Source organism: Zalophus californianus, chromosome 5 (genome assembly GCF_009762305.2).
Source record: "Zalophus californianus isolate mZalCal1 chromosome 5, mZalCal1.pri.v2, whole genome shotgun sequence".
NCBI lineage: Eukaryota > Metazoa > Chordata > Mammalia > Carnivora > Otariidae > Zalophus > Zalophus californianus.
This window is the reverse complement of record NC_045599.1, coordinates 15,390,302-15,461,508: the sequence shown is the minus strand read 5'-3', so window position 1 is coordinate 15,461,508 and position 71,207 is coordinate 15,390,302. Positions and strand designations below refer to the sequence as shown.

The following is a 71,207-nucleotide window of genomic DNA, read 5'->3' as shown; positions in this document are numbered from 1 at the left end:
TTTCATTTCCCCATTCCTCTGTTCCTGTTACTGGGATCACTTCCCAAATAACCTCTTTGCATATGAATCATGTCTGAGAGTCTGCTCCTGGAACACAAATAAAACACGTAAAAAATATAAAATTTGGTTTATGTTGCTAATAACGCAGAAACCTGACTACCTTCCTATATTATGGAATTTCCCATCACATAAAAATGTCTAGTCACAGGGTGAGTGATAATCTAACCTCTTATGACATTTCTCTCTTTGCCTTTCACTCCTTTCTCATTCTAATTGAAATTTCGTAAAAATAAAAATTTTAAAAAAGCATGGAGGGGTGCCTGGGTGGCTCAGTCGGTTAAGCAATCCTTCTCTTGGTTTTGGCTCAGGGTTCTGAGATGGAGCGAATGAGCCCTGTGTCTGGGTCAGTGTTCAGCGGGGAGTCTGTTTGAGATTTCGCTCTCTCTCCCTCTCTCCCTCTCTCTCTGACCCTCCCCCACCTCTCTCTCTAATAACCATATACATATTTACATATACATCTTTAAAAAAAAGAATGGAAAGTAAAATAGATATTTTTTGTTAAATACCCTATTTAGCTCTTACCAAGAAGCAAGACACTGGACTATTTACCTAATTTTTCTGAATCTCCATTTCTTCTTGGAGAAGTGATGGTACCCATAACTCTCTTACTATGAAAATACATAAAATAAATATTTCAAGTGCCTAGACAGTAGCAATCACATTAATGGGCAACACACATACATTCTTTTTTCCCTCTTTGTTCCATCTTTTGCTCCTTTCCTTGATCAGCCTCCTTCTTTCTTATATAAACAATAACTAACAAAGTCAAAACACCTAGAAAGTTTGGGTGCTATCTCTAGCTATACAAGGCACTTAGCACCCTTGATAGAACATTTCTGTCAAGGTGGCAACTTTAATTCTACATTTAATGATACTTTCACTAAATGCAAAGCTCGGCCCAACATGGACTCTCCCAAAGTTACCTTGCACTATAGCCAAACCGTGGAAGGAGCCGAGATGCCCTTCAACAGATGAATGGCTAAAGAAGATGTGGTTCATATATGCAATGGAACATGACTCAGCCATCAGAAAGGATGAATACCCAACTTTTACATCAACATGGATGAGACTGGAAGAGACTATGCTAAGTGAAATAAGTCAATCAGAGAAAAACAATTATCATATGGCTTCACTCATACATGGAACATAAGGAATAGAGCAGAGGACCATAGGGGAAGGGAAGGAAAACTGAAGGGGAAGAAATCAGAGAGAGAGACAAACCATGAGAGACTCTGGACCCCGGGAAAGAAACTGAGGGTTGCTGGAGGGGAGGCGGATGGGGGAATGGGGTAATTGGATGATGGGCATTAAGGAGGACACGTGATATAATGAGCACTGGGTGTTAATATGCAACTGATGAGTCACTGAACATTACATCAAAAACTAATGATGTATTATATGTTGGCTAACTGAATTAAAAAAAACGTTACCTCACACAAAACACATCTCTCTAGCATCGATACAGTTCATTCAAGAATTTCTTTCCACACCCATGACTTTTTCACAGTGCACACTTCATTCCTTCTCACATATTCAACACGTTGATCATACATCCTTGGTGCCCTCAATATTTCTCTGGCCACTGCCTTCCTCAAAGCTGCTTGCCCTTTAAGTCTGGACAACTAACCTGGCAAATCTGATCAACTAATTTAAATCAAAATACACTTCCAAATAACACTTGCATTTTTACTTGGGCTTTGTTAACTCTGAGGAACCGAGAGAACTCTAAGCACAGAAGCAGAATCTTTAAGGGGGATATGTATGGACAAAGAGGTACTTTTCACACTTTCAAATCCTACGCCACAGGTGACTGCTTCTTCCAGCAAAATAGAATACTGGCTCTGGGACTTTCTGATTATAATAAATCTCCTATTTCCTTGACTTCTTACCAATTATCAACTGTTCTTAAGATACTAAATACACCCTGTCTTTGAAAATGAGTGACTTTTTAAACTATTCATGTCACCAGTGGTTTTTAAACACCATTATGTTCAAAACATTGTTTAGGCATTCAAAGTCAGCAAATAAAGATACCCACAGATACTTAGATACTCCAAGAGCTTAGGTGTTAGTTGTGAAGTCAAAGTATATATGCAAGAAGTTGTTATGCAGAATTCGAAGAATGTATATGACTTCCTGTGCAAATGAATTTTTATGCACAAAACATTATCATGGAGTTCTAGAATGATAAGACAAAGGGGTATTACAATAGTTAAGAAAGACAGCATGTGTGAAATTTGGAGCAACCCTTGAAGGAAGAGTGAGTATTTAGGTGAGGAAAGAGAAAGATGAGCATCCCAGGTGGGGACATAGTCCCAGAGGCTCAGAGACTGAAGGCAGCTCTACTAGAGAGTGAAGTGACCCATTGGGGCTAAAGCAGTGTTCTAATGCTGAGAAATAAGTGAATACCTTGAGTATGGCTAAAGTTTCTGTTCAGCCTAAGAGGTATGTGCCTACAGGTTGATATTTTACGTTAGAGTGTATGGAAAATCACTGGATATGCATTATATATCTTTCTGGAACAACAGTTTGACTCATATTTAAGGGACATGTAATTGACATCAAAACAAAGAGCCATACTGAGAGTAGATTGCAAGATCAACATGAAACTCAGCAGAAAGACCCCAGGGGAAACACAGATTGGAGCCGTGTTAATATCCTATTGGTAACTAAAGATCAGACTGAGGGTGAAGTCATCAAAGAGAGTGTTCAGAGTAAGAAAAGCAGAGTTTGGGGGCAGACAGACCAAGAGCTACACATGAAAGAGCTTGAGAGGGAAAAGTGGAAGACAGGGGGTGATCCAAGAGAGAGCTGTTGGGAGAGCTACGATGTCAAAGAAGGGATTGTCGTCCCTGTCAAATAATGCAGAGAATTCAAATGAAGCACACATTAAAAGATATCCTTTAGATTTAATTCATAATCAACAATGAGCAACATCTTGACAGTAATTTCAGGAAACGGGCATTGAGAAGCTCAAGTAAAGTTAGAATTTTGGAGCAGTGACCAGAGTTCTTTCCCTGTCCCCAGGAAGTGGCTCATCTGTCACAGTTTCCCTTAGGTGAAACCCTCTGGCTCCCGACAAGTGCCATTAGGAGTTTCTTTCTCAACCAGCCTAACGATCCATATGCCTCCACTGTTCTTTTCAAGATGACTGCCGGACATCAAAATAGGGAGATATTTAAGATTGATCCTGGTAGGAGGAAACCGACATGTAGAGTAAGATTTCCAAGGCTCCTGGGGAAGGATGCTGGCATGAACTCTGCCCTACAGTAACAGATCTGTTTCCAAGGAAAAAATTATCTCCAGAAGAGTTGTAAGAGCCTTAGGTGGAAAGAAGGAACATTGTTGCGGGTGAGGACCCTTTAAGAAAAAAAGGCAAATACACAATCAAAGTACGATGCTTATAAGTAAGTGCTGATTAACTGTGACCTTGAGACCTGTGGATCTTCCAATTTTTTAAGTCTTTTATTCCCTAAGATAATGTTCAGTGAGACACCTCTCCATTTTGGAAGTTGGAATCTAAATTTTTTAATCATTTTCAACAGTTCAAAGGATAAACTTCCATTTTAAACACAACTGTTAAATCACTTTTTTTTTTTAATTTTTTATTGTTATGTTAATCACCATATATTACATCATTAGTTTTTGGTGCAGTGTTCCATGATTCATTGTTTGTTCATAACACCCAGTGCTCCATGCAGAACGTGCCCTCCTCAATGCCCATCACCAGGCTAACCCATCCCCCTACCCCCCTCCCCTCTAGAACCCTCAGTTTGTTTTTCAGAGTCCATCATCTCTCATGGTTCGTCTCCCCCTCTGACATACTCCCCTTTTCTTCCTCTCCTGTTATCTTCTTCTTTTTCTTTTTTCTTAAAATATGTTGCATTATTTGTTTCAGAAGTACAGATCTGTGATTCAACAGTCTTGCACAATTCACAGCGCTCACCGTAGCACATACCCTCCCCAGTGTCTATCACCCAGCCACCCCATCCCTCCCACCCCCAACCACTCCAGTAACACTCAGTTTCTTTCCTGAGATTAAGAATTCCTCATATCAGTGAGGTCATGTGATACATGTCTTTCTCTGATTGACTTATTTCACTCAGCATAACACCCTCCAGTTCCATCCACGTCGTTGCAAATGGCAAGATCTCATTCCTTTTGATGGCTGCATAATATTCCATTGTGTATATATACCACCGCTTCTTTATCCATTCATCTGTCGATGGGCATCTTGGCTCTTTCCACAGTTTGGCTATGGTGGACATTGCTGCTATAAACATTGGGGTACACGTACCCCTTCGGGTCCCTACATTTGTATCTTTGTGGTAAACACCCAGTAGTGCAATTGCTGGATCGAACGGTAGCTCTAATTTCAACTGTTTGAGGAACCTCCATACTGTTTTCCAGAGGGGTTGCACCAGCTTGCATTCCCACCAACAGTGTAGGAGGGTTCCCCTTTCTCCACATCCCCGCCAACATCTGTCGTTCCCTGACTTGTTAATTTTAGCCATTCTGACGGGTGTGAGGTGGTATCTCATTGAGGTTTTGATTTGGATTTCCCTGATGCCAAGCGATGTTGAGCACTTTTTCATGTGCCTGTTGGCCATTTGGATGTCTTCTTTGGAGAAATGTCTGTTCATGTCTTCTGCCCATTTCTTGATTGGATTATTTGTTCTTTGGGTGTTGAGTTTGATAAGTTCTTTATAGATTTTGGATACTAGCCCTTTATCTGATATGTCATTTGCAAATATTTTCTCCCATTCTGTCGGTTGTCTTTTGGTTTTGTGGACTGTTTCTTTTGCTGTGCAGAAGCTTTTTATCTTGATGAAATCCCAATAGTTCATTTTTGCCCTGGCTTCCCGTGCCTTTGGCGATGTTTCTAGGAAGAAGTTGCTGCGGCTAAGGTCGAAAAGGTTGCTACCTGTGTTCTCCTTTAGGATTTGGATGGACTCCTGTCTCACGTTTAGGTCTTTCAACCATTTGGAGTCTATTTTTGTGTGTGGTGTAAGGAAATGGTCCAGTTTCATTCTTCTGCATGTGGCTGTCCAATTTTCCCAACACCATTTGTTGAAGAGACTGTCTTTTTGCCATTGGACATTCTTTCCTGCTTTGTCAAAAATAAGTTGACCATAGAGTTGAGGGTCCATTTCTGGGCTCTCAATTCTGTTCCATTGATCTATGTGTCTGTTTTTGTGCCAGTACCATACTGTCTTGATGATGACAGCTTTGTAATAGAGCTGGAAGTCCGGAATTGTGATGCCGCCAGCTTTGCTTTTCTTTTTCAGTATTCCTCTGGCTATTCGGGGTCTCTTCTGGTTCCATACAAATTTTAGGATTATTTGTTCCATTTCTTTGAAAAAAGTGGATGGTATTTTGATGGGGATTGCATTGAATGTGTAGATTGCTCTAGGTAGCATTGACATCTTCACAATGTTGATTCTCCCAATCCATGAGCATGGAACGTTTTTCCATTTCTTTGTGTCTTCTTCAATTTCTTTCCTGAGTATTTTATAGTTTTCTGAGTACAGATCCTTTGCCTCTTTGGTTAGATTTATTCCTAGGTATCTAATGGTTTTGGGTGCAATTGTAAATGGGATAGACTCCTTGATTTGTCTCTCTTCTGTCTTGTTGTTGGTGTATAGGAATGCCACTGATTTCTGTGCATTGATTTTATATCCTGCTACTTTACTGAATTCCTGTATGAGTTCTAGCAGTTTTGGGGTGGAGTCTTTTGGGTTTTCCACATACAGTATCATATCATCTGCAAAGAGTGAGAGTTTGACTTCCTCTTTGCCGATTTGGATGCCTTTGATTTCTTTTTGTTGTCTGATTGCTGTGGCTAGGACTTCTAATACTATGTTGAATAGCAGTGGTGAGAGTGGACATCCCTGCCGCGTTCCTGACCTTAGGGGAAAAGCTCTCAGCCTTTCCCCATTGAGAATGATATTCACTGTAGGTTTTTCGTAGATGGCTTTTATGATATTGAGGTATGTACCCTCTATCCCTATACTCTGAAGAGTTTTGATCAAGAAAGGATGTTGTACTTTGTCAAATGCTTTTTCTGCATCTATTGAGAGGATCATATGATTCTTGTTCTTTCTTTTGTTAATGTATTGTATCACGTTGATTGATTTGCGGATGTTGAACCAGCCTTGCAGCCCAGGGATAAATCCCACTTGGTCGTGGTGAATAATCCTTTTAATGTACTGTTGGATCCTATTGGCTAGTATTTTGGTGAGAATTTTTGCATCCATGTTCATCAAGGATATTGGTCTGTAATTCTCTTTTTTGATGGGGTCTTTGTCTGGTTTTGGGATCAAGGTAATGCTGGCCTCATAAAATGAGTTTGGAAGTTTCCCTTCCATTTCTATTTTTTGGAACAGTTTCAGGAGAATAGGTATTAATTCTTCTTGAAATGTCTGATAGAATTCCCCTGGGAAGCCATCTGGCCCTGGGCTTTTGTTTCTTGGGAGATTTTTGATGACTGTTTCAATTTCCTTAGTGGTTATAGGTCTGTTCAGGTTTTCTATTTCTTCCTGGTTCAATTTTGGTAGTTGATACATCTCTAGGAATGCACCCATTTCTTCCAGGTTATCTAATTTGCTGGCATAGAGTTGCTCATAATATGTTCTTATAATTGTTTGTATTTCTTTGGTGTTGCTTGTGATCTCTCCTCTTTCATTCATGATTTTGTTGATTTGGGTCCTTTCTCTTTTCTTTTTGATCAGTCTGGCCAGGGGTTTATCAATCTTGTTAATTCTTTCAAAGAACCAGCTCCTAGTTTCGTTGATCTCTTCTACTGTTCTTTTGGTTTCTAGTTCATTGATTTCTGCTCTGATCTTTATGATTTCTCTTCTCCTGCTGGGTTTAGGCTTTCTTTGCTGTTCTTTCTCCAGCTCCTTTAGGTGTAGGGTTAGGTTGTGTATTTGAGACCTTTCTTGTTTCTTGAGAAAGGCTTGTATTGCTATATACTTTCCTCTCAGGACTGCCTTTGCTGTATCCCAAAGATTTTGAACAGTTGTGTTTTCATTTTCATTGGTTTCCATGAATTTTTTTAATTCTTCTTTAATTTCTTGGTTGACCCATTCATTCTTTAGTAGGATGCTCTTTAGCCTCCATGTATTTGAGTTCTTTCCAACTTTCCTCTTGTGGTTGAGTTCTAGTTTCAAAGCATTGTGGTCTGAAAATATGCAGGGAATGATCCCAATCTTTTGGTACCGATTGAGACCTGATTTGTGACCTAGGATGTGATCAATTCTGGAGAATGTTCCATGGGCGCTAGAGAAGAATGTGTATTCCGTTGCTTTGGGATGGAATGTTCTGAATATGTCTGTGAAGTCCATTTGGTCCAGTGTGTCATTTAAAGTCTTTATTTCCTTGTTGATCTTTTGCTTAGATGATCTGTCCATTTCAGTCAGGGGGGTGTTAAAGTCCCCCACTATTATTGTATTGTTGTCAATGTGTTTCTTTGCTTTTGTTATTAATTGCCTTATATAATTGGCTGCTCCCATGTTCGGGGCATAGATATTTACAATTGTTAGATCTTCTTGTTGGATAGACCCTTTAAGTAGGATATAGTGTCCTTCCTCATCTCTTATTACAGTCTTTGTTTTAAAATCTAGTTTGTCTGATATAAGGATTGCCACCCCAGCTTTCTTTTGGTGTCCATTAGCATGGTAAATGGTTTTCCACCCCCTCACTTTCAATCTGGGGGTGTCTTTGGGTGTAAAATGAGTCTCTTGCAGACAGCATATTGATGGGTCTTGTTTTTTAATCCAATCTGATAGCCTGTGTCTTTTGATTGGGGCATTTAGCCCATTTACATTCAGGGTAACTATTGAAAGGTATGAATTTAGTGCCATTGTATTACCTGTAAGGTGACTGTTAACTGTCTGTTGTCTGTGTTCGTTTCTGCTCTTTGCTGCTTTTAGGTTCTCTCTTTGCTTAGAGGACCCCTCTCAATATTTCTTGGAGGGCTGGTTTCGTGTTTGCAAATTCCTTTAGTTTTTGTTTGTTCTGGAAGCTTTTGATCTCTCCTTCTATTTTCAATGATAGCCTAGCTGGATATAGTATTCTTGGCTGCATATTTTTCTCGTTTAGTGCTCTGAAGATATCTTGCCAGTCCTTTCTGGCCTGCCAGGTCTCTGTGGATAGGTCTGTTGCCAATCTAATGTTTCTACCATTGTAGGTTACATATCTCTTCTCCCGAGCTGCTTTCAGGATTTTCTCTTTGTCTCTGAGACTCGTAAGTTTTACTATTAGATGTCGGGGTGTTGACCTATTTTTATTGATTTTGAGAGGGGTTCTCTGTGCCTCCTGGATTTTAATGCCTGTTTCCTTCCTCACATTAGGGAAGTTCTCTGCTATAATTTGCTCCAATATACCTTCTGCCCCTCTCTCTCTCTCTTCTTCTTCTGGGATCCCAATTATTCTAATGTTGTTTCGTCTTATCATATCACTTATCTCTCGAATTCTGCCCTCGTGATCCTGTAGTTGTTTCTCTCTCTTTTTCTCAGCCTCTTTATTTTCTATCATTTGGTCTTCTATATCGCTGATTCTCTCTTCTGCCTCATTTATCCTAGCATTTAGTGCCCCCATTTTTGATTGCACCTCATCAATAGCCTTTTTGATTTTGATTTGGTTAGATTTTAGTTCTTTTATTTCTCCAGAAAGGGTTTCTCTAATAACTTCCACGCTTTTTTCAAGCCCAGCTAGTATCTTTAAAGTCATGATTCTGAACTCTAGGTCCGACATCGTACTAATGTCCGTATTGAGTAGGTCCCTGGCTGACGGTACTACCTCTTGTTCTTTTTGCTGAGGTGATTTCTTTCGTCTTGTCATTTTGTCCAGAGGAGAATAGATGAATGAGAGAACAAGAGGCTAACAGGTTTACAACGTCCCCAGCAAATATACTGTATACAAATCAGAAAAGACCTGAAACCAGGGGAAAAGAAAGGGAAAGAAAGAAAAAAGAAAGAGAAAAAGAAAAAAAAAAAGAAAAAAAGGATAAAAACAAAAACAAAACAATTCAAAAAAGGCAGAATATGATCAAATATGATCAGGCTAGTGCATAGATCAGTGCCACACACTAGATTTTGGGCGTATTTTGGTCTGTTAGAAAAAAGTGCCTCCTAAAATTTTAAAGGAAGAAAGACATATATGTACAAAATAAGGGTTGATACAATGAAGGGATGGCAGATGACTGTAAAGATGAAAATTATAAAAGATTTTATAAAAGGACTTGGTAAGATAAGTTGTTTGAAAAAAGAAGGAAGATTTAAGGAAAAAAAAAAAAAGGAAAAAGGGAGAGAATGTGATCAGGCAGGAGACTAGAACAAAGCCGTACACTAGTGGTTTAGGGTATATTTTGATCTGTTAGAAGAAACTGTACCTCAAAATTTTAAAGAGAGAACAACTTATATATATATGCCAAAAACAAGGATAACTACTATGAAGGGATAAAATATGACTCTAAAAATGAAAAAAAAAATAAAAAAATGTTTTTTTTAAAAAAAGGATTTATAAGATGTTGGTTGAAAAAGGGAAAAAGAAAAATAAAAAAAAGTCAACAAAAATTCACTTTGATGAAATAATGAATCATGGTAAAAAAAAAAAAAAAAAAAAAAGAAGCCATGAATCTATGTGCAGTATTCCCCTAGCGCTGGAGTTCTCCTATTCTCCTTGATCGATCAACTTGGTCTTGGCTTGCTGGCTGTTTGTGTTGATCTTCTGGGGGAGGGGCCTGTTGCTGTGGTTTCCAAATGTCTTTGCCGGAGGCAGAATTGCCCCGCCCTTGTCGGTCAGGGCTAAGGAAGCTGCTCCAGTTTGCTCTCAGGAGCTTTTGTTCCCTGCAAGCTCTCGGTACAGCTTTGGAGGACCAGGGCGAAAATGGCGGCCTCCCAGTCTCCGCCCGGAGGAGCCGAGAACTCGGGGCCCCACTCCTCAGTGCGCCCCCAGAGAAAAGCAGTCACTCCCGTGTCCCCGGTCTCTGGCCGCACTCCGTGCTCACCCGGCCTGTGACCGAGCGTTGCTATCTCCGGCACCCGACCCCGCTCGGAGTCTCCAAACCCAGCAGATCCCTGCAGTGCGTTCCCGCACCGCTCCTCCCCGGGAAGGAAGGGGAGTCTCCCCGGATCTGCTGCTTGTTGGGTCCTTGCTGGGGGAGCCGTGCCCCGACTGGGCCGCGGATCACAGTTTATGGCCACCCCGAGCTGAGAGCCCGCGCCTCGGCTCCGTCTCTGCAGCCGGCTTCCCCGCCCCGACACCTGGGAGCTCTGCCGCACTCAGGTTCCCCCGGTCTTTCTGTGACCCCGAGGGTCCTGAGACCACACTGTCCCGGGAGGATTCCACCCCCCGCTTAGCCACTGCAGCGACGTCCCTCCGCCGAGCCAACTTTTAAAAGGTCCGATTTTGCGGCTCTAGCACTTGCCAGAAGCGGCCGGCGGAGGCCCCTCCCCCGCCGTCTATCCTCCCGAATATCGCCTCGGATTCACTTCTCTGCACGTCCTACCTTCCAGTAAGTGGTCGCTTCTCTGTTCAGAGAGTTGTTGCTACTCTCCTGTTCGATCTCCTGTTGAGTTCGTAGGTGTTCAGAATGGTTTGATCCCTATTCAGCTGAATTCCTGAGACCAGACAAAATCTAGGTCTCCTACTCCTCCGCCATCTTGCTCCGCCCCTAAATCACTTTTTAAAATGTATCCAAAAGGGTTATAAAAATAACCATGATGATATAATTACCTCATCATTCAGTTCAAAACATACTAACATAATCTTTTTAATATTCAAAAAATTTGATTGTTTTTCTTCAATGAAATCATATTTTCACTCCATTTTTTCCCTACAGATTTTTATCCTAATGTATTTTTATACTTGAATGTTTTACTGAATACTCTCTCACATTTCTTTGCAATAAAAATATATAATTAAATATAAATGTATATTAATATTTCCTGTGAACATAGGTCTTAAGTGTCTAAAGTTTCTTCTGGAATTACTCTAACAATTATTAGCAATAACCAACTGTTCTGGGCAACATTATAAATCATTATAAATAACATTTTTATTTTATTTTATTTTAAGATTTTATTTATTTATTTGACAGGGACAGAGCACAAGCAGGCGGAGTGGCAGGTAGAGGGAGAGGTAGAGGCAGGCTCCCCACTGAGTGGAGAGCCCAACATGGGCTTGATCTCAGGGTCCAGGGATCATGACCTGAGCTGAAGGCAGGTGCTTAACCGATTAAGCCACCCAGGTGCCCCATCAGTAACATTGTTAAAACATAAAAAAATTTTAAAAAGTTTTATTGGAAATGGATCTCTTGATGACATAGATGGAATCTATCTATCTAGGATGCCTTGACTAATGAAGTTTCCCCCTTAGCACCTGGGAACTTCCGCATTTCTGGGCCATGCGGCAGGGAAGACTTAGGTTGGGGACAGGTGTGAGTGACTGCCAAAAGGGAGGCAGGAAAGGAGAACGGGCCTGTCCATTCAGAGCAATCATTCTCCCAGGCAAGAGCATATACAGAAGTTGAGAAACTGAAAAATCCATTTCCTTAATCGATCCTTACTCATGCACACTTATGGTCTCTTGTTATATACATTCAGGACACGACATTTAAAGAGCATCTCAAAGAGTGAGGTTCTCTTTAAAATAGAGTTTTCTCTCCCAATCTGTCCTCCCCATTTAGGAAAAAGTCTTTGTCTTTTGTTCTATGGAGTCTTTGGCACTGGAACTATACATAGAGTCTGTTATATTACAAGAGCCATTATAGGACTGATTTTAATTTAAGGAAAATAGCAGTGGGATTCCATTCCTCCTTGCTGTAGCTTTTCCTTTCCTTACTCAAGTGGTAACATGGCTTTATCGGAAGGATTCTGTTGAAAAATCCCATCAGGTGCCATGCGAAAGACTTGGGTACCTTGACGAAGGTGGTGCCAATGTTTATCACGAGAACACTGTTATGGGAATACAGGAGAATCCTATTCAAAAGCAGGGGTAGGAGTGAAGGTAGGGAGAAGGGATGGTGTTGGGATGTGAGTTAAGAATCAGAAGCCTTTTAGTATACTCTAAACAAGTTTTCAAGAAAAGCTCACATACTTAAGCTTCAAACCACTAGCTGTCAAAATGACTAAAGGGACATTTCTCCTTTTAAAGCAAAAAGCATGTAAAATACTGAGGAATTATAGATTACATATAGCCACTGACATCGAAAAATTTAATTAAGTGGTAGAAAACAAATGATCGCAAGTTTGGGGAATACTATTCAGGGTGAGGCCACATCGACAAAACCTATAGAACAATGACTTTACAAAAATGATTTTAATTTTTATATGACTATGTTGGACCCCGTTTCAGTGACATGATGAAGAAAACATATTTATTTATCTGGTGTTCTTTCAGACAGAGGAGCCACATAATTAATGCAAGCTGCTGTGGCTGACATTAGAACTAACGCATCCCACACTAGTAGAAGAAAAAAAAAATCAAGCCAAAAAAACAGAAACTAAGACATTGGGCAAGGTATGAATCACATCCTGTTCTCGTAGAACTGTGTGGTTGTATTTGATTTACACAATATGGTTATGGGAATCAGCCACCAGAAGTCTGTATAAATGTTTTCTTGACTGAACTGTACAGAACCAAAAAGGACAAACAGTTTCAAATAGAGGAAATTGCTCCATCTTCAAAGTAAAACTCTGGCATTTACTTAAATGTGTGTTCTAAATGTCAAATGCAACACAAGACAAAGTTTAGCCATATTTCAGGTCTAATGCTTGAGAGACACTCTCAGCACAGTGTCTGCTTGCTTACTGGACACTCAACACCTGTTCAAGGGATAAATTAAATTAACTAATGAATGATCAGTACCGTCACACACACACAAAAAGGGCCATAAACTACACGTTAGAAACAAGTACATCAGACTCTGACATCTGTGAAGACCTGCTGTTATGGCACTGATTCTCAGAAACAACTCATTAAAAAAAATTTAAACATTTAAAAAAATGGTGATTACAACAAATTAATTCTATTTTCTTAGTTCTTTCACTTGGTCATCTCACCTATTCTTAATATATTGACGAATTATTTTCCCTCAAAGAAAGCACAGATTCTAAGGTCAAACCTAAAAGTTTGATTTTGAAAGGACAGGTTAAGCTAAAGGACGGAGATCTACTTCAAGCAAAGCCACTCGAGAGTGGCAGTTTCCTTTTGTTGCTTCAATGTGATGTTTGCCCCAGTGCTTCTGAAAGTGGAGCGGAGTAGCCAGAGAAGTTGAATACTCCATAGTGATCTACTGCAAAGGTCTAACCGTCCACAGACGTGCAAACAAATGTATTCTTAGAGGTGGATTTGGTTTCTTCCCTGGGCTGAAAAGAAGTGAAAATTGAAGGGAAGCTGATCTGGCAGCCCATACTGTGTTATACGCATTTGACGGTATTGTTATTAAAACCTACCACGAAGACAGAGCAAAGGCATTTATCATATCACATCCTGACCTCATTTTTTTCTTTGTTAAAAGATGAAATAAGAGGGAACAATTTTTCTCCCTTAGGAAATTATTAGCTAGGGAAATTATTTCTTTTAATTTTTTTAAAGATTTATTTATTTGAGAGAGAGAGAGGGAGAGAGTATTAGTGGGGGGACTCCAAAAGCAGAAATATGGTCCTGGAGTAAATGGATGGCCAAATTGTTGTTTATTTCCTGGGGCTGAAAATCAAATTTGACTGAGATTCTTTTTATTTCTCTCTCTACAACTGCATGTGTGTGGGAAATGGTTTATGTGCATGTGCATGCGTGTGTGCACACACACACGCAAACTGTTATCAACTTGCCAAATAACTTATCAGTCTGATTAGAATATTTTACAACTAACAAACAAAATGGCAGAGGTTTTAAGTGACTAACACAGGCTAGTGTTTTAGTACCTAAGTGGTAAATCATAACTCAAAACTCAAATTTTAGTCCGTCTTCAAAATTATCTGTAATTGTTGAGCTTTATAGGCATTCTGTAATGCCGGTTTCAAAACACAACCATTTAAAAGTGAGCAAAACATCTGCCTACTGTTAATATATGTCCCCTATGTCTCCTATGTCATCTGAGTGATAGGGAAACACTGGGTATGCTTAGGTTTGTAATGAACAGCTTTAAGAAAATTCCCCTGTGGTTGCCTTGACCTTTCCAAATGTAATCTTCTTGGGATTAACATTTTCCTATGTTAAAAACATGCCTGTCAAAAGAAATATGTCTGCCGCACAATAGAGAATGGAATACAATGTGCATTTTTATACATGCAAATTTTTACATTGGGATTTCAGATGTGATGAAACAGTATAGTATTAATGCTTGGAATGGATTAAGTAATATTAGAAAGAATGAGTATGGGAAGGAGAAAGAATAGGGTTTCTAAGCAGAGATAGGATCAAATTCAACGGGCAGCTACTTAATTTACTAAGAAGATAATATAAGAACAGTTCAAAGAAATGTGGATGAATTTTCATCAAGGAGAACACTAAAATACGTGTGTGTGTGTGTGTGTGTGTGTGTGTGTGTGTGTATTCATTCCAGTGTAGGCTACCTACAAAATATTTATGAACATAAATTTAATAACCACTGAATTTAAGATGTGCAATCTCCTTCCTCTCATTTAAAAAAAAATCAAAATGGTCAATGACATGTAGTAAAGAAACCTCTATGATGGTACAGAAAACATGATGCTGACCTGTCTTCTGAGCTCAGTGAATGGAGTCAATTGCCGACTGGATAAATAAGCACCAGTCACGTACTGGCTGGCATGGAATCACACAACATACCTCTAAGGCAACTTCTCAGAAGCAACTTCTCAGTCCCTTGGATAGAATTTTTTTTAAAAAAAATTAATTTCTGATCATCAGATCACCCTTGTGATGATATGCCACGAGAGAAAACGAAAAGCCTTCACTTTTTATGAAAAGTTCCCTAAACCTATTATTTATTTGACTCATTAAAGTCACTTAAACCAAAACTAATTCAACACATGGAACAGTGAAAGATAAAGCTTATTGTAGTTTTATATACGTATTGCAGAGGAAAGGCAGCTTATCTAAAACCCATTCTGCCATTTTTCTTCCCTAATAGTATGCTTCACTTTTTGTTCCCCACTCTGGTTAAAAAAAAAAAAAAAAAAAAAAGAGTTGAGTCTAAGTATCCACCATTGGTTTCACTGCAGGAAAAAACAAAAAACAAAGAAACTGTTATTATTGTGAATGTCTACATTTAAAAAAATAGCATGTTTACTAATTTATGTTCTTTTAGAAATCTTCCAAAAGAGAATTTTTTTCTAACTATTCAAAAACTTATTTCTAAAGAACTTTTAAAAAGACATAAAAATGAAGGAAAATTATGTACTGTTTTCTTTATAATGACAATTGATGGAAGCTTTCCTTAATCAAAACTCAGGACAAAGCTTTCTGGTTAAAAGTTATTGTTTAGAGTCTTTGCTACCTCTACCTTCTGCTCTGAAATCAGTGCAATAAAAACAAAACAAGAAAACGGTAGCAAAGCTTTTATTTTTATGAAACTATGGAAGAACCACTGCCAAATATAATGAAAGACTGGCCATAAAGAGGGAAGATTCTAGGGATTTAAACCACTTCACATCTCAAACAGGATACAGAATATGCCCAAATTAGGTGGCATGCCCTAAAAGGTGGGTGTGGGGACAAATCAGTGACAGCTTTCTTGGAAAAAGAAGGTCAACAGGCACATAAAGGCTGCAAGAAAGTCCATGTGCCTACATGACACCATGGAGTGACGGGAAGCAGAGTAAGATGAAGAATATCATGGACACGTTATCTTTGCCTCAGGCTCTTCCCACAGTGCCAGAGTGGAGGAGAGTACGCTACGTGAGTATCATTTCTAAAATTTCTAATCCTTGGCAACCAAGGACAAGTGAAAAACCAGCAAAGGACATGTAGGCTTCTGCTAGGAGTCAAAAATATCTTCTGCTATCAATGAGCAGAGATAGACCCAAAAGTAAAGTGTGAGTTTGCATAACTGACCCAAATTTTACAGGTGTGATTTTCCAGCTCAGTGCCCTGGCTCAAACTGAAGTACTATTGTTAAGCAGCAAGCTGGCCCAGAAATGGTATCTCTCATTCCAAGATTAGCAATAATCAGAAGTGACACAGTATGTAATACAGGCAAAGAAATTATAAGAAAATATGAGCAAAGGAATGCAAGTAAGGGGATGCCTGGGTGGCTCAGTTGGTTAAGCGTCCAACTCTTGATTTCAGCTCAGGTCATGATCTCAGGGTTGTGAGATTGGCCCCCACATCGGGCTCTGTGCTCAGCGCAGAGTCTGCTTGTCCCTCTCTCTCTGCTCCTCCTTCTTGTTCTCTCTCTCTGCCTCTCAAATAAATAAATAAAATCTTAAAAATAATAAAGGAATACAATTAATACATCAACAAATAAAAGAAACACCAAAAAATAGCAATCAGAAGAAACTCAGAAACCATTTTTTCCCTAAAATTAATTACAGACAAAATGGCCGATAAAATGAAAACAAGCTTGAATAATAGTTAACTGTCTTCAAAGAAGACATAATGATACAATGGTAGGACAGTGCTGGTATAGCTCAGAAATGAAAGGAAAAGCATTATTTACAAAATTTAAAAATAGTCGCTGTATAAAAGAAAACAGACACTACTGAAAAAGTCAGTTATTGAACAAAGCAAAGAGAACAAAAAGGGGCACCTGGGTGGCTCACTCAGTTGAGTGTCCAAATCTTGATTCTGGCTCAGGCAATGGTCTCAGGGTCATGGGATTGAGGCCCCCCTCCTCCCCCGGGGGAAGGGGCTTGATCAAGCCCTGCTTGAGATTCTCTCTCTCTGCCCCTCCTGCTCTCTTTCTCTCTTTAAAAAAACAAAACCAAAATGAAACAAAAACCCCTAACCCCTCCCCAAAATGAAAAGTAAATACTGAAATTTATATATGACTACACATGCAGAGAATATATCTGGAAAGTAAAAAAAGATTAATTTAACAATGGTGCTTCTGGGAAGGCTCAACATTTTGGGAGTCTTAGGGGTGAGAAGGATAATTATCTTTAATTACATACTTTTATTTTCTCTTATTATTTTTTAGTTTTACCATTAAAATTTTTATAATAGCAGTTACCTACTGTGTGCATACTCTGCTGCATTTTACTATATTAAACTATCGTAAAGACACTTTAAGTTATTCTACAGACATTTGTGGCAAATTAAATTTGTACTTTATCGATGGATCTTTATTGTATAGATTACATTAAAATCACAATGAACACTGATTGATATTTAAAACTTTGTGATTAGAATTAAATGTCAATGAAAAAAGTACCAAGGTGGAAGAGAGATCAAAAAACATAAAATGAAAAAAAAAAGCCTGCAATAAAAAAAAACATTTCAAATGATCAGAGATCAGGATTATTTTATTTATTTATTTGACAGAGAGAGAGCACAAGGAGGCAGAGTGACAGGCAGAGGGAGAGGCTGAAGCAGGCTCCCCACTGAACAGAGAGCCCAATGTGGGCTGACCTGAGCCGAAGGCAGACACTTAACCAACTGAGCCACTCAGTTGCCCCAAGATTAGGATTATTAATAGCACATTTGGACAGAAGAAAACTATTACTTCTAGTCCCCAAGTATGGTGGACCATCTAAAAACTTTCCATGAGTTGTCTGGTTTTTTCCCTTTGTTTTGTTTTGGCTTTTTTTTTTTTTTTTTTTTTTGATATTCACCATTTCTGGGCCTGGGCAGAGCTGGCTCCAGTAATTTGTGTGAGTCCCAATATTCTTTTCAAACTACCCTTCTTGCCTGCACACTATTGCTTTCATCATGTCTTCCTTTATTATGCTCATTGGTACAGGACCAGGCTTACACAATATCAGCAAATTAGCATGGCTTTACTTAATCAAATATGTACCCATTACACATTTAGAAACAGTGCTGGAACCATATATTCTGTCTTTTCAAAGCACTGCCTTCCTATCACTGGGTTTCAGGGCATGTTAGGCCTTTGAGAAGTGACATTAAAGGAAATGGTGATATAAGACACACTCTTCATTTTAAAAAATTGAACATATTCACAAGCAAGTTCTTAAAGATCACTATACTGATATTTGTTTGCATCCTAAGAAACTAGGCAAATTGGAAATGTAAATATTAACATAATAAAAAAATAACATGCAAATTGGAAAAAATATACCACCAAATGATTGCATTATTTAATTGCTTTAAGTTAAATTTAGTTTTCCTTTTTCAAATAAGAATGTAATGTAATGGTAAACTTTGAAAATAAAAAATGTTGAAATCTACTAAGTAATTGGAAAAGACAATAATTAAAGGAACAAATGTAATTATTCGAAGATAAAGGATGAAGAACAATAAATCATTGAGTAGAGACAATGATACAAAGGAAGCAAACATGATTTGTGTTATTTCATGAAAAAAAGGACAATTTTCCCATTTAGTCATTGGAATTAATTCTTCTAAAATTAGTTTTAAAAAAACAGAACACTCATGGATGATTGATGTGGTGACTTCTGACTGGAAAAGAGAAAAGTGCTGTGTTTTATCTCTAGTGGTTTAAAAAGGAGAAGAAAAAAAGAAGACAGAACTTTTCTTTCCAGCTTTTGTTCTAAAACAAAAATTGAATCAATTTCCAGGGTCTAAAAAGCATTTTCAAATTAAAAAAGTTAAATTCCCTTACTTACATGACATAACAAATAGAGAAGTTTAATTTAAGATGGAAAAAAATCCAAAAACGAGAATCAAAACACAAAAAGAAAAACCTGAAACTAAACAAAATACAAACTTTGATTACATACTACATGGTATATTGCCAAGAATGGCATTGGCCTTTTCAGATGGGCTACCACCTCTTGAACCTTTATTTGCCTTACATAGTTTTAGAAATTTACTTTTGCCTATAAAATCTTTCATCTTGATTTTCAGTTTCTACACATTTTTGAGCAAACAAATGTAAATCTCTTTATGAATATACTAGTATAGCAATGGAAACATACGTTAGTTTATATTCCTGAGGATTGGCTCCCCTATCAATAAACTCTCCTTTACTGAACTTTATGCTTTGAACGCTCAGATCAAGCACTCTCTGGAGGATGCCTACTTCCCCAGGGCTGTGTGTACACTAGGTCCGATAATTCCTTTACACTATCATTGCTTCCATCTCTCAGCAGATCCTGCATTTCCTGGGCTGGGGTATGCTGTGCGTTAACCTTCATGTTTCATGTGATGATCAGAAGGGGAGGTAGGGGTACATTCTTTTTTTTTTTTTTAAGATTTTATTTATTTGACAGAGAGAGACACAGCAAGAGTGGGAACACAAGCAGGGGGTGTGGGAGAGGGAGAAGCAGGCCTCCCGCCAAGCAGAGAGTCCGACGCGGGGCTCAATCCCAGGACCCTGGGACCATGACGTGAGCCGAAGGCAGACGCTTAACAACTGAGCCACCTAGGCACCCCAGGTGTACATTCTTGAATGGGATCTTGAAAGGCAGGAGCCTCTGATGCTGTTTTCAAACAAGAGGGTACTGCCACCTTTTAAAAGGGAGGAAGAACCACTTCTGCAAACCCAGAGGGTTAGGGGAACCAGGAGATTCGAGACTGTGAATGTGTAGACGCAGGGAGTCATATCACAAGGCACCGAGTACCACTCCTTTCCCAAAGGGCCTTTATCTTGGCATAGCAGACTTTCAGGTTTGAGAATTCTTGGGAACTCTATGACCTTGGTAATTAATTTCTGGGCATGATCCTCTACTTCACCCTCTAGCTTAAGGATGTGAAATGCTTTTTATATGCTACTAATTTGGACTTTGGTTTCACAGTAGGCCTTAAAGGGATGAAGAATCACCTTCAACCTTTCATTGTCTTTCTTCAAGGCCTCTATTAACCTCACTGAAGAGCCATCTGATTCCATAATTCTTAGATTTACTACTTTTCCAGAATTTCTCAAATAGCCTCAGACTGTACTCACTAGTGCATTTTCTTAACCATACATCATGACTCAGCCTACTACTGATGACAGTTTTAACAATTACACCTGTACAGCACTCACATTATTACTTCCCCACCACCACTGAGAGATCCTCAGTGCAAATCAGCCAGTGGGGAGCCCAGTGCCAGAAACCATTTTCGTCCATTGTTTTGACCACTCACTTTTGGCCCTAGCAGTCATATGTGGAGTTTCCCAGGAAACAGACATCAAAATGAAGACTGTTCTCTGGGAATAATACCTACCAGAGAGTGAGAGAAGCAGGACCATATAGTGGGAGATTGGAACTGTGCTGAATTTGCCCCAGAAATCCCAGTCAATTCCAAAGGACCTCTGCTGAGAAAGATGCACCAGATTGCAGCCAACGGGTGGAACTTTGGAGCCATCCACCCCCACAGATTTGCCTGTAGAAAAGGGGTCTCACAAGACAACTCCCTCTTGCCCAAAGCATTTACTGGGGAGGGAGTCATCTGGTAGCCCTGCAGCTGAGAAGAAAGAGTGCCCCCCTCCTAAAAGGGGAATCTGTGTGGTGGACCACCGCACCGCCTGTGTAGACTAACACTCAAACATCACTCTCTTTTTGTGAAGCATTCTTTAACCAATGTAAATAATGTAAGAACACATAGTTCTGTGTGTGCTACTGTTTCTCATTCATTCATTTAGATGATAAATTATCATTTCTATACCTTTATCAGCTGCAAAAATTTTATTTTTTTAATTTTTTTAAAGATTTTATTTATTTATTTGAGAGAGAAAGAATGAGAGATAGAGAGCATGAGAGGGAAGAGGGTCAGAGGGAGAAGCAGACTCCCCGCTGAGCAGGGAGCCCGATGTGGGACTCGATCCTGGGGACTCCAGGATCATGACCTGAGCCGAAGGCAGTCGCTTAACCAACTGAGCCACCCAGGTGCCCTCAGCTGCAAAAATTTTAACCTTTTGAGTATATGAATCACACATCTAGCCAATGCTAAGTACTGATTAACACTGTTATGGATGATCATAGACAGCCTCTGGAGGAAATGTATCAGAATACCAAGTGAGCTAAATAATTTTGCAACATGACCTCTCATCAGTGTGGTATTGGTATGCAACAATATGGTTAAGGAAGAGGGCTGTGATGAGAATAATGAAGAACATAATGGAAAAACAACAGTCCTTTATTTCCATCGATTTATACATGTTTAAAGTAGGACTGCTTTTAATATTCAATTCCTCCAAGTGTTAGGTTAGTTTTACTTGTGCACATACCTAGATTTTGTTTTGATAAAGATAATTAGAAACACGCATTATTTGGGGGGAGCACTTCATGTTTCATAAAAGATTGTGAAAGTGATGAATTTCATATTCATATGAATGAATTCAATTCATCATGTATATGATGAATTCATATACTACCCAAAACAACCTATACATTCAAAGCAATCCCAATCAAAATAACACCAGCATTTTTCACAGAGCTAGAACAAACAATTCTAAAATTTGTATGCAATCAGAAAAGACCCTGAATAGCCAAACTAACGTTGAAAAAGAAAATCAAAGTGGAAGGCATCACAATACCAGACTTCAGGCTGTATTACAAAGCTGTAATCATCAAGACAGTATGGTACTAGCACAAAAATAGACACAAAGATAAGGGAATGGAACAGAGAGCCCAGAAATGGACCCACAACTTTAGGGTCAACTAATTTTTGACAAAGCAGGAAAGAATATCCAATGGAAAAAAGTCTCTTCAACAAACGGTGTTGGGAAAACTGGACACCACATGCAGAAGAATGAAACTGGACCACTCTTGTACATCATACACAAAAATACACTCAAAATGTATGAAAGACCTGAAGGTAAAACAGGAATCCATCAAAATCCTAGAGAAGAGAACAGGCAGCAACCTCTCTAACCTCAGCTGCAGAAACTTCTTACTAGACGTTTCTCTGGAGCAAGGGAAACAAAAGCAAAAATGAACTATTGGGACCTCATCAAGATAAAAAGCTTCTGCACAGTGAAGAAAATAATCAACAAAACTAAAGGAAACTGATGGAATGGGAGAAGATATTTGCAAATGACATATCTGATAAAGGGCTAGTATCCAGAACCTATAAAGAACTTACCAAACTCACAGCCAAAGAACAAATGATCCAGTCAAGAAATGCGCAGAAGACATGAATAGACACTTTTCCATAGAAGACATCCAGGTAGCTAACAGACACATAAAAAGGTGCTCAACATCACTCATCATCAGGGAAATACAAATCAAAACCACAATGAGATCCCACCTCACACCTGTCAGAATGGCTACAATTACCAATGCAGAAAAAATAAATAAATTAACAACTCGGGAAACAACAGATGTTGGCAAGGATGTGGAGAAAGGGAAACACTTTTACACTGTTGGTGGGAATGCAAACTGGCGCAGCCACTCTGGAAAATGGTATGGAGGCTCCTCAAAAAGTTAAAAATAGAACTACCACATAAACCAGCAATTGAACTACTAGGTATTTACCCAAAGGATACAAAAAGGTTGATTTGAAGGGGCACATGATTTGAAGGAGCAATGTTTATAGCAGCGCTGTCAACAAGAGCCAAATTATGGAAAGAGCCGAATGTCTACAAACTGCAACTGATGAATGGATAAAGAACTCAAGTTTTTTGGAGGGCATTTCAGTTAAGGACTTCGGTCTCTGGGACAGCCATACTCATATGAGTATCTGCATTCCTGGTCCATGCGACTCCATTGGAGGTCTCATGAGGGGTCTTGTGAGACACTTCCCAGGTGCCCACACAGAGACTTCCTTATCCTGACTCCTGGACGATGTCTTCTCCCACTCGGACGCAGTCACTGCAAGCTCTTCCCTGTCTATGTCCCCCTAGGCCAGTGGTCCATAAGGAGACAGAAGCCTTTTACTGGGGCTTCTGTATCGCATCTACCTGACCTTCAGCTGGTACCATCACACAGGGGAAAATGGAATATGGGGAGTTGGCACCACTTTCTGTCTCTTGCTTGGACTGTCATAGTAAGTGGTAAATGCTTGCTCCTTTCAGGGTTGTCCGAATGGGTCACCTTGACATCTGATTACCACACAGTTAAGTGTTTACCAAATTTCAGACCTTAACTCAGCGATCATGGAACTTGCTTTGTCAACATCAAAGACCCTTTTTCTCAGAGATGTTCACTGTCAAATGTGTGACTCTCCTCAGCCATGTCTAGATTTTAGCAAAGTACTTTTGACGATAGAAACATTTTCTGAGGCTAAAGGATAATCAAAGAGGGTGGAATTTCAGGCATTGTGAAAACTGTTTTAGGTTTTGGGAGCACACTTTGAAGACGGGGATTTTATTTGTAAGAGTACTGTGGTGACACTTCACATGAGATTTACTCTCTTGGCAAATTTTTGCATGCATAATACAGTATGGGTAGCTCTAGGAACAATGTTGTACAGTACGTCTCTAGAACTTATTCATCTTTTGTAATTGAAACATTCTACCTGTTGAACAGCAACTTTCCATTTCTCCCTACCCCCAGGCTCAGGCAACCACCATTCCACTCTGTGTTTCTATGAATTTGTCTATTTTAGATCCATCAGAAGTAAGTGGAATTATGCGGTATTTATCCTTCTGTGTCTGGGTTCACTTATAATATCCTCCTGGTTTGTCCATGTTGTTGTATATGGCAGGCTTCCCTTCCAATTTTAGGCTCAATAACATTCCAGTGTATGTATACACCACACCTTCTTTATCCACTCATCCACTGGTGAAGATTTAGGTTGTTTCTGTACTTTGGTTACTGTAAACTATGCTGCAATGAATATGGTAGTGCAAATACCTCTTTGAGATCTTAATTGTAATTCTTTTGGTTAAATACTCAGAAGGGCTAGAATTTGACCCATGTACCTGCAAGTGGGTAGAGACCTATTCTACCTACTGATAGGACCACCTCCAATTGCCTTTAGCAGTTATGCTCAGAAAGGAGGCTAGATATCTGCATATCTACACAGTCTTACCATATGTGTAGTCCTTTCTTTCCATCTTGCAGAGATAACTTGAGTTTGTAAATAACCCAAAGTAAAAGCCAAAGTTCTTACAATGGCCTTTGGGAATTTGCCCCATCTGTCTTTGTCCGTGGATATCTCTCCAATCTCCTCTCCTATACCTTCCATCCTGCTCCCATGTGAAACCACATGAAGACAGCTACATTCCACTCCAGGACTTTGCCTTTGCTTTCCCCCATCAAGAATGCTCTTCTCCAAATATCTATTGGCTTGCTCCCTCCCCTTTTCTGATACTATCTCCTGGCCACCCTATCCAAAATTTAAACTCCTCCCTCTTTGTTCGCTGCTGAGTCCCCTATACTTAAAATGATGTCTGGCACATGGAAGGTGTTCAATAAATATTTGTTGAATGAAGGAAATAAACAATCACACCTACAAATCAGGAAGTCCTGAATACATTTTAAAAGCTATTATGTATTGTCCTTGAAGCTCATCTGTTGCTTGGAGATAGACAAGGGCTCTATTTGTAGAGTCCTTATAATGGAGAGCAAATGCCTTAGCGCCTGAAGCTAAGGGAGCCGTTGAGAAGCGCAACCTCAGGAAGTAACTCACAACCCTGGATTGCTGTGTACGGCCGAGGAATCATCTTCAGATCATACCTGGCCTACATGCAACTCTCTTCCGACTTACTGCTAGAGCTGGGGAAAAAAAATCCCTCCCACTTGGGCAGTATAGTTGAGAGAGAGACATGGCACCGATCAGAAAGTACAAAGAACAAAGGGAAGGAGCAAGAACATACAGAACACAGAAGACATTCCTCCTAATGAGAAGCTGCAGGCAGCCCTGAGAAGGGAGCAAGCCTCTTAAAACTCTGGCACTCCACGGATTCATGGAAATGATTAATAAGAACAATTATTTCAAGTCTGAACCCTCAGGAGCTGCAAAGACTCCAAGAATGGTGTGGAGCTAGTGGGAAACCGATTCTTGAGGAAGTAACTGTTGAAGTGCAGGTAGTTAGTTAACTTTTTTTTTTTTTTTAGTTAACTTTTACTGGGGCCTTGGCAAACTATTAGGCATGACTGTGTTTATCCCTCACAACTTCCCGTAGTTGTGTACTATTTTAGACAAAAGGAAGATGAAAGTGTAGATAATCTGCTCAAAATCACAATCTAGGAAGTAGTGAGTTCAGAATTTGAACACAGAATCCTCTGATGTAGCACAGTGAAAAGAGGTACCAGATGGGTGAACAGACACACCCAGGATCTGAGCTAGTCTTGCCAGGCTAAGCATTTCTAACATCTCCTAGCGAGGAAAAGTTATCAGGAAATACCACAATCACAATGTGTGTGTAGGCGTGCGTGCATGCGTGCGCACGTGTGTACATGTAGTATGTAGCGCGTATGTGTATGTTCTTCTTCAGTACATCCCCAAGATGGGGTTTAACTATCTATGATTAATAATTCTATTGCACCTATGAGGTCCTGAGTAAAACGTGATATGTAGTATTTCTAGAAAATTTTCCAGATTTCCTAGAGATTTTTTTTAGCAATGTTGATTTTTCTGGTGCAGTGTCTTTACTCTGAGCACAAGACTAAAAATACTAATTTGTAACTATCAGCTATGGGATACTTACCAGGTACCATGTACTATGACAAGTGCTGTACATAAGTCATTCCAATAAATGTGCATAGTTATTACCCCCATATTACATGAGGAAATGCTGAGACTCAGAGAGATAGTATAAACTATGCAAAATCACAAAGATTAAAAATTAGTTCGCATTGACTTCCGAGCCCCAACCATTCAGCAAAACATCACGCCACATAAAGGAAATAAACTGTGTGAAGAACAATAAACTAGTATACTCACTTTATAACATGTTGAATGAAGATGGTTTCAAGCAATCTTACTAGTGGTTATTAAAGCACTCATATGCCTGCATACCTTTTTATTTTATGACTTCAGTGCTCCTGCTAATGACCACTCACCATAATTTTCCTTGTCTGGTCCACTGATCACATCCTCCATTCCCGATTACTGAGAAATTCCAAGATCATTGATCCATAGGTTAGGGTCAAACTCTCTCTTAGGAGGGCAGAGGAATGAGACTGTGGCTCTGAGTAAGTACAGGTGGGATAGGACACTGAGTATTAGCAGGTGGAGTCAGAATCCAGGAAGTTCAAGCAGGCAGAGATAGCTCAAGAGGGAGGATACTGCTTGCGGATACACAGTAAGCGGAAGATTTCCAAATACTGTAACAAATCCATTGGCTATGAATAGAAGACATCCAAGAAGATTGTATCATATCATTTTCATTATGCTAAGTAGGAACAAATTGGTCCCTTAAACACCAAATCCATGTTTCTTATGAGAGAGTTAATTCTGAGTCTGCTTTTTTTTTTTAAGATTTTATTTATTTATTTTATATATAGAGAGAGAGAGAGCACAAGAGGGGGCAGGAACAGAGAGGAAGAGTGAGGAAAGGGGAAAGAATCTCAAGCAGACTCTGTGCTGAGCGCGGAGCCTGACAAGGGGCTCGATCTCACTACCCTGAGATCACCACCTCAGTGGAAACCAAAAATCGGATGCTTAACCAACTGAGCCATGCAGGTGCCCTGAGTCTGCTTTTGAGATATGCTTTATCACTGGTCAGTATTTTAAGCTCCATACTCCTATTTTATTATGATAACATGGCCAATACTTTTCAGAGCAAACTCTCTGTATCATAATGTAACCCATACACAACTAAGGATTCAGTTTATAAAAGAGGATCCTAAAATGGATTCAAGGTTGCAAAAGGAATTTTGACACAATTTTGATATTTCCATACACTCATTTACCCTATTTGCTTCTGATTTATACTCATTTGCATTACCAGCATGTATTAAATATACACTGTTACTTTTCTTAAGAGAACATTTAAAAGGTGAGAAAGTCTCATTTTACAAAACACTTGTATTACTTTAAGAGAAAGTTTAACAAAAAAAGGAAATCAAATGATGAAATGAAAAACTTTCAACAATATTACTGAGAAAAAGGGTGTCACATCAGTAAATGAATTCATGTTTGAAAATAGGTATAAAACGTAAGGCAATCATGAATCCATCCTGAAACATTGGGAAGTACTGCCTAAGACCTCAAAATATTGTAAAAAGGACAAATATGAAAGCTCAAGTTTATCTTATGGGATCAACTGGGAAATCACATATTATTATGTCAAAGGAGATATTTTCACTTCCAAGATAACGTTCACTTATAACAAGATATTCCAACAAATATGAGCTGAATCAGATAAACAGGAAGTAGAAAGTTACTTCAGGCTGGAAGATACTGAAAGACAGGATCAGTTTTTAACTTAAACTTAATGGAATAGCTGGGGCCAAGCTGGCTATGGTTATGAGTAGGGTGTTCATATATCATCCAAACTAGGATACTCTTGTAGATTAAAGGGGTACTTTGCCAGGGTAAGAGCTGTAAACTAGGAGGATTATCCCAGGCAACTTGGAAGTTAATGTCATCTTATTTATTTTGGTATGACATGAAGTCTATTAGAAGAACCTCAACTTTACCTTCACTTACTTCTAAATTTACTTGTTTTTTTTAATTTATTTTTTAAAAACATTTTATTTATTTGAGAGAGAGAGTGAGTGAGAGAGCGAGCATGAGCAAGGGAGGAGTAGAGGGAGAGGGAGAAGCAGACTTCTCACTGAGCAGGGAGCCCTGATACTGGGACTCCGGGATCATGACCTGAGCGGAAGGCAGATGCTTAACTGACTGAGCCACCGAGGCGCCCCTAAATTTACTTACTTTTTAAAATGATAGTAAGTATTGATCTATGGCTTGTAAGGTAAAGAACCCTGAATAGGATAATGCATTAAGAATTTAATATATGTGTATGCAAATTTTTAGTGTACTGTACTCTAAAGGCAGAACACAGAAGGTATGCATCTGAACACTGAGTGCTTTGAATAAAAGAGGAGAAAAGGAATGCAAATTGTATTACATACAACCAGTATTTGTTAACTGCAACACTTGGCACTGAAAATGTGTCATTTTCAAATGGTGAAACAGTCACAATTGTATAAGGAAATGTGTTAACCACGCTATGATTAATCATTACTTCCCGTATTACTTTGCCTAGAAAAATATTTCATAGAAAAAGAAGGCAGGCGCCTGGGTGGCTCAGTCAGTTAAGCAGCCAACTCTTGTTTTTGGCTCAGGTCATGATTTCAAGGTCCTGAGATTGAGCCCCACCTTGGGGTCTACGCTCAGTGCAAGCCAGCTTGAGATTCTCTCTCCCCCTCTGCTCCGTCCCCTGTTGTGCTCGCTCTCTCTCAAAAAATAAATTAATAAATTTAAAAAAAGGAAAAAAAAGAAGGCAAGTTTTTCCCATCAATAATAATAAAATGAAAAAAAAAAAAAAGCAGTGTTAACCATGGGTAAACATGTTTGTTCCAAGTGCACGAGGAGGAGAGAGTTGCATACACTCTTGGAAAGCATGGGAACTGATGCAATCACCCTGGAAAACACTCTGGAAAACTATTTGACATTATCTACTAAAGCTGAATATATACTTATGTTTTGGCTCCTAAGTTTCTATCCTCACAGAAATGTGTACATACATTCATCAAAAGATACACAAAATGGTAAGGGCAGCATTATTCTTAACAATCTCAAACTAGAAACTACTTAAATGTCCATCGATAGGAGACTAGAGAATGATTTTGATGCAGTCATACAATGAAATACTATTCATCAATAAGAATGAAAAATCTGCAACCATTCTCAACAATGTGGATCAATCTCACAAACGGAATGCTTAGTGGAAGAATCTAGACAATAGGAAGGCATATTGTAGGATTCTTCTTAGGCAAAATTCAAAACCAGGCTAACCCAATGCACAGCATTGAGTCAGGATGACTATTAGCCTTAGGGTGCTAGCATTGACTACAAGGGGCACAAGGGAGGGCCCAGAGGCTCGTGAGGTTTTGTTCCTTGATCTGGACGCTCATTACATGGGTGTGTATACGATGTGAAAAGTTAAATCAAACTGCAACACATTATGTGTGTGCTTTCCTTATAAAAATAATTCTTCAGTCAATGTTTCTGAAAAGAGTCAAGCTTCAGTCCGGCACTAGCGGAAATGATAATAAATTTTAAATCAACAAGTTCTGAACTAATTGTTTTAAAGCATACAGAAACATTAATTCCCTTCTAATCTTTGAGAAAAGTTGCACTACACAAAATATGTTCCAAGGTTTTACAAAATGTTTTGATGGGATTTTTTCCAATTCTAAATTTCCTTTCAAAAGAAAATCTACTCAAGTTTGCAAAACTTGGGATTATAAGAAAAAAATGGAGAGTATGACCCAATTTCCTGAGTTTCATGTATCTGTAAACACATAATATGTGCATTATGTATAATACATGTATATGGGTAATATCTGCATATAACACATATAATACATATACATATAACATATATATGAATTTATAGTATTAGTGATTTTTTTCCCTATGTTTCTCTCTTTTAACAATTACATGCAATGCATTTCTTAAAAGTTTTTTCCTTAAAATTTAAAAATATAATTGTTCCAGTTTTAAGGACTGTTTTCTAGAATGCAAAAATAAGAATGTGGACCGTGTGAATGCTTTCTAATGAGAAAGGAAAATTGTCAGCGGCATTACCTTTCACTGATAACTTATAAAAAGTAAAGAATGTAAAATACAGTTTGTATTTCTGGACTAAATTTACTAGGTAGGCTGTACTCAGTCATTCATAATATATATAGAAATGCTTACAAAGGTATTATATTGAAAAGGTTCTAGATTTGAAATAATTCTTCTTTTGCTTATAAATGTGTAAAGAACTTTTGACTCTAAACTCTCATCATTTCAATGTTTGCTATGAATGCAAATGTAACAAATAAAAAACTATTATAGCAGACTATGTTTTAATTGATAAACCAGTCTTATCATGATCTTTTATATTTTACTGTTATTTGCCTTTTTTACATGTCTTAATATTGTTCAATTTTATTTAGGTTGCAGTACATGGTTAATGCAATGTAGAAGTAAAACATAATTAGTATCTGATTCAACTTCCTATCATTGCACTTAGAGCAAACATATACCACTAACAAGCTAGCTAGACATTGAATAATTACTTAGTTGGTGTTACAAACACTTTACATGGTGTGTTATTTAGACATTCAAGAGAACTTCATTAATATTTGTAGAAACTGGGATTTGGGGGTAGGCAAGACATTCATTAAAATGTTTCCAAATTTAAATAATGGAATACTCATATTACACCTGAAAATTCATTATACAATATATTTTTTAAATGGGATTATAGTGAAGAAAAAGATACGGCTTTAATATGTTATATAAAAGAAGACACTAATGCTGAAAAGGTATTTGCTGTTATTTCTTGACAGTGAATGTGCATACGTGAACTGCTTTAAAATGACAAAAATAAATAAATATAGAAATAATTTGGGAGGTAATCCTCAACTATAAAATTTTAATGCCCTACAGTATTTTGTGAAGACTCTTCTACTTCTTGAGGGCTGGGGCAAGGATGTACAAGAAACTTTTAGGTAAAAATGTTTCCATTTGTCAGATATAGAGGCCTGTTTATCTACAAAAACATACCCTGTTGTTGAAAACCAATTTCTGGGCTCTGGAGCCAAAATAAAACAGCAAGACAGAGTTTGCAGATAAAGAGGAACGATAGTTTTATCGCTTTGCCAGGCGAAGGAAGCTGCAGCAGGCCAATGCCCTCAAAACTGTAGACCCAAGGCGCCAGGGTGGCTTAGTCAGTTGATCTTCCAACTCTTGATTTCAGCTCAGGTCGTGATCACAGGGTCATGGGATCTAGCCCCGTGTGGGGCTCTGTGCTCAGGGTGGAGTCTGCTTCAGATTCTCTCTGCCTCTCCCTCTGCTCCTTCCCTCATTCACTCTCTCTCTCTCTGTATCCCTCTCTAAAATAAATAAATAAATAAAATATTAAAAACAAAACAAAAAACCTGCAGACCCACAGGGGCAAAAGGCTGAGGGGTTTTAGAGGAAAATACAGGATCTGGGCAGTTTATTAGCACCATGCTCTAACCAACTTGAGCTAACCGGCCAACTGCCTGGATCTGGGCAGTTTAGATAGGAATCTGGTATGAGCTGCCAGTTGTGTTCATCACGTCTTCAAGGTGGCGTCTGACTAGCCCAGTCACTGGCCGTCCGAGTCTCATGACTGAGTACACACTGAAGTCAGCACAATGTCCACATCAATTCTGAGTTCCCTGAACAAAGGATTCTACAGAAAAACAAGGCAAGGGGAGGGGGAGGCTTCAAGAACGAGGAAGAGAAAAATCTGTTCCATTTAAAGCCAAACCTTGCTAAAGCACGAGTGTGTCCATCTGAATTTCCATCCATCTTTATGTTTCTATAGTGATTTCAATATCCTACAAATACGTTCACTGCCTAAAATGATAGTAATGATGGATGCCAGAAAAGCTAAGCACAATTTCATGGGCAGAATATTACAGATCAGAATACAGAGAATAAAGAGAAATTGAACCAAGGGTTATTCAGAAAGACAGGAGAAAATGAAACCTGAGATTTACTCGTCCAAACTCTGAGGATCAGGTCTGATAACCTCAGAAGAATTCAAGGGTAAAATGGAACGAAACCCACCCTTCCACACCCTTCCCCAAGAGAACAACAGCAGGACTAGCTTCCCCTGGGAGTCCTCAAGGGGCAGCTCCCTTCTCTGCCCTTAAGTCCCAAACAACCTCTTGGCCTCACTTCCTTTCTTATCCATGAAGAACTTCCTTCCAACCAAGAACGAAGAGATTACTGAAGCCATGCCTTGCCTCCTCTCAACTCCTTTATTTTGATTTCAGTGTTAAGATACAAAGAACGGAACAAGCCATTTGCTTTCATGTTTTGTTTCTTTTCCTCAGTAATTTTGAGACAAAAATCATTAAAATGGGAATGATTAGGGATTTTAAGAATTTTCAAATCCATTTTTTAAAAGACAATTATTTTAATGGCTATGTAAATTATCTTAGTAACCTCTACCTAGAAAAGTCAATATTCTAGAGACCACATTGGAAAATAGCAGGTCCACACTCACGGGCTTTGATATTAACAAAGTTAAAGTCTGGGTGTTGCACCTGTTACAAGTCTACACATACAGATAGCAATTGGGACTGGCAACAGAGAATTTCTTCCCTGGCTATTTCCACTTGAATTGTTTCATGAGAAAACGTTCTGCTTAGAGTATTGAGATTAAAGTGGATATGCTACACATTTTTTTTTCCACATCATACTAGTAATGTGCCGAGGTCATAACAAGGTTTCAGGAAGACACAAGTCACACAATGGCGTGAACACCCTATCATCACACTCAGGAACAACAAAATGATCAGTGATATGCTAAATATTGAGTCTCTAGATTTTCTAAATTTGACACCTGCACAATCACTAGAAAGCTGAATTCCAAGCCTCTGCAGAGCTGGTTTTACCCAGCTCTTCCCGAAGGCTTAAGTGGGCCTTAGGTCTTTACCCAGGTCTGCAGTAGCACTTGGGCAGAGGCAGACTGACCATGAACTTGACGAAGTTCAACCTGCAGGGCCCCTCACTTGCACAGGCCTCTTCTGGGAGGGCCCCGAATCCTGGCTTCATAAAGTGGATAATTTTGGTAAAATTTGCAAATATAAGATATTTTACTCTACACCCTGTTAGGAACACTGTCTGGGACCATCTGCTTTCTCCTCTGACATGCTTCCCTTCTTGTTGTCTGATGGTTATTCGTATGGCTCCAAGAATGTTAGGTATCTCAGAGGAATTTGTGTTGGCCATACATTTATTTTGGATTTACATTATGTGATGGCAGTGACGTTAGTGGAAAATTAGGCTATTCTTAGTCATCCAGGCTCAGACTGTGCCAGCTCCCCTGGGGTCCTGCTACAAAGCTGCAGGGCCTGAGGTCATAATGTGACCAGCATTGGAAGAACAAGAGTCAGGAAAGAAACAAGGTTGGAAGTGTATAGAGGCATATAGCTAGTTTTTCAAATACACTTCCAATTACCATAGAGGTAAAACTGTTAAGAGGATTCTGCTCTCATCAGTGCTAAGTGAAGAGAGAACTTTCTGCCTGTCAACAACAGACTGAACAATGCAGTATAAGCAATTTAAAGAACCACCATACTTTCTTTTTTTCTACTTTTTCTGGAAATAGAGGGAAACAGATTTATCAGGATTCCTGACTTGGTAGGACATAAACCTGTACCATTCCTATATACAGTGAGTCTGTGTGTGAAGTGCGTATTTTATACATCCAAATGTTTCCGATTTTATCTTTGTGTATCTGACACCTTTTCTATTGCTGAAATAGCAGGCAGATCATACCCAAAGTAGCAAATCCTGAAGAGGAAAAGAGAAATTTCTTAGATTTTTTTCAATAATCCGATAAAAGAAGAGGCACACATCGTGCAATTACACTGGGAATATATTAAAGTTTCTGCTCTTTTGGTTTAACAAATTTACTGACATTATCAAAAATAATAAAACTCATATGCCACCATAACCAAAATATCAAAGCATACTGGCTGATGTATGTTGTCAGTCAAAGGATTTTTTTAAAATTAGTTCTCCCAAGGGGCGCCTGGGTGGCTCAGTCGGTTAAGCGTCTGCCTTCGGCTCAGGTCATGATCCCAAGGTCCTGGGATCACGTCCCGCATCGGGCTCCCTGCTCCATAGGAAGCCTGCTTCTCCCTCTCCCACTCCCTGTTTGTGTTCTCTCTCTCGCTGTGTCTCTGTCTGTCAAATAAGTAAGTAAAATCTTAAAAATAAATAAAATAAAATTAGTTTTCCCTAGAAAATGTGAAATATAAATTCTCTGAAAATCTTATAGTTCATACACGGAAGAAATGGAGAGATTTCCCCAAATGTGGCAATAATTGTAAAAATTTATGTAATGTTATAGACAACTTATAAAGCTCAAATAAACTTCTTAAAACTATCTGTAATAATAAATTCTAATCAACCACGCTATTTCCTCTATAATAAAATTGTTGCCTCAAAAGAGGTTTTATTCCTAGAGTATCCAGCCAACAAATGCAGAAAAAAAATTATCTTTTTAAAGATTTTATTTATTTATTTGAGGGAGAAAGAGAGAGACAGTGAGCGAGAGAGCAAAACCCAGGGGGAAGGGCAGAGAGAGGGAGCAACAGACTCTCCGTGAGCAGGGAGCCTGATGTGGGGCTTGATCCCAGGACTTTGGAGATCATGACCTGAGCCGAAGCCAGAGGCTCAACTGACTAAGCCACGCAGGAATCCCCGGAAAAAAACAAAATTATTGAGTTACGGCAGGCTGTTAATTGTTTCTTAACTTTTAATAGTATTAATCTCTTGTGATTTACTTCACGCTAAAGAAATATTATCTTTTCTTCCTAATTTTGTATTTGTAATTTTCCATCCTGTTTCTTAAATGGGAGTCACTAAGATAATGTTAAGTTTCTGGCCTCATAAAACCTGGATCAGTTGTGTGTTTCAATGTGTTTTTCTGCCACTGTAGAAAATGACCACATAATTTATTTTCCAAACAAGGACACTTTTGAGAGTGTTTTATATAAATAATTTTTATATAAATAAATAAATATTTATATAAATAATTACAGATTTTAAACTGGAAAAGCCCCTAACAAACCAGAAGTAGGTCATCCTACTTAAATAAAGACAGGATAAATTTCTGATGGATGGCACAGAGAGGGAAACATTGGTCTCTTCTGGGAAACTGGTATGATTCTTTGTTATTTATTTATTACAGCTATATCTTGTTATGTTTTTTTTTCTTTCTTTGATTTCCAGGAAACTTAGAGGGAAACTTTGTGCTCAATAACTGTAGATTTCCTTAGTTTAGGATTTTCTGGATGATACCTTAGCCTAATTTATTCCTCGTGCCTTACAATATAATTCTCTCCTTCCCTTTCCTAGCTTTTATTAAATAGTTACACACCTTTAAAAAATATTTTCTATTAAATACTGCCTCAAAGTATTTTTGGAAGTTAGTATTATATAAAGAAAATAGTTAATAATGACAAGGCTTTAGAATCGTTTAGAATTGTAGCAATAGCTACCATTTATTAAAGAGTGATTCTGGTCCAGTTCTTTTATGTAAATTAATTTTCTTTTGTTTTTTCCTTTGTGCCAATAATTTCTAGGTCTCATTAAATTCTACTATCAATCATTCATCAAATACGGCATACATTTCGATAAGGACCACTTTCTCAGAACATGAATTGTCAGCTTCATAATTATGAATCAGATTCTTTCTACTGTTGAATGGGGGGAATTTTCCATACATAAACACACACACACACACACACACACACACACACACACCTATACATATATACATAGATTCTGTTTTACATATGCATATATACTCTCATATATGTACACTGTTGTATGTGTATGTGTGTGGCCTTGTTAAGTGTTTCCTCCCTGAAGACACACCATGCAGTCCTGACAAAGCGATGCTGCTGTGGCAATTGAATTCAATTATCTGCTTGACATCTTGACTTTGATAAAGTCAGTGTAACTTTCACTGCTGAATAAAAAGACTGCATTCAGTCCTGGCCATTCTGTGAGGCTCCCATTAAGTCAATGGAACCCTGTAGCCATGAAGAACAGTGGGGAGTCTCAGCAGCACGGCCAGCTGAGCAGCTCTGAATGATTTCCCCAACTAGGCAGGTACCTACCTACTCCTTAGTAACCGAAGCTGCTATCTTCAGTGAAACCTATCAACTTCTTTGATAGTGCCCGTTATGTTTTCCAGATGGTGATCTTAATAGGGACTTAGAAATGATCTCAGTGAGGCAAGCCAAGCCACCAAGGACACCTGTGAACACTGTATTTCCAGCTTCGCATCTGGGGGAAACCTGTAGTCTGTGAAGACCACGTGGGTATGGGCACATGTGCTGTGTGCTGGGGTGGAGTGGAGGAGGAAGCAGGTGCTGTTTCAGAATGTCAATCACACTGTCCAGTCCCTTCGTCTCTGGGAATAACGAGAACGCTGAGATTCAAGTGCATTCTGATAACCTTGATAGAGCATGTAATGACGAGGCAGAAGATACGGTGACAGAGAAAACAGACTCTCAGTTGATGGGACTCTTCCAGCAGGTGCACAGCAGGCCTGCTTTTGCTTCTCTTCACATCAGATCAAGATTACACACTGATGGACATTTCTTGAGACCAGTTGACTTGTTTTCTCTCACTATTCCTATTCAAGGTAAGAAAAAACAACCCAAAGATAAGAGGACTGAAATGAATGGGAAGGAAACACTGAGAAAGCATTAATATTCCTGTCCCTCTTTTAGCCTATTTAGTCCATTAACCATGATTAAAACAGAGCTTCTGTGAATACTTTCCTATTCGTCATTTTAAAAGTTATTTTTCCAGGATTTAATTTTAAGACAGTGAATGAACGTCAGGATAGCAAACAAAATTTCTTTGCCAAAAAAAAAAAAAAAAGGCAAAAAACCCCCAAATAGTTAAAACAAAACACAGCAAAAATATACTGGTAAAAATATACTGGTACAATCAAGGAAAATGATTGAAGGGCAGGAAAATAACCGAAGTTTCAAAATATTGATATGCCTTAGCTTGGGACAGTCCAAGCAGCTCCAAATCTTGCTCAGTTTGCACTGGGAAGAGGGATGGGATTAGATCAGACAACAATGTTCCAAAAAGCATCAATAATAATTCCTCTCAGGAGAATCACATAAAGAGAAGCATGAGCTAGGGATTCTGGAAGAGGAGGTGGACACTTGCACAAAAGTAGAAGACCCTGCCTGTCTTCTTCTGAGCCCCTCTAAAGGACACTGAAAACTCCTGGATCTCACCATTGTGGTGATTCCCTAAGGGGCATCAAACTGTCAAGGGAAAGGGAAACACTCTCAGAAACATTCAGAGCTTATTATTTCCAAGAACACGCTGAAATTTAATCAAACAGAAGATGAAAGATGAAATATAGAAGGAAGAATCTGAGACTGAATGGGAGGCAGCCTTTGCTCAATGGAGATCCTCAGCTTTAATTTCCCAACATCCCCCCCAACCCACCCCCTGCCTCACAACCAGATTTTCAATACAAATGCTAAAACACCTATCATATGTGTATTTCCCTCTTCTTTTATGAGAAAGTGGAAATGACTGCAAAGATGAGAGAACATTTGAACTGGTCATAGAGCATGGCTAAGCTTCTCCAAATCGAGTTAGAAGAGTTATCCGAAGTCAGGGTTCATTCTGATGCTGGACCGGGATGCCTTCTAGACAAGGGGAAGGAAGAAAGGTTCAGGATAGTTAACAAAGCTTGAATGCCAATGAACCCTCTGGTTTTGCAGCGTCCTTCACCCTCCGTGCACACGCTGCAGAAAGTCTGTCCCCAGGATGGATCTCAGAGAGAAGACAGATTTCAGATGAGGAAGAAATCAAGTAGAACTCACTGTAATGTTTCAGGGCAAATAGAGGGTCTAGAAAGAGCTGCCAAGTTATCAAATCATACAAGAACGAGATAAAAAAAAAGTGGCATTTAGACAAAGTTACTGCAGCAAAAAGAGAAAATGAATAAAAGGAACACAGCATGTAATGAACAGAGGATGGCTTTATGCTGAAAGAAAACATAATCAAGAACTTAGAAAAACCCAAAAACCTTACCAGTCCACAGCATTCCCTGCTAAGACACCAGTTCTGAAAAGACTGGGTTTGTAACTTTAGAGAGATCACTGAAATGCTCTTTGAAACCAGAATTGTTTTTGAGACAAACAACAACAACAAATCTGTATTAAAGGATAAAATACTACTGACAGATGTATAGTAAAAATTAACAAGTTTGCTAGATAATTTCTAACATTTAAGCTGTTATTCATTCTTAGGCCAGAAATAACAGCTTGTTTCTCATGTTACCTTTGACCTAAGAAGGCCATGATTAAGGAAACATTATAGCTATCTATAACTTTCAAGTTAAAAACATCAGTTTCAAAGATTGACAAAGTTATGGGGCACGGGAGTTGTGTGGTCGGTTGGGCAAAGGACTCTTGGTTTTGGCTCAGGTCATGATCACAGGTTTGTGGGACTGAGCCCCATGTCAGGCTCCATGCTCAGTGGGGAGTCGGCTTCCTACTCTCTCTGCCCCTCCCTCCTGCTCTCTGTCTCTCTAAAATAAATAAATAAATATTTTTAAAAAAAGATGGACACAATTATTTTTCTCACATTGTCTTTCTCAAGAAAATGAGATTTAAGAATAGAATGAGTTTATAAATGTTGCTTTTGTAGATGTGCAACTGACATATATATAATATATATGCTTTCCATTAATTTCTGCTCATTCTTCACCTTTTCTGATACAGTAGTAACACACAGTCATAGGAGTGGGAGGAAGTCAGGTCACAGAGTCCAGATCAGAATTGTCATTAACTGACTGCCATCTTGAGAAAAGCAATTGGGCTTTCACTTTCCTCTCTTATAAAAATACAGACGTTTGGCCTATAAGCTCTCTTTAAAGAAAAGAAGAAAAATTCCTTACTTCTTGTTTTCTAACTCTTGGATCTTCTGGAAAAAAAAAAGGTCAATGGTCCAAAATTGCCTAGGGAACATTTCCATTAGCGGGAACTGCACGAGACCTGGCATGCAGTTCAGACTGGATTTAATCCCAATCCTGCCACTTATACACGTTATGAATCAGGAATGCTGGCAACTCTCTAAGCCTCTCTTTCCTCCTGGGCAAAATTAGGCAGGCCAATAAGGAATTTTTTCTTTTTCTTCTCTTCCTCTCCTTCCTTCTCCCCCCTCTCTCTCTTCCTCCCCCCACTCTTCATTCTTTTAAGCTCTAACAGACTTTTTTTTTTTTTTTAGGAACTCACAAACTTATAAAACTTCTTCCCCTGAAAATGCACACAAGCACAAGGTTCTGCACATCCTGTCAGTGGGTCTCTTCAGGGAGAAGTCCATCAACCCCATATTAGGAATTCCACGGCGTGGATTACCAGTTAGGTCACTGCTGGTACTAACGTGGTGGATACGCACTTCCCTACTCTAAAGCAACTGGTGCGATTTCCTTTTGTGACGTCAGCAGATCCTCTCAAAACATTAATAATTGAACTCTGTCTATGTTTATTTCCTTGCATATGAATTTTACTGGAGAGTTGGTTAGATGGTTACCATATTCACAAGGATCCATTTATTTAAAGATTTCGGGATATGCAAGGAGAGACAGTAGAATGCAATAAAATCCTTGGCTTATGAATCTATAGACCTGAGTTCTACTCTTTGATCTCAAATGTTCTCCGTCACTTTGAGTAAGTCACTTTGCAGCTCCTTTCATAATAATGATGGGGAAATTTGTCTCCATGAATTCTAAAGTGATTTCCTACTCTATATTTTTATTATGAGTGAATAGAGGACCCATAAAGACTGCTGTTTTTATTTATGTGGATATGATACCATTTGGAGTTTTATCCAGTGGTTTACAGTGAGCCCAATTTGTGCCTATTCCCAGATGTGTTTGGCTGTGTGCACTCAGGCCTGTTTGCGTAATCAGAGTCAGGTTCACCTGAGCTGCTGCTCCAGCCTCCTCGGTGCCCGGATCAGCTGGGGCAACCCCTCAACCAGCTCCATCCAGACCAGTGTGGCTTGCCAGGCATGCACCCCATTGTAGTGAGGCTAGCCTTGTTTCCTGACAACTATGGATGCCTCAGCCCTCCCAGAAATGAAGGCCAAGATGGCGCACAGCTTCGACTACAATGTCAATGGAACTATGAAGAGTTTGCTCCTACTCACAAATTCCAGATCCAGAGGAGGCATCGTTCTGTGGGAAGAGGGATCTGGCTTTTTCAGTGACTGCTAGGTGGGAGTATATTAAGTAGTCTGGAATTACAGAGAAATTCATGCCCCTGGGACTTACTTTGAAGAGCAAGAAATAGGAGATCAGAAGTGTCAAGAAGATAAATTCCTAGTTCTTCCTCCTCTCTCATGGCATCTCCAGCAACATCCAGAGTAACCAAGAAATCAGTTGTATTTTCTTGTGAAGCTATCCTCAGTGACTTTCATTGGTTCCCACTCTATGGTCCTTTCCCCCTCACTCTTGCTGCCTGGTATTGTACCACCCAATAAAGTGTAGCATGTGAGCTTCACCTGGAGTTCTGTTTTCAAATTTATGCAAGGCTCACATAGATGGTAATGCCTAGGACCTTCCTAGGCATTTGCTTCTCATCTACAGAAAATGTTGGGAAAAAAAAACGATAGCAGGGAAAGTTGAGAAAACTCAACAATATGGCCTCACTTCAGACGTGAACCTGATACAAATGCCATCAATAGCCAAGGAATTTACAAATGGTTTCAAATGTCCATAAGGTCACTTTTCTCTTTACATTAATCTGACCCTGGTATTATTAATCTCTTCAGAATTTATTTTTTGTTATTTATCTGGGAGGAGGCTGATTTTATAAAGACCATGGAGAAAATGCAGGAGAAATAGAGAAGTAAAAGAAGGATGTCCTCTAAGAAATGGGAAAACAAAATTACTGGATGACAGGAAGATACTAATCCTACATGCAAGAATGCCTAATGTCTACAGAAGCCCAAATTTAATATTTGGCCTCTCTGACCATTGAAAATACTTGTAGCTCTGCTCTGAAGAAGGCCATTCCACCAGCTGCTTTAGCAAAGCAGGAGAAGGACAGTGCCTGCACCCAGAAGAGCTGAAAGACAAACTGCTTGACTAAGTAGTGAATAGCCCTGCTGAGAAACTGCCTTTCAAATGACCAGTGATCCACTCTCTACTTCTTATGGCTAACTGGGTGCTGAATCAACACCAACCTACAGAGAGAGAGAGAGAGAGAGAGAGAGAGAGAGAGAGAATAGTCCCTTCTCTTGTCTCTCCTTTCCCTTGGACTAAAAGCATTGACCAGAGATCCATACAATCTCTGAGAGAGGGAATCGGAATCATTAATATCAAACACCTTAGGCCTGCTTTCCTGAACTGGGAGCCCGCACAATAAAAATCACTAAAATGAGGATAGCATTCTAGAGTTAGAAACCAAGAGACTATTCCAAGGGACATGAGCAAATGTGCCCCCGTAAACTAGATTTATTTTTTAAAAACAACAGAAAACTTAAAAAAAAACTTAATCTCAACAATATTTGGGAACACATTATTATAGATAAATTGTTTAGATGAAATAGGAAAAGTGCTTTAGGTTTAGAAACCAATTGCAGGATGTAAAATATTTTTTAGGTGTATTATTGTAACTGAATAGGATAATGTAATTACTCTTAGGAGGAGAATGTTAACATTTCCTGGGTTGAAGTGTCACATCTAAATGGCTAAACAAAATGTAAAAGGATAAAAGTGAAGAGTGATCATGAAAGTGACAGAAACAGCAATCTGGCCCAAATATAATCAAATATAAATTTATCCTTTCACCTACTCCTTATGTTTAAAAATATTCCAATTAAAAGACAATAAAAAGGAAAATTACATCCATAAAGGCAGCTGAAGTTAAGAATGCATTCATAATAAACAAATTAACCAGTGAACTGTACATTTTCATGGAATAAATATCCTATACAGTATATTTTTATTCTACAGTTAGCATCGTGATCCTAAATAGCCTTAGAAAGTGAGTGAAAGAAAAGCAACCACTTTGGGGACTCACTCTAAAAAGAACAGCTATTTCCACTGTTAAACAAATGGACTTTAAACTATAGAGATTCTAATCTCAGCATATGTCTTCTAAACCCACCAACTATGTGCCTATATGTAGAGTTAAAACATAGTTTGTTTGGCATAGAAAACCCAGCAATGAACTCACAAGTTAAATGGTCAATTAATCTTCAACAAAGTAGCAAAGAATATCCAATAGGACAAAAGATGGTCTCTTCAACAAATGGTGCTGGGAAAACTGCACAGCTACTTGCAAAAAAATGAAAGTGGATCATTTTCTTACACCATACACAAAAATAAACTCAAATAGATCAAAGACCTAAATGGGACCTGAAACCATAAAAATCCTAGAAGAGAGTACAGGCAGTAATTTCCCTGACATATGCCACAGTCTCTTCCTTCTAGGTATGTCTCCTAAGGCAAGGGAAGCAAAAGTAAAAATAAACTATTGGGACTATATCAAAATAAAGCTTCTGCGCAGTGAAGGAAACAATCAACAAAACTAAAAGGCAACCAATGGAATGGGCAAAAATATTTGCAAAATATCAAAATATATAAAGAACTTATCAAACTCAACACCGAAAAACCAAATAATCCAGTTAAGAAATGGGCAGAAGACATGAACAGACATTTCTCCAAAGAAGACATTCAGATGGCCAATAGACACATGAAAAGATGCTCAACATCTCTCATCATCAAGAAAAGACAAATCAAAACTACAATGAGATATTACCTCACACCTGTCAGAATGGCAAAAATCAAAAACACAAGAAACAACAGGTTTTGGCAAGGATGCGGAGAAAGGGAAATCCTCTTGTACTAGTGACAGGAATGCAAGCTGGTGCAGCCACTCTGGAACATAGCCTGGAGGGTCCTCAGAAAGTTAAAAATAGAACTACCCTTTGATCCAGCAATTGCACTATTCGGTATTTACCCAAGGAATACAAAAACACTAATTCAAAGAGATACTTGCACCCCAATGTTTAGAGTAGCATTATCTACAGTAGCCTAATTATGGCAGCCGCTGAAGTGTCCATCGACTGATGAATGGATGAAGAAGATGGGTTGTGTGTGTGTGCATGTATGTATGTATGTATGTATGTGTGTGTGTGTGTGGGTATACATACATACATATATATATGATGGAGCTATAAAAACAATAAAATTTTTCCATCTGCAACAACGTGGATGGAGCTAGAGAGTATAACGCTAACTGAAATAAGTCAGTCAGAGAAAGACAAATACCATACAATTTTACTCATATGTGAAATTTAAGGAAAAAAACAAACAAAAACAAAGGGAAAAGAGAGCGTGCGCGAGAGAGGTAAACCTAGGAAGAGACTCTTAACTCTAGAGAACAAACTGGTGGTTACCAGAGGGGCTGGGGGGAGGGGGATGGGTGAAATAGGAGATGGGAATTAAGGAGGTGATGAGCACTGGGTGTTATAAGTAAATGGTGAGTAAGTAAATTCTACTCCTAAAATTCATATTGCACTCTCTGTTAACTAACTGGAATTTAAATAAAAACTTAAAGTTTGTTTGAATATAAGGTTGATGTGTCTTTGAACTGCAACCATCAAATGTCATTATTATTATCATCATCATCATCATTACTATTTTGGATTGTGAGCCTAACGAACTCCTAACTGAAACAAAAATCCTTTATGCTGCTGCTACGGTATGTGAAGTACTGCTTTTTCCTCTTGCAGAATATGGGGTATATAATTCCCAGCTACAGTGGAATACTTCAAATGTGAAATAATTTGTTTGACGATATTCATGACACTACAAAAAAAATCCTACTCGAACCCCTCTCTACTTCAGCTTGTTATTCCCTTGATAGAAATCAAAATGATGGGCACCTGGGTGGCTCAGTTGGTTGAGCAGCTGCCTTCGGCTCAGCTCATGATCCCGGAGTGCCGGGATCGAGTTCCGGGATCGAGTCCCGCATCGGGCTCCCTGCTCGGCGAGGAGCCTGCTTCTCCCTCTGGCCCTCACCCCTCTCATGTACTCTCTCTCTCATTCTCGCTCTCTCAAATAAATAAATAAATCTTAAAAAAAAAAAGAAATCAAAATGATGATTTCTCTCGTGAGATGCAAATAATACAGGAAAGGATAACAAATTTTATTTAACTTCTTTTATACTACAATGTGAATTCATTGATCCGATCCTTTCTCAAAGCAGATCTTTGATAAGAGAGCAAACATAAGTCAAACAAAATTTCCAAAGAAAAAATAATTTTTCTCTAATTAAAAAAACTGTTTTAGATTGCATTAAGTGTACCTTCATGAGAAGCATTACTGAGAATAATTACATTAAAATTTATCACTTAACATTTCTAGTTTTAAAAAATAAAACATACCTTTTCTGTATAATTAAATCCATTTTAATTGTGAAATGCTTTAAACACATTTAAAAATCAAAGACTAATACCACATTTAGTTAATATTAATGTTTCAACATATTTGTTTCAGATCTTCTAATTAAAACTCATTATGTAGTTATAACTACATTTACACCTCTATTGATGCAATTTTACCCCCTCCCCCTCCCTTCCCTTCTCAGAGCTAAAAACTGCTCAGGCTGATGATTCCTCTTTCCATCCATGTTTTGATATATTCTCTACACCTATGTATTTACATCAATGTATGATATTGATTTGATCTTTTTACATTTACCATAACAGGTGGCTTGCTTTTTTCCCCACTCAACACTGCTTCTGAGATGCATCTATGTGTATTCATGTGGCTCTACTTCATTAATTTTGCCTACTAAATAGGTTTCCATTGCCTGAATCTACCTTAGATTTTGAATCCGTCCTCTGTTTATAATCAGTGAAGCTAATTTCAATATTTTGCTGTTATACAGAAATCTTCAGTAAACATCCTGGTACACATCCCTCATGCATTAGGGGTTAGATTTCCTCTAGTCTACAGAGATGAATCTATCTAGAGGCAGACATTATGGGTTGCAGATTATGTGTGTGTGCGTATCTTTGATTTTACTAAATATTCCCACTTTTGTGATGCCAAGTAGTACCAATTTACACTACCATCAGAAATATATGATGAGTCCCACATCCTCAAAAACACTTAGAATTGTCGCATTTCAAAATGTGTAACAATAAGATACACTAAGAATAATATGACAATGACAATGGCATCTTATCAATTTTTACATTTGCAGCTCCTTTTTTGCAAATGAGGATATTTCCATATATTTATTAGCTTTTATCTGTTCCCATCCTTTGATAATTTTACCCATTAGATTGTCTTTCTTAGGGATAGGTACCATTTATTTGTATATTCTAGATACTGGTCCTTTGTCAGGTATTGAGTTACAAGGAACCGCTGGTTTAATTTGTCATTTAACTTTGTTTTATGCTATCTTTTGTGTGTAAAAATTTATGAATTTTATTATCAAATTTATCAATTTTTTCCTTTTGTCCTTTGTAAGAAATCCTTACAAATTCCTAAGGTTATAAACGTATGTTCCTTCATTTTCTTCTAAGGGCTTAATAATTTTACTTGGCACACTTAGCTCTTTAATCTATTTCAGATTCTTTTTTTAAAAGATTTTATTTATTTATCAACAGAGAGAGCACAAGCAGGGGGAACGGCAGAGGGAGAGGGAGAAGCAGGCTCCCCACTGAGCAGGGAGCTGGACTTGGGGCTTGGGGCTCAATCCCAGGACCCTGGGATCATGAGCTGAGCGGAAGGCAGATGCATAACTGACTAAGCCACTCAGGTCCCCTTGGATTTTTTTTTTTCTTTTAAAGATTTATTTATCTATTTTAGACAGAGAGAAAGAGACAGAGAGATAAAGAGGGCACATACCTGAGTGCAAGTGAGAGGAGGGGCAGAGGGAAAAGGAGAGAGAGAATCTCAAGCAGACACTATGCTAAGCACGGAGCCCGACCCGGGGCTCCATCCCACTACCCTGAGATCATGACCTGAGTGAAACCAAGAGTTGGACGCTTAACGGACTGAGCCACCCATGTGCCCCAGATTCACTCTTCCTATGAGTGCACCAGAAACCCAGTATTTTCCCCCTATGAACAACTACTTATCCCATAAGCACTCACTGAATAGGTCATATCTTTTCCTCCAGGTACTGCTTTTGTCCTATATAATCCCCCATGGTGACTGGGACTCTCTGTGTGTCCTCTTCTGCCTAATGGCCTAACTAAGGTCTTTTCCATAACTTGTAACAAGCTTGTAATTACTATAGTTCCATAATAAATACCCCATCTTTATTCTTCTGTAAAGTTAGCTTAGCTGTTCTTCGTCATTTAATCCTGCGTGAGAATTTAGAATAAGCTTGTCGAACTTTAGATTCAACTTAGGAGTGGTCCAATTTTGACCAAGAAGTGCAAAAAATAATAAACCACAAGTGGTTAATAACATTTTAAAAGTTATTCTAAAAGATATTCAAACCAAGGTTTGAGAGATCTTGATCTTCACTGGCAGTGTAAGAACATCCTTGAACCTGACATCTTTGCTGCATGTAGGGGATTTGGCCTCAGAACATCAGGACATTTCTTGTTTCATTCACAGTCTCATCGCAGAAAAAGATTTTATTTCTAGTAAACAAACCTCTTCAGACCTATGCCACAGTGATACCCTTGGTTTTAATCTTCAATTACATGTGTTTACAATATTTTCCTGCTGAGAAAATGTGTGTCCAATTACCAAGCTGTATGTTTTATACATAAAGTAGTAAATCCTTTTTTCAAAGCAAAGTAATGAAACACCATGTTCATTTAAAACCTAATCTAGTACAAAAGCCAAACATTGTATACAATGGTTGTATACAGTTTTGTTTAACACGAGTTTTTCTATTAAATTTTGTTTCTATTTTTTTAACCTTTATAAGTTGATATTTGTTAATTCATTCCAGGAACGATCATTTCTGTAAGTCAAATCAAAAATACTTTTCACACAAGGTTTTTGGTTTGGCATGTCACAGACACTTCAAGATCTTACTTTGAAAAACATATCAAAAGCATCATTATCCCAGAACCATTAGGTTAATGCCTAATAGCAGTGATGGGGAATCTAATTCTGGATTTTCTTTAACAGAAAATTTAAGTTTTGAGATAGCAATGAGATAAGTAAGAGGAAGGTTTTGCTGACTTGCATGTCACTGTATATTTGCCTTTGCAAAATACAGGTACTTCTAGTGTGGGTGGTTTTCTGAACAGATACAGAGGACTCATTTACGGGACTGTTTCAGCAGCAAGTGCTGCCAGTTTTATCTCAGATCCTCCAAGAGAGAGCTTCTGCAAAATGAAGAAAATCTATATACAAAACATGAGAGTATATCAAAATTAATTAATTAAGCATACCACGGACATAGCCTCCAGATAGGAACTTTAGAGAAAACTGATTTCATAAGACAAACATCCCTGACAAATGGATCCTATAGGTTCTGCTTATATAATTCCTATGATGAAATACTGACTTAAGTATAATTAAACACTAACTGAATGGTTTCTAGGTATTAGGTACTCTATTAAAAACCACAACTATAAATACAAATGGGGTGTGTGTGTGTGTGTGTGTGTGTGTGTGTGTTTGGGTGTGTATTAGTATTACATCTTGTTTCAGAAAGCATTTGTACCATCATGCATATAAGAATTTATAAAACACACCAAAATACCACAGTAAGTTAAAAAACAGGCAAATAAAGAGGCAAAGTGAGAAAATTAAGTTTAACGATGATTAAGGCTAATATGAATGAAAAGTTATGCCCTAAAGTCCTCTTCACTTCTGTAGGCAGGTCACTAAATGGCAACAAGTCAAACATATCCATTTGCATTTTTAAAACATTTTTTTATTCTTATGTTAATCACCATATATTTCATCATTAGGTTTTGAAGTAGTGTTCCATGATTCATTGTTTGTGCATAACACCCAGTGCTCCACGCAGAATGTGCCCTCTTTAATAACCATCACCAGGCTAACCCATCCCCCCACCCCCCTCCCCTCTAGAACCCTCAGTTTGTTTCTCAGACTCCATCGTCTCTCATGGTTCGTCTCCTCCTCTGACTTACTCCCCTTCATTCTTCCCCTCCTGCTATCTTCTTTTTCTTTTTTCTTAACATATGTTGCATTATTTGCTTCAGAAGTACATATCTGTGATTCAACAGTCTTGCACAATTCACAGCGCTCACCATAGCACATACCCTCCCCAATGTCTATCACCCAGGCACCCCATCCCTCCCACCCCCCACCACTCCAGCAACACTCAGTTTGTTTCCTGAGATTAATAATTCCTTATATCAGTGAGGTCATATGATACATGTCTTTCTCTGATTGACTTATTTCACTCAGTATAACACCCTCCAGTTCCATCCACGTCGTTGCAAATGGCAAGATCTCATTCCTTTTGATGGCTGCATAATATTCCATTGTGTATATATACCACCGCTTCTTTATCCATTCATCTGTCGATGGACATCTTGGCTCTTTCCACAGTTTGGCTATTGTGGACATTGCTGCTATAAACATCGGGGTGCACATACCCCTTCGGATCCCTACATTTCTATCTTTGTGGTAAATACCCAGTAGTGCAATTGCTGGATTGTATGGTAGCTCTATTTTCAACTGTTTGAGGAACCTCCATACTGTTTTCCAGAGTGCTTGCACCAGCTTGCATCCCCACCAACAGTGTAGGAGGGTTCCCCTTTCTCCACATCCCCGCCAACATCTGTCGTTTCCTGACTTGTTAATTTTAGCCATTCTGACGGGTGTGAGGTGGTGTCTCATTGAGGTTTTGATTTGGATTTCCCCGATGCCAAGGGATGTTGAGCACTTTTTCATGTGTCTGTTGGCCATTTGGATGTCTTCTTTGGAAAAATGTCTGTTCATGTCTTCTGCCCATTTCTTGATTGGATTATTTGTTCTTTAGGTGTTGAGTTTGATAAGTTCTTTATAGATTTTGGATACTAGCCCTTTATCTGATATGTCATTTGCAAATATTTTCTCCCATTCTGTCGGTCGTCTTTTGGTTTTGTGGACTGTTTCTTTTGCTGTGCAAAAGCTTTTTATCTTGATGAAATCCCAATAGTTCATTTTTGCCCTGGCTTCCCTTGCCTTTGGCGATGTTTCTAGGAAGAAGTTGCTGCAGCTGAGGTCGAAGAGGTTGCTGCCTGTGTTCTCATTTAGGATTTTGATGGACTCCTGTCTCACGTTTAGGTCTTTCAACCATTCGGAGTCTATTTTTGTGTGTGGTGTAAGGAAATGGTCCAGTTTCATTCTTGCATGTGGCTGTCCAATTTTCCCAACACCATTTGTTGAAGACACTGTCTTTTGCCATTGGACATTCTTTCCTGCTTTGTCAAAGATGAGTTGACGACAGAGTTGAGGGTCCATTTCTGGGCTCTCTATTCTGTTCCATTGATCTATGTGTCTGTTTTTGTGCCAGTACCATACTGTCTTGATGATGACAGCTTTGTAATAGAGCTGGAAGTCCGGAATTGTGATGCCGCCAGTTTTGCTTTTCTTTTTCAATATTCCTCTGGCTATTCGGGGTCTCTTCTGGTTCCATACAAATTTTAGGATTATTTGTTCCATTTCTTTGAAAAAAGTGGATGGTATTTTGATGGGGATTGCATTGAATGTGTAGATTGCTCTAGGTAGCACTGACATCTTCACAATGTTGGTTCTCTCAATCCATGAGCATGGAACGTTTTTCCATTTCTTAGTGTCTTCTTCAATTTCTTTCATGAGTATTTTATAGTTTTCTGAGTACAGATCCTTTGCCTCTTTGGTTAAATTTATTCCTAGGTATCTTATGGTTTTGGGTGCAATTGTGAATGGGATCGACTCCTTGATTTGTCTCTCTTCTGTCTTGTTGGTGTATAGGAATGCCACTGATTTCTGTGCATTGATTTTATAGCCTGCTACTTGACTGAATTCCTGTATGAGTTCTAGCAGTTTTGGGGTGGAGTCTTTTGGGTTTTCCACATACAGTATCATATCATCTGCAAAGAGTGAGAGTTTGACTTCCTCTTTGCCGATTTGGATGCCTTTGATTTCTTTTTGTTGTCTGATTGCTGTGGCTAGGACTTCTAATACTATGTTGAATAGCAGTGGTGAGAGTGGACATCCCCGCCACTTCCTGACCTTAGGGGAACAGCTCTCAGCTTTTCCCCATTGAGAATGATATTCGTTGTAGGTTTTTCATAGATGGCTTTTATGATACTGAGGTAGGTATCCTCTATCCCTATACTCTGAAGAGTTTTGATCAAGAAAGGATGCTGTACTTTGTCAAATGCTTTTTCTGCATCTATGGAGAGGATCATATGATTCTCGTTCTTTCTTTTGTTAATGTGTTGTATCACGTTGATTGATTTGTGGATGTTGAACCATCCTTGCAGCCCAAGGATAAATCCCACTTGGTCATGGTGAATAATCCTTTTAATGTACTGTTGGATCCTATTGGCTAGTATTTTGGTGAGAATTTTTGCATCCATGTTCATCAAGGATATTGGTCTGTAATTCTCCTTTTTGATGGGGTCTTTGTCTGGTTTTGGGGTCAAGGTAATGCTGGCCTCATAAAATGAGTTTGGAAGCTTTCCTTCCATTTCTATTTTTTGGAACAGTTTCAGGAGAATAGGTATTAATTCTTCTTTAAATGTCGGATAGAATTCCCCTGGGAAGCCATCTGGCCCTGGACTTTTGTTTCTTGGGAGATTTTTGATGACTGCTTCAATTTCCTTAGTGGCTATAGGTCTGTTCAGGTTTTCTATTTCTTCCTGGTTCAATTTTGGTAGTTGATACATCTCTAGGAATGCACCCATTTCTTCCAGGTTATCTATTTGCTGGCATAGAGTTGCTCATAATATGGTCTTAGAATTGTTTGTATTTCTTTGGTGTTGGTTGTGATCTCTCCTCTTTCATTCATGATTTTCTTGATTTGGGTCATTTCTCTTTTCTTTTTGATAAGTCTGGCCAGGGGTTTATCAATCTTGTTCATTCTTTGAAAGAACCAGCTCCTAGTTTCGTTGATCTCTTCTACTGTTCTTTTGGTTTCTAGTTCATTGATTTCTGCTCTGATCTTTATTATTTCTCTTCTCCTGCTGGGTTTAGGCTTTATTTGCTGTTCTTTCTCTAGCTCCTTTAGGTGTAGGGTTAGGTTGTGTATTTGAGACCTTTCTTGTTTCTTGAGAAAGGCTTATATTGCTATATACTTTCCTCTCAGGACTGCTTTTGCTGCATCCCAAAGATTTTGAACAGTTGTGTCTTCATTTTCATTGGTTTCCATGAATGTTTTTAATTCTTCTTTAATTTCCTGGTTGACCCATTCATTCTTTAGTAGGATGCTCTTTAGCATCCATGTATTTGAGTTCTTTCTGACTTTCCTCTTGTGATTGAGTTCTAGTTTCAAAGCATTGTGTTCTGAAAATATGCAGGGAATAATCCCAATCTTTTGGTACCGGTTGAGGCCTGATTTGTGACCTAGGATGTGATCAATCCTGGAGAATGTTCCATGGGCACTAGAGAAGAATGTGTATTCCGTTGCTTTGGGATGGAATGTTCTGAATATATCTGTGAAGTCCATTTGGTCCAGTGTGTCATTTAAAGTCTTTATTTCCTTGTTGATGTTTTGCTTAGATGATCTGTCCATTTCAGTCAGGGGGGTGTTAAAGTCCCTCACTATTATTGTATTGTTGTCAATGTGTTTCTTTGCCTTTGTTATTAATTGCCTTATATAATTGGCTGCTCCCATGTTAGGGTCATAGATATTTACAATTGTTAGATCTTCTTGTTGGATAGACCCTTTAAGTAGGATATAGTGTCCTTCTTCATCTCTTATTACAGTCTTTGTTTTAAAATCTAATTTGTCTAATATAAGGATTGCCACTCCAGCTTTCTTTTGGTGTCCATTAGCATGGTAAATGGTTTTCCATCCCCTCACTTTCAATCTGGGGGTGTCTTTGGGTCTAAAATGAGTCTCTTGCAGACAGCATATGGATGGGTCTTGTTTTTTAATCCAATCTGATAGCCTGTGTCTTTTGATTGGGGCATTGAGCCCATTTCCATTCAGGGTAACTATTGAAAGATATGAATTTAGTGCCATTGTATTGCCTGTAAGGTGACTGTTACTGTATATTGTCTCTGTTCCTTTCTGATCTATGCTGCTTTTAGGCTCTCTCTTTGCTTAGAGGACCCCTTTCAATATTTCTTGGAGAGCTGATTTCGTGTTTGCAAATTCCTTTAGTTTTTGTTTGTCCTGGAAGCTTTTGATCTCTCCTTCTATTTTCAATGGTAGCCTAGCTGGATATAGTATTCTTGGCTGCATATTTTTCTCATTCAGTGCTCTGAAGATATCCTGCCAGTCCTTTCTGGCCTGCCAGGTCTCTGTGGATAGGTCTGTTGCCAATCTAATGTTTCTACCATTGTAGGTTACATATCTCTTCTCCTGAGATGCTTTCAGGATTTTCTCTTTGTCTCTGAGACTTGTAAGTTTTACTATTAGATGTCGGGGTGGCGACCTATTTTTATTGATTTTGAGAGGGGTTCTCTGTGCCTCCTGGATTTTGATGCCTGTTTCCTTCCTCACATTAGGGAAGTTCTCTGCTATTATTTGCTCCAATATACCTTCTGCCCCTCTCTTTCTTCTTCTTCTGGGATCCCAATTATTCTAATGTTGTTTTGTCTTATCGTATCGCTTATCCTTCGAATTCTGCCCTCGTGATCCTGTACTTGTTTCTCTCTCTTTTTCTCAACCTCTTCATTTTCCATCATTTGGTCTTCTATATCGCTGGTTCTCTCTTCTGCCTCATTTATCCTAGCAGTTAGTGCCCCCATTTTTGATTGCACCTCATCAATAGCCTTTTTGATTTTGACTTGGTTAGATTTTGGTTCTTTTATTTCTCCAGAAAGGTTTCTCTAATAACTTCCACGCTTTTTTCAAGCCCAGCTAGTATCTTTAAAGTCATGATTCTGAACTCTAGGTCCGACATCGTACTAATGTCTGTATTGAGTAGGTCCCTGGCTGACGGTACTACCTCTTGTTCTTTTTGCTGAGGTGATTTTTTTCGTCTTGTCATTTTGTCCACAGGAGAATAGATGAATGAGAGAACAAAACGCTACCAGGTTAATAACGTCCCCAGCAAATAGACTGTATACAAATCAGAAAAGACCTGAAACTAGGAGAAAAGAAAGGGAAGGAAAGAAAAAAGAAAGAGAAGAAAAAGATAAAAACAAAAACAGAACAATACAAAAAAAAGCAGAATATGAACAAATAGGATCAGGCTAGTGCATAGATCAGTGCCACACAGTAGATTTTGGGCATATTTTGGTCTGTTAGAAAAAAGTGCCTCCTAAAATTTTATAGGAAGAAAGACATATATGTACAAAATAAGGGTCGATACAATGAAGGGATGGAAGATGACCGTAAAGATGAAAAGTATAAAAGATTTTATAAAAGGAATTGATAAGATAAGTTGTTTGAAAAAAGAAAGATTTAAAAAAAAAGAAAAAAGGGAGAGAATGTGATCAGGCAGGAGAGTAGAACAAAGCCATACACTAGTGATTTAGGGTATATTTTGATCTGCTAGAAGAAACTGTATCTCAAAATTTTAAAGAGAGAACAACTTATATATATATATGTGCCAAAAATAAGGATAACTACTATGAAGGGATAAAACATGATTCTAAAAATGAAAAACAAAAAATTTTTTTTTAAAAAAAGGGATTGATAAGATGTTGGTTGAAAAAGGGAAAAAGAAAAATTTAAAAAAAACAGTTAAAAAATTAACTTTGAAAAACTAATGAACCATGGTAAAAAAAAGCCATGAATTCTATGTGCAGTATTCCCCTAGTGCTGGAGTTCTCCCGTTCTCCTTGATCGGTAAACTTGGTCTTGGCTTGCGGGCTGTTCGTGCTGATCTTCTGGGGGAGGGGCCTGTTGCCGTGGTTCCCAAATGTCTTTGCCGGAGGCGGAATTGCCCCGCCCTTGTCGGTCCGGGCTAAACAATCTGCTCGGGTTTGATCTCAGGAGGTTTTGTTCCCTGCAAGCTCTCCGTACAGCTTTGGAGGACCAGGGCAAAAATGGTGGCCTCCCAATCTCCACCTGGAGGAGCCGAGAACTCGGGGCCCCGCTCCTCAGTGCGCCCCCAGAGAAAAGCAGTCAGTCACTCCCGTGTCCCCGGTCTCCGGCCGCACTCCGTGCTCACCCAGCCTGAGACCGAGTAATTCTATCTCTGGCACCCGACCCCGTGTGGAGTCTCCAAACCCAGCAGATCCCTGCGGTGCACTCCTGCGCCGCTCCTCCCGGGGGAGGAAGGGGAGTCTCCCCGGATCTGCCGCTTGTTGGGTCCCTGCTGGAGGAGCAGTGGCCCGACTGGGCCGCGGATCACAGTCTATGGCCACCCCGAGCTGAGAGCCCGCGCCTCGGCTCCGTCTCTGCAGCCGGCTTCCCCGCTCCGATCCCTGGGAGCTCTGCCGCACTCAGGCTCCCCCGGTCTTTCTGTGACCCCGAGGGTCCTGAGACCACACTGTCCCGGGAGGATTCCACCCCCGCTTAGCCACTGGAGCGACGTCCCTCAGCGGAGCCGACTTCTAAAAGGTCCGATTTTGTGCCCCGCGGCTCTAGCACTTGCCAGAAGCGGCCGACGGAGGCCCCCTCCCCCGCCATCTAATCTCCCGAATATCGCCTCGGATTCACTTCTCCGCACAGCCTACCTTCCAGTAAGTGGTCGCTTCTCTGTTCAGAGAGTTGTTGCTACTCTCCTCTTCGATCTCCTGTTGAGTTCGTAGGTGTTCAGAATGGTTTGATCCCTATTCAACTGAATTCCTGAGACCAGACGAAATCCAGGTCTCCTACTCCTCCGCCATCTTGCTCTGCCCCTACCAAACATATCCATTTGCATTTAACTGATTATTTCATCAGATTAAATTTCCAGAAGAAGAATGACTGAGGAAAGGATGTGTTCATTCTGAAGGCTTTGACTCATATTGCCAAGTGGCCCTCTGCAGAAGTTATTCAATTTACATTCCTGCCATCATCATTTGAGAAGGTCCTGTTTCCCCAGATGTTAACTAATTCTGCATATTGTCATTCATTTAATCATTGCCATTCTAATTAAATAATATCTCATTTTTATTTTCATTCCCATGGTTCTCAAAGCAGTCAAAAATTGTCAGAATGTTGTATTTAATATTTTGTGACTTGCCTCTTGGAAATCATTATGTTGTCTAAATGAGGCAGCTGCCATTTTAGAGATCTCTTAAATAATAGTAAGGACATTATACAATATATAAGGACAATAACCTATATTCTGCCACATGTGTTAAGAATACTTTTTTGCTCCTGTTGTGAACACCTTTTCAACCACTTTTTACGTACTAATCGTGTTTTATTTTTTCTGTGTTTTAATTCACTCAGCATTGCAGGTGTCATTCATGCCCTGTTATCAAATTTTATGGGTTGTATTCAGACTAAGATTAGATAATATGTATGTATATTTTCTCTTGGAATTTTATAATGTTATGCAGTTAGACATTTAGATAGCATATACATTTGGGGCACCTGGGTGGCATAGTTAGTCAAGAATCCGACTCTTGATTTCAGCTCAGGTCATGGTCTCAATGTCGTGAGATCAAGCCCTGCATCAGGCTTCATGCTCAGTGTGGAGTCCGCTTGAGATTTTCTTTCTCTCTCTCCCCCTCTGCCTCTCCTGCTCATGCTCTCTTTCAGTCTCTCTCTAACATAAATAAAATCTTAAAAAAAATAAATGGCATACACATTCATGGAGAATTTATTTTGGTGTAAAATGTAATTTAGGAATCTTACTTTATGTTTCCAGACAATTAGACTATTGTCCCAATGCCAATCATTAAATATTCCTTTCTTCACCAAGATGGAAGACTAAATTTGCAATTCTGTTTTGAACTGTTTATCCCATTTAATTAACAATATTATAATGATGCTAGATTTTCTAATTTTTAGAGAGAGAATAAATTTCTCAAACTTTTATCTTATTTTCCTTTATAATATCTTTTCTTTCAGTGTTTTGAACTATTTAGCGGACACTCATCTTACTGGGTACTAGGGATTAAGCAGTAAACAAGACAGATATCCACAGGAGGCTACATTTTACTATAGAAAGTAATCACCATACAGACAATTACCCAATTCTTTAATTGTAAACTCAACTAATTTATGGGAAAAAATGCTGCCAAAATGATGTAGACAAAGTGAGTAGAAGAAAGCTTATCCGAGAAAAAGATTTTGAAGACAAACTCTAAAGGATGAAAAGGAATTAGTAATGAAAGGAATAGTAGCAGGGAATTTTTCAAGCAAAGGTGACAGCAAGCAGGTACAAATGTCATAAGATGATAAAAGAAGAATGGTGCACTTGAGGAATATAAAGAATACGGGGGTGGCCACAGTAGAGAAAGCCAAGGGAACAGCAGCTCAAGTTGAGAATAGTGTGTAGAAACCACATTACTCAGAATCTTAAAGGTCATGTGAGGAATTTTAACTATTTTTCTGAACAACAGTGACAAGCTACTGAGTGGATTTAAGCCAGGGAGATGTGTTACAGAATCAGTCAGGTATCATATCACGGAAGAATCAGGAAGGAACTAGTGTGTGGATACAATAAAACAGGTGAGGAAGTTATTGCCATCCACAATTGCCATCGCCATAGGCAAGAGATGACAGTGACTTAAAATAGAGTCACAGCAGTAAGGAGAGAAGAAGGTATGTAAAAGTGACCCATCAGAGGGAGAACTGAAAAGGATTTATTGATTTAGTGTACGTAGAGAGCAAGAGACCCAAGAATCAGGGATGCCTTTTAGGACTCAGGGATTGTGAGACAAGGTCGATGCTCGTGACTTTCTCTGTGAAGGAAGAGAACCATGTTTTAGATATATTTAAACTTACTCATCTGTGAAAATCGAAAGAATAATACCTAGTGTAAGAGAGATTTCAAAAAGTGATATGATATATATTAGGGAGTCATCAGTGTCCATTAAACTATGTGGTGGATGAGATAACTTATCTCAAGGGAGGGTACACAGGAAAGGACTAAGCTCAAGGACATGCAATACTTACAGGTTTGATGTACAAAAAGATATTGGCAAAGAAATCTAATGTACAATGACCAGAGACATGGGAGATACACCAGGAGAATGCAAGAGCAGACAACAGGAACCAGAACAAAACAATAAAATACTACTAATTGAACAAAGCCAGAAAATGAGAGGAAAGCATAGAGAGAATCAGAAATATTAAGCAAAAAGGTAACTCAAAATTTAAAAAGAGAAAACTTACAGACCTCTTAGAAATAATTTTGTTTACTTCCATGCATAAAAAAGAAAAAGAAAAAAAAAGGAAAGAAAGAAAAAAGAAAACCTGAAAGAAATAAGCAATTTCCTAGAAAAAAACGTAATTGACTAAGGGCTCCTGGGTGGCTCAGTCAGTTAAGCACCTGACTCTTGGTTTTGGCTCACGTCATGGTCTCAGGGTCATGAGATCAAGTCCCACCTTGGGCTCCATGCTTGGTGGGGAGTTGGCTTGAAGATTATCTACCTCTGTCCCTCCCGCTATTCGTGTGAGCACTCTTGCTCTCAAACAAATACATTTAAAAAAAGAAAAAAAAGTAATTGACTAAACCCAACTTTCAACAAGAACAACATTTAAAAAGACCAATTTCTGTAAAATAAATAGAAAACTATGTTAAGCATTTACTAGTCTAAGATTGTTTTCCACAGGAAATTTCTATAAAATCGAAAGAGCTGATAATTTCAAGGGTATTTAAAATGTTACAGAGCATAAAACGGAAAAGAAAACTTTAAAGTTCTATGAAATAAGAACAACATTGGTACCAACACTTGTAAAAACATTGCACCAAAAGGAAAACTAGAGATAAATTTCAGATATGAACATTGGACTAAAAACTTCTACAGAAAATATTATCACAGTCCAGAGAAATATAATTATTTTGACCATGCAAAGATGGTTCATATTAGGAAAACTATTATCTAAGTTCCTAATCTTAAAATATTTAGTGAGAACAATAATCATTACCACAGATCCTAAAAAAGGCATTTTGCAAAACTAACTGTCTTCTTTGGCAGTATACAATTAATAAACTAGGCATAGGTATATACTTTCTTAAATGAAAAATATTCTTCATTCAGCCCAAAGCCATCTAACCAAAACCCAGGATGATGCTGTCCAAGGAAACATGAGATTCTCTTAAAGTCAGGAACAAAAAAAGCAAGTCCACCATCATTATTGTTATTTAACAATCTTAATGCCCATGCGATCCTAAAATACACACACACACACAATATCAGAATTATAAACTTTGAAAGTAGGACTTAAAACCATCCCCGTTTGCAAATGATATCTGGAGAAGAGAATATGGTGGGGAGGTCTCACTGTAATTAACAAATACCAATATGATCAGTAAGAGGACTGAGCAAACTAGCAGGTTTTAACAATATAGTTAAGGGAAATGCTTTCATATATACAAACAACTCATTAAAAGTTAAAATGGAAGAAAAGATCAGATTTCTAGTAGCAAGACAAAGTACTAAACACTTACTGATGAGCTTTAAGACTATGAAGAAATGTTTGGATACTTCTGATAAAGAAGACTTAAAGCAATAGCTTACTGTGTTGTTTGATAGGGAGATTTAGCATCACAGAGATATCAATTTCCCCTAAGTTAATTTATAAATTTAATATGATCCTCATGAAATCAGCTTATGTTTCTTAAAATACACTTCTGACTCAAAATCATGTATGGAAATTTTTTAAAGTCAAAAAAACCCTTTAAATTTATGAAAAAAAAGAGCAACAGTGGATCATTAACATTTGTAAATAATAAAAATATAAGCTTCAGTAATTAAAACCGTGTAGTATTAGCACATGAATAAACAGTCCAAAAGAAAAAAATGGAAATGTCAAAAATAGATCTCAAACATATTAACAATTAGAATTTAATAAAGTTATCTTCTACCAGTAGGGATAAAGTGCCTGTTAAATAAATGATTTGCATACAAAAATAAGGTCAGATCCATACCAGAGTAAATTCCAAATGGTTCAAAGATTTAATTGTAAAGAAATAAGTCCATAAAAACTATCAGAAGAAAAAAAAAATGAGAACTGTTCTATAATCCCAATGTGGAAAAATCCTTTCTTGACTCAAAATTCAAAATCTAAAAACAACAGAATATCTCTACATGACAAAAATTGCCATCATGAACATCAAAGGATAATTAAATGATAAACTGGGAATAACACTCACAATACACCTTATCACCTTAACAGATAGAGAATTTAAAAAAATTATTAAAAAAGGACAGAAAAATGAACCAAGGATTTGAACAGAGTTTTTATGAGAAATTTAAAAATCTATAAATGGTTCTTAAACTTAGGAAAACACACTTCTTTCACTCACAATAATGGGAAGGCAAATTATAGGTAAAGTAAGAGACCTCATTTTGATAGCACGTACACCAAGAACTGAAGTGATACAGAGAACATTAGAGTTGCTGTGCAAATATGACATGCAAAGTCATGGAGCATTCCATGTTCAAACAGAGATACCATTTTAAAGCATCAACTTGACAAAAATCTAAGTTTTAAAAACACACTTGGTAAGTTTTTGGGGAGTAGAGCTCTCATCATTGCTGGTCAAAGTGTAAATTGGCATAATCCCCATGGAGGGCAATTTCGAAGTATCTATCAAAAATTATAAGGTATAGACCTTGTGAGCAACCAATTTTACTTCTAGGAATTTATCTTACATAGACATATTCATAGAGACAGAAAATGATGGTAAGGACAGGTAATGCACTGCATCATAGTTTGTAAAAACAAAATTTAGAAACAAAATATCCATTGATGAGGGATGTTTTAATATATTATGGTATATCCACACAAGAGAATACAATACACTGCACATCTTGATCTGGAAATATGTGTGCGATAAATTTAAGTAAAAACACAAATATGGAAGAATATGTAAAATAGAGTACCACTGGCATAAAACACAGAAAAACAATTCATGCTTATTTGCTTTTACATGCACAAAAGCCTGTGTGGAAAGACACATAAGAATCAAACACAGTAATATATGTTGAAGAGTATACTGGGAACTGGAGAATGAGAAATAAAGTAGGGAGGAGACTTGGCATTGTATAGTTTTTTATACTCTTTGAAGTATGTTTGAAATATGTGCAGGTTATTTTAAAAGTAATGCATTTAAAGAAGACTGCCAGGGGATGAAGAGAAAAAGATTTCTTGTCCTGGGTGAGGAGAACATTTCTTGGCGATAGTCATGACAGTGAGTGAAGATGCAGATGTACAAGAGTTCGTATAACAAAGGAAGCTCATGATTCTGCAGAGGTTCTGATCTTGCTAAGACTGATGCATCTATTACTGAGTGATTGTCAAGAAAATATTTAAAAGGCTTGATAAGAGAGACTCTTCCTGGACCATAATATACCTATCATAATTGAAATTAACAAGAGGTTCATTATTCAACCTGTCTTCTTAAAAAGGACAGAGAATGGTATTGTAGTGCATGTATCCACTTAGCTGAGAACTATGTATAAAGCGTACTGCTAGACTGTGAAGCCAGTTCAATGCTGGGCTTTGAAGGAGCTTACATTCAATGCTTTCAAGGAGCTTACATTCTTCAAGGGCAAATATGCCATGTAGATACATACATATAACTACAAAATCGGAGAGAAACTGCAAAAGGTTTTGAGAGAAATAAAGTGCCATGAGTTTTAGAGGAGACAAAGATGGCCACCAGCTGGAGAACAGGAAGTGAAAGATCTAAGGAGATCTGGAATTTAAATGAAAAGTTACAAGGCCAAAAGGATCTGTGAGTCAAACAGCATTTCAAGTGGACAGTATGACACAAAAACAGGAAGAGAAAAAGAAGACAGGGAAAGGTTAGAAGAAATAGTTCTACAGGCTTATGATTATGATATTTGATGATATATCCAATAAGGGTTAGTATCCAATATATATATAAAGAACTTACACAACTCAACACCAAAACTCCCCAAATAATCCAATTAAAGAATGGGCAGAAGCACAAAGAGACATTTCTCCAAAGAGGACATAGAGATGGCCAACAGACAGATGGAAAGATGCTCAATACCAATAACCAGCAGCAAAATGCAAATCAAAACTATAAGGTATCACCTCACACCTGTTGGAATGGTTAAAATCAAAAACACAAGGAACAACAAGTGTCAGAGAGGATATGGAGAAAAAGGAACACCTGTGCATTGTTGGTGGGAAAACAAGCTTGTGTAGCCACTGTGAAAAATCATATGGAGGTTCCTGAAAAAATTAAAACTAGAATTACCACATGATCCAGTAATTCCACTACTGGGCATTTACCCCAAGAATACGAAAACACTAATTTGAAAAGATACATGCACCTCTATGTTTACTGCAGCCTTATTTACTCTAGCCAAAATATGGAAGCAACTCAAATGTCCATCGACAGATGAATGGATAAAGAAGATGAGGGGTGTGTGTGTGTGTGTGTGTGTGTGTGTGTGTGTGTGTGTGTGTGTGTGTGTGTGTGTGTGTGTGTGTGTGTATGCCTATGCATATATGTGTGTGTATATCCCTCATCTTCTCTCTCTATATATACTGGACTATGACTCAAAGCCATAACAACGTTTGAAATCTTGCCATTTGCAATGACATGGATGGATCTAGAGGATATAAGCCCAAGTGAAATAAGTCAGAGAAAGACAGATGCCATAGGTTTCACTCTTATGTGGAACTTAAAGAAGCAAATGAACAATGAAAAAAGAAACAAACGGAAAAACACTCTTAAATATAGAGAATAAAGTGATGGTTACCAGAGGAGAGATGGGTAAGGGGATCGGTCAAATACAGGAAGGGGATTAATAGTACACTTAGGTGATGAACCCTGAGTTATAGAATTGTTGAATCACTATATTGTACACCTGAAACTAATATAACATTATAGGTGAATTATACCAGAAGTTTTAAAATTTTTTAATTTTTTTAAAAAAGAATATGGTATTTATAAAGTGCAATCACTGAGTCCAGATTATAAGGATCTGGACTGAAGGCTAAAGAGTTTGGGTTTTACTTCATGAAATTGGGAAGGTTGTGGAAGTGCAGGAGAAGAGTAGTAACCGCATCCAAACAGCCCCTGAGCAAGGATGACCTGGCCACAAGTTTGCAGGATGGTTAGAGGTAAGGGTTGATCATGGAGAAAGGAAAACAAGTAAGAGGGTATGGGACAAGTCTAAGTGAGACATTCTTAGAATCATGATGGAAAGTACAAGGGAACAGATACACGGCATCATGCGGAGGAGTGAGGAAATAATAGGGACCCAATAAATATCTGCTGTAAAAATAATTAGATGAATGAATAAATAAATGAGTGAGGCCTGACAGACGGAAGCAAGGAACTCATTTTTATTCCTATTCTTCCCTCAGATTATTAGTCAACCTGCATCCAGTTCTTTCTCCAGAGTCCCCTTCCTGCCTGACACTCTTAGAGGAAACGTAGGGCCATCAGGCTGTTACTGGATGGGGAAAGGAAAAATTTTGGGTTTCTTGTTAGAGCTTCTGTTCTTCCCTGGTAGTTTCTCGAATCAAGTGAGCGAGAGTGCTTTGTGGAAGGGCTGTGGCTTCCGAGGTGTGCATACTGCTGACTTCTCCGTCACCACAGAAGGGAGGTGACAGAGCTCTTTCTTCCTGGAGCCAGGGACCACTAATGGCTAGACAGGTATGGTAGACAGAATCAGGAAATGATGGACAGGACACAGGACTATCCGGTCCCTCTGTGACAACAGGATTTAATCCTGGATGTTCTTCAGATAGGAATGGTAAAACAGATGTCTGAGGAAGGAAGAGAGGAAAGAAGGGTGTGAATAAGGAAGGAAGCATGGCAAAGGGGAAGGAGGAAAGAAGGAAGAAAAAAAGACTTAAGGAAATAAGATATGAGGGGAAAGAAAGAGAGGAGCATGGAAAAAAAAGAAAAAGGCAGGAAAAACTCATTGTTTTTATTTCTCTGAAACTTCTCTGTTGGAAGATTTACAGACATTTACCCCCGACAGTCAAATGAAGTAAGCACTATCATTTTTAATTTTATAGATGAATTACCTGGATGATGATTACTATTATTGTTGTTATTATTACTATTATATCTCAAAGCTTCTTCTAAATTCCCACCCTTGGGCAGTAGGTCACCGAGGAATAAAATTGCTTATGACAAGGAAATGCAATTAATTATTGTGAGAATGAGGACCATTTGGGAAAAGACAGTTTAACTGATAATACAATTTACCTTTGCTTTTTAATTCAACTGATATTGCTATGGGGGAACTGTACTTTTAGCAGTCATTGTCAGACCTGGTTTCTATGGAAATTTTAGACTGCTGTCATTGGATAAAGTCAATGATGCCATGGGAACAACATCCCTGAGAATGGCAAGCTTCTCTTCCGATGGTGTAGTAAGCCTTTCTCCTGAAATGTGACACAACCCACTGGCAACTACAAATTCCCTCCACAGATAAACACAATATGAATTAGCCATGCTACCATTCTTTTCAAAATTACTGTAAAGAATTATGTACCCAAATAATGATTTTCAATTAAAGGAAGAAGAGAAAGGAAAATAACATCATAATCAAGATGAGGATGGACTGACTATCTCAGGAACCTTAACTCAGCCATTGAAATCACATCTCACGTATAGATGTGCTCCTTATATGGACTTTCTTCCCCTTAATTTATGACATGTCCTAGTTGGGCAGAGAAAGCTTATTTTCCTCTCCATACTTTTCTTTTTCTTTTTTTTTGAAAGATTTTATTTATTTATTTGACAGAGAGAGCGAGAGAGGGAACACAAGCAGAGGGAGTGGGAGCGGGAGAAGCAGGCTTCCCGCTGAGCAGGGAGCCCGACGTGGGGCTCGATCCCAGGACCCTGGGATCATGACCTGAGCCGAAGGCAGCCGCTTACCTGACTGAGCCACTCAGGCGCCCCTCTCCGTACTTTTCCACATCTATCTGCCACTCTCCTACTGTGCAGATTCCCCAGTGTTAAGAAACACCGGCTGTTTGCAGACATCTTAGCCTTCAGTGTACAACTGGCCACTGCTTGGAAGGGGGAGGGCAGACGGAAACTGTGCATGATGAAGGATAGAGTGGGAAGAAGCACTTCCTTACTGAAATCTTTGGTGTGTCCGTTCGCCTGAAATTCAGTTCGAAGGAAATACTTGGAATTCTTCCACAATGTATCATCCACTTCTGTGACCATGGTGCACACGCCAACTGCATGCGCTCTTGGGTATCTGAAAGTTGGTATGTGATGATACAGAAGGTCTTGGGGGTATCAACAGGAAATGTCTTATAGCTATCCCAGTCTATAAATGCCTTCCATAAAAGGAGGAGGAGGAAGGAGCCAAGAAACTAGACATAGTGGCCATGAAGGCAGTGGAGTCCTATATCTTTCTCTAGTTGTCCACCTTCCGCCTGGAGTCTCTTTTTTCCGGGTAGGGGAGGCTATTTGTGGGGAAACTGGAATTAACAGGAGACACATGTATTAGAATATTGCACAGCAAAACACTGCTTGAATATGCATGCTGAAATTACTTGAGGTTTTTATTTTTTTTGTGGGGGGGGAGAATGTTAATGGATATTATGGCAAAGCTAAAGCCCTTCAAGCCACCTCCTCACATAACTACTGCTCCTTTGACCACCATGTTCCCATTTTATAAGGTGGATCTCAGCTCCACTTTGATCTGATTTTTAGAAATTAAAAATAAAATATTAATCATTTAACTTTCCTCAGAAATGATGCAAAGGAAAAAAGAAAGGAGTTAAACAAATTAACCTGTCATGAAATAAGACCTTTTTAGACTTCACTGTTGGATCCAGTGGAGCTCTTCACATGCTTCGGATTGACTTGTGTGCCTATTTTGGTGTCTGCCTGTCCCAAGAACACTGCTTCTGTGTGGTGAGTGTATTATTTTTGTTTCCCAGTGTGAAGAAGCTCAAGGGGGGATAAAACTCCTTTGGGCAATGTGTTAAGTGTGGTGATCTCTTCTGTTGTCTGAAGTATTTGTATGAGAGGTGAATGTGCCATCTTGCCAAGGGCCAGAGTGAGCTATTCCACTCCAAGCAGGAGTGAAGGATACGGGCCAGCTTACCACAGTTAAGACAAGGTGCAGGACTCGGATGAACAAAGCGGAGTTATAAGTCAATAGTGGCATGTGGATTCAAACATGGAGAGTCCACAACCCCCAGACTTCCCCATCAAGGTTAGCCTCAATGAACATCTATTTTACTTATTTTCAGACCTGTTTTGTTGGCTCTGCCCTTGACTTGGGAGTTTTATTCTAAAACCCCCTTTCAAATTTTGTCAGACGATAAGGCTGTATTTGTTACTGGACAGAGTACCTCATATGCCCTGAAGCCTCGACAATGACAGAGGAGAAGAGAGTTTTTGTGCCACTCCTCGCTCTCCTCAATGTCACTGCCCTGTCATATGCCCATGTATCTTCTTTGAATTTCTTCTACCTCTGAAGGGCATAAACATGATGATGCCGAGCCCAATTAAAAGATCCTTCTCAATCCTTACCTCAGAAAGGGACAAACAGGAGTAAACAACACCACCCAGGAAATCATCTACCTCCACCTGCTCTCCAGAATTTAAGCCATAATATCTTGAGATGTTGCTTTCCTCAAAGCCGCATTGGCCTTGACATACAAGCCTCCCTGGGCGGTAGTCCTGGGCGGATAAAAAGGCTAATCACCCTGCACTTCGGGAAAGAAAAATGGGAGCTCGATGTGGCACCAGTCCATGTATCATCACTATTTGCAGGGCAAGTGAAATGTCAAGGCTAAAATACCCTCCAGCTATCTATAAAATAGATAAGATACACAAGCCAGATACACAGTCATGGCACAGTTTTGAAATATTACTCGATTGATTTTCCCCATCAGGAAAAAAAAAACCAAACAAATATATTTTTCTGCTTCACATTTATCAAAAGGGGTACTGAATTAAAGGTAAAAATATGGAAGCAGTCTGGTATCCTGTCAAATTTAATCTATGTGCAATAGTCAAATCTATCCCCCAGAAATGCACTGTACTGAAATTGGAAAGCTATTTCAGTAAGATGCTTGATTCTTCCTCCTTTAAGATTATTATTTTGCTCTGTATACTTCCGTTATTAAAACTAGAGAGAGTGTTTAATATTGGTTATTGCTAATCCTGTAAGTTAACTCTTCTATTGTTCACAAAATGGTCCACTATGGCAGATTACAGATATTTTATTTCCATTTTTCCTATTTTAATAATCTTTTAAAAGATTTACATTCCTCTGTAGTATATAAGTTTATGGAAATAGAGACACAGGTATATATGGAGTGGACTACTTTTGACAAATTAATTGAACCCCAAGTTATTGTTTTAATAGATGGTAGAATTATGAATAAAACTTCCTTTTCTTTACCTATGTGTTTAATGGCATCGCATATATTTTATTTTTATATTATTTTAATCATATAAGAATATGTAGGCTTTTGCTGCGAACACACATTTTGAACAGTGGTAGTGCTCTGGAATTTGAAATGATTTGAAATTATTTATTTTCTCAATCAACATTTAATTAACATGCCTACTTGGTATCAGCTATTTGTACAGGTTTTGAGAGCCTAACGAGAAAGAAAACACACTTTCTACCTCCATCGAACTCTCAATCTGTAACGATTAGCCTAAGACGTTTTTAATGAAGACTTTTTATAAAGGCTGTCATATAATTTCTAAAAAGTCATTTAAAACCATTACAAATTGGCACTAAAAGAAAGGCAAAGACTTCAGCATATCTTAAAGCATTTTTCTCTGTATATTCAGACATGTAAACAGAGGATCAAAACAAAGAGGCTCAAGCTTTATACTGACTGTGGAAAAAATAATTCTGAAAAGATTTTCACAACGAATCAGTGATATTCATATATCTTCTACATTCCCCATCTGGCACTAAATGGACAAAACCCACAAACCTAGACAACTTACTACTTCGACTTGCAAAGACATCATGTTCATAAGGTGTAGTGAGCTGCCAGCCTTTTACAGCCAAGAATTACGGAAGAGAGGCCAACAGTGGGAATGGTTTCATGTTCTTTCTTTTTTTCCTTCTCCACTGTAAGATCCCCACTCCCCCTGCATGATCTGGCACCATCACTCAGGACCTTGACTTAGAAAATATTTACAAATATTACTACAAAAACAAATCTTATCAAATTGAGACCTTTGAGAAGAGCCAACAACTATAATGCTAAGTGAAAAAAAATAGACCTGGTTTTCAGGAAATAATCATGTAATTTAGGGTACCCAGATAAAGTCACAAGGTCCCTTTGTTTCTTCCACATTAACAAAGGAGCTCTCTTCATTCCAGAAGTGAGCGCATCTCCAATTAAAAAATACAAAACTGTTCAGTTGGAAGGAACCTTACAGGTAAGTATACCCAATGCACACTTCCCGGTGTTGTCCTGACGAAAGTGAAATCCAGAGAGATTCATCTCAGAGCTGGCAAAGCTCTCCAGGCCTCTACTGGGATGCTTTTCTGGTAGACATAATTCTTAACATCACACTGGAGTATGCAAAGGCATATTTACTGTGAACCTATTGAAACGAGCTATAAGGAGAGAGGCCCTGCAAATTTGAATGAGTGAATTCATAAAACTGTATTACAGAGTGCTCCTCCAAAATGTATATAGTTCAGATTTCACAAAACTTGGATCCCATCCTGCTGATACAGATAGAGCATAGAGTTTCATATCGTTGTAACTTATTAAGTCTTTATTGGAGTTGACTAGAATACATTTTTTTTGGCAAAGTTCCAGCCAATTAAAAGAGTCTAGACTGGATCATGAGGGATCTTTTTTCAAAAGTGTTAATTTCAAGGGCTTCTCATTAGTTTTTCAGTCACAGTTTCTTCCTGTTTCATAGGAACACATTGCTTACTATCAGTCAATGAAAAAAAATCTATCCAATATCAAAATAACTTCAGAGTGCACATATTTTTCCAGTTGATTTAAATGGAAGCAGTAATTTTAATATGTGGGGTAATAGGTAGATAAGGTGCATGTATGTCAAGACTAAGAGTTTGTTTCATATTTAGAGAATTTTTTTATCATATTGAAATGAATTTTGACTTATGTGCGAAGGAGAAAAATTGCAAAGGAAGTAGTTCTTCCTGTTTATTTCATTTTCTGGAGTTTCTCATTGTTCACATGAGAGAAAACCTAGAGGTCTTTGTTGAAAAGGTAATCCTAAGGGGTGCGTAGGTAGTTCAGTTGGTTAAGCCTCTGCCTTTGGCTCAGGTCATGATCTCAGGGTCCTGGGATCAAGCCCCATATCAGCAGGCTCCCTGCTCAGCAGGGTGTCTGCTTCTTCCCTCTTCCTCTGCCCCTCCCCCCATGCTCTCTTTCTCTCTCAAAAAAATAAAATCTTTAGAGAAAAAGGTAATCCTGAAATATTGTTCTATAACCAAGATAAAAATATTTCTCTTCTCAACTGCCTATACTTAACATTTAATTTTAGTTCCATGATTGATAATGAAACACTTCAGGATTTAGCACGTCATGGTATGATTATAGTATCAACAAAAACAAAACAAGGAAAAGGGTTAGCATTCCTTAATGTGAATTTTTGAAACCATGAGCTATAAATTTACAAATACAGAAGATTTCCTATCTGAGGAAGAAACACACACACACACACACACACACACACACACATACACACATACACACACTAATTACTATATCTTATTATATGTATTCTAATTATCCATGACATAAAGGATTTCTATTTGAGAAAATCATTGAGCTTTTGTTTCAGGAGTTTCTTTAGCTCGTTGAGAGTTTGGGAAAATGTTCCATATCTTAAGCAAGGTAAACCAATTAAATGTAATCAGATATTATCAACTTATCAATCCCTAGATGGCAGCATCCTAGAAAACTGCACTGTTTTGGAGGAAACATAGTATTTTAGGGGAAATAAAGTCTGTTTGAAGTGAAGTGATCTATTTTATTCCAAAATATATCTAATACTGTCTTTGGGTAAGACTCAACTTCACCAGTCTGTAGTCACCTATCCCATGAGAGTAGATTGGTAGAGGGGCGCCTGGGTGGCTCAGTTGGTTAAGCAACTGCCTTCGGCTCAGGTCATGATCCTGGAGTCCCGGGATCGAGTCCCACATTGGGCTCCCTGCTTGGCAGGGAGTCTGCCTCTCCCTCTCACCCTCCTCCCTCTCGTGCTCTCTCTCTCTCATTCTCTCTCTCTCAAACAAATAAATAAAATCTTAAAAAAAAAAAGAGTAGATTGGTAGAGTTGACTTTTGAGAAATGGCTTTTCACAGCTAGGGTTCTTCAATATCCTGATAAGTATTCTTGGGGTAGGAGTGTCTATGGACATTTATACTTGGGAAATTTTTTAACACCCTGAATCCCGTCTTAGAGTTCTATCAGAACCAAAAATTCTGCAGTAAACTTTTGCCTTCTTTAATCTAAGATTCTCCAAACATTTTTACTCTTGATGCTGTTTTCTCCAAACACCTTGTAATGTAAGTTTAAATATAGGTGTTCTATCCAACAAAACTAAAGAAAAACAAAATTGGGTGATCTCAAGAATTCTTCAAGAAGTTCCACAAAGTAGATTCTCAATAAGTATTTCATGGAAAAAAAAAAGACAAATATGCTGTTACAAACTAGCTTAAACAATGTGAGATTCTTCATGTCATTTATATTCTGTTCTTTGTATAGTATTTATTGGCAGTGTTGATAACATGGGTAAATTAGATTTTTCTATTATTTGGCCACAAAGAGACACTCAAATTTTATCTTGTTTGTAATAAATATGCACAGCCAATGCTAATTATGGATTCTGAAGGTAATATTAGCCAAGAGAATACTAAACCTACCTAAAATCATGAATATTTTAGTCATCATGTTCACAAGCACTTCTGCCAATTCTGAAATGATGGATGGCTAATTCTATCCTCAAATACTTGAAATTTCTCCAAACAATCAATCTGGAATTCTAGTGGACATATATCATTATTTTGGAGCCAAATTCAAAGTTGTTAATGAACTTTCATCTCAGATTCTAGAGCTGTCATTTCAAAAAAAATTTTTTAATACATTTTGTAAGAATTAAATTCTAGTTGCTTAGATTCTGGGAAATATAAACACATTTCTCTTAGGCTCTTGCTCTTGGTTTTGATCTCTTTAAATTAAAAAGAAAAAAAAGGAAAGAGGGAGATAAATTGCCAGTGTTGTGAATTCTGCCTTTGACATTAAACAGCTCGCTTAAATGCTGCAGAATTGATAGTTCTGTATTGGATTTACACTGTGATAATGATAATGTAGTGTTATAACATTTATTGCCAAGCAGCTGAGATCTCAGGCTTTTTATTTGTTTTTTAAATGGAGTATCTTGGTCTGTAAGCCAGGATTTTTATTTTTTACTTATTTTTTTTAACAGATTAGCAGACTGAATCTGAGGAAGATGATTTTAGACCCTGTAAAGAAAGCAACCACGCCTGTAATTACTTAAGGAGTGGCAGTAAAAAACAAAAAATTACTTAAGTCAGGCAACTCTGGTGATGAATTATAAAAGAAGCTTTAGAATAGTTCATTTAACTTAAAACATGACATACATTGTATGCTTGGTTAATATCTGAGCTTTAAAATAAAACATTAAAAATTAAGTCGCCTATCTGAAGATAAATTACTGAAATTCTTTCCATATGAAATACTTAAGTGTATTCTCCCAAAGTTCAAACGGGCATGATTTTCACCTTCCCTTTACACTTTCCCCATGAAACAGCACAATATGGTTTATACAGGGATATTCCTACCAATGAATAGGCACATGTCCTGTGCAAATCAGTCCCTTGGAACTTCAGAGAAATACTGAATCATTTCCTATATCCAACAGATGATAATAGTCACCAATTAACCAGACCTAACTATATACTAGGTACTGGGATACCTAAATAGGTACTGTTTTATCATCATCCCTATTTTTTTTAAGATTTTATTTATTTATTTGTCAGAGAGAGAGAGAGAACACAAGCAGGGGGAGCTGCAGGCAGAGGGAGAAGCAGGCTCCCAGCTGAGCAGGGAGTGATGCAGAACTTGATCCCAGGACCCCCTGGGATCATGACCTGAGCTGAAGGCAGACACTGAACCACCCAGGCACCCCCATCATCCTTATTTTATAGTTGAGAAGAGAGATAGTTAAGTAATTTCAAATATTAAGTAAGTAAATGCCAGAGAACCACATTTTCTATTTCTGGCTCTCTGGTCACCTGATTAGCTTACTACAGCCTGGTGCTCACTGGGAAAAGA

The 71,207-nt window shown here is 38.4% G+C and overlaps 1 non-coding gene across 1 annotated transcript; it reads right to left on the bottom strand.

Moving 5' to 3' along the window:
• Positions 1–32,400: 32,400 nt before the first annotated feature.
• On the bottom strand, positions 32,401–32,504 carry LOC113930086. Its single transcript, XR_003522454.1, has one exon. It is a non-coding gene; the product is annotated as a small nucleolar RNA U13 (small nucleolar RNA).
• Positions 32,505–71,207: the final 38,703 nt, after the last annotated feature.